Raw genomic sequence first — 72,089 nt, forward strand, 5'->3', positions numbered from 1 at the left:
ATATTAATCTAAGTAGTTTATACTAAGTTTTAGTTTTTATAATTTTTTTTTGTGAGATTTTTCTGTTACAGTCCATACATTTAAGGTATAATGTATGGATATTAAGGTTAAGGATTCAATCTATATTAGTATTTAGTATTGTTGGTAAAACACATAATACAATAATTGGAAATTTCAATTTAGGTATATGCATGACAAAAATATTATACAACCGCTTTAACAGTTAAGAGACAACACATACTATAGTAAATTCATTAGTTTATTTGTTAAATCATACATATATTTTTAGAACATCCGAGATAAAAAAACTCTGTTTATTTAAATTGGTAAATACATAGGTGTCAACAGTTTCAGACGAGTTGAAGCAAATAAAACAAACCAACATAAAACTCAGTCAACTACAAGGGTCAATTATCTTGAGTGTAGCTAAAAGTTAATTAAGTGAAAAATTATACTAAAAAACTTTTATAATCCTTAAATTGTAAAGGTATATAAAAACTATTTAAACAAATTTATTATTAATATCATATTTTTGATAAATGTATTAACTTATGATTTTATAAGATGTCAGTTATGTTTTTAAATATTAAACAAACCAATTCATAAAAAAATACTCAAGATTCAATATTTCATGGTTGAACAGAGCATTATATAATACTTTAGATTTAAGTCTATTCAATCAGTTAAATAGTATGCCGGCCACACCCATGTGTATGTATATAACTGTAAGTAAATAATAGGTAATAATAAATGTAAAATAGGTTTTAAATAATTTGTATAGTTAAATTTACTTTTTACTTATAAAATAAAATACCTAATTTACAGTATAATAATAATAGGTACAACTTAGATGATTAAAATTATAAGTTTTTAATAATGAATATATATTATATGTATATAAGGGTATGTGTTTGTGTTTATAATTTATTATAAATCAACAACATTATCATCAATTAAATGTATATATATTTTATAATGTAAACTAAATGATTTTCATAGTGATAAATGCATAGATATAGGCTCATTTTTATGTTTAGGTACAGGAAAAACTTTCAATAATTTAATGGTTGAATATATAAATAACAAATGATAGTTTATATTAAAGTTGACACATCCCAAATTTTAATAATTCTGTCTTGACCTACTGTCACAACACACTTTCGTTGTAAATCCATTGTAATTGACATTACGCTGTGCTTGGTATCATGGAATGTTGCAAGTGGTGTATGACTAAAAATAAAAAATTTGTTTTAACAAATATTTCATCAAGATCAAAATCAAACTTACTCAATGTTACTGCTGCAAAATTTACAGACTCTTACTGGAAGCTCAAATCCCATGGATGGTATGGTAGATTGCTCTTGGCTACATTTATCACAAAGAGCACGGCCACATGCTCTACAATGATGTTGCCTTGATCCAAATTGTTTGCGTTCAAATATTCCAGTGATGTTCCACAAAAATGGTCGGCTACAAGATTCACAGTTATCTGATTCAGCCCATGGAGGTGTCTATAAAATAATTAAAAATAATAATCATTAAATTAATAGAAAAAAAAATTATAAAAACTTAATGAATTAGGTATTACTTAATGATATATAAAATTAATATAATTTAGTATAAAATGAATTATTATTTTTAGTGTATGAACTTAAATTATGAGGCTCATCTAAGTCAATATTGAGCAGTAATGTTAGAATTGTCATTAGTTTATTTGTAGCACATTATTAGTACAATTGAATTAGAATTGTTTCCATGTAACAAAAATGAAATGGATATTTTTTTTAAAAGTAAGATTATATTTCGAGTTGTAGGAATGAAAAAACAATAAAATACATGTCTATAATACGACTATTGGGTATATAAATATTTATAAATATATTTTAAGTCATAAGTCAGTTTTCAATGGTTTCATAAAAAATTTGAAAAAAATTAATAAATAAATTTTATTTTCAATTCACTTTTATCATAATGCATATAACGTTTCCTATAAACGGGTCAGGTGAACTGGTGTTATTATTTTTTATGTTTCAATCAAATATATATTAATAGTTAAAAATAATAATTGCTGTATGTTATATTTTAATAATAATTTTTAACTGTTTAATATTTTAAAAGTTTTTTAAATTACATCTGTACAAGGTGTAACAGATAAAATTGATTTTTTGAATAACTGTTGTTCAAATTAGTATTTTTTATTTTTTTTTTTTCATTAAGTGACCGTAGCGCTACTTGTATAATAAATTGTATATGTTTATTTTTATCACTGAAAATAAAATATTTAAATTGAATTAATATTTTTTTGGATAAATTCAAAATAGCCTATTTGTGAATCAGATTATAAGAACAATTTTGATGGTAAAAGATTTATCTAAGTCAAGTAGTTTATTTTTTTTAATTAAATTAATTTTCAACGTAAAAACTTTTTCTAAATATGATCTTTGAGAATTTTCTGATATGAGTATATTTCTTAAATTATTCACGTATCATATAATAAACAATTTTTGTCATACATTTAATTAGCATAATTAATTTTTATTTTTTTTTTGTCAGGTCTTTCTGTTACACCCCATATAGTATTTCTACATTTTTTTGGCTTATCAAATAATAATTATTAAAAGAAATTAAAAATTAAAGAAATATATTATAATAAATATAGTTTTTAATTATTATTATTATTTATTTTTTGTTAAGTGGATGTAATTAAAGTGATTATGTATTAAAAATAAAGTAATTTTATTAGAGTAACGATAAATAAAGTGAATTTATTCCATTTTAAAAGTAACTTAACCAACGCTATTTAAAAAAAAAAAAACAATACTTTTGATTTCAAAATAAACAAGAACAAGAATGTTACATAGTAGAATCACAATTATATAGTAGGTATTTAAATAAATATTATAAAATAAAGATTTCTTTTTAAATTTATGAACACTTCAAAATTTAAATAGTAAATTTACCGTAATAACTTACTTCTTTTCTTTCTGCATTTAAGTCCCAAAATACCAAGACAGAATCTTCGCCAGCAGATATTAATTGGTTTTTAGGCGATACAAATGCTAAAGATGTTACTCGATTACTAAAAATATAAAATAAATAATAATAGTAAATTTTAAAATATTAAAATATAATTGAGCATTTTTTTTATTTTGTTACTATTATAAAAATATAATAATTAACTATCACACATTATAAGTTATGATATAGCATAAAATTGTATTTAGATATTAAAAAACTTACGTATGACCATGAAGTTCATAAGCCGTGCCATGACCTCCACCAATATCCCAAATTATAATCAAACGATCATGTCCGGCTGAAAACAAACGCCTTGTCGATGAATCCCAAACAAGCATTTCAATACATGCAGTATGGCCAGTCAATGTAGTAACAACTTGTAACCCATCAGCTTTTATGTTCAGCATTGTAATATTTCCAGAGTAATCTCCAACAAATGCATGGGCTGATTCAGCATCATATCTGATTTTAGGTAATGTAAATCAAATTTACTAATGTCGTACACAACATAGATATTAAGATTATTATAATATTAGCACATAAAGATGATGCAATCACAATTGTTGTACCTATGGTACAGTATTAAATTATTAAAAATAATCAAATTCATACAAAAAATAACATTATTTATTATTTACATAGACCGCTATTCTTATTGAAAATAGTAAGTTGTAATTCAAAGGATACTCCAAAGATGTACACCACGCAGCACATACAAAAGGAGGACCAATTGGATTGCCATTTTTAGCATTATGATATTGAAATCTTTTATCACGAGATGTACTTAAAATCCATTGTTCCATAGTACCATCTATGGATACCTCAGTCCAAATCATTCCAGTTATACGGCCATAATGAGCTAAAATATCACCTATAGGCTCCATACGATTGAAATCCTCCTCTAAAATATATTCCTAAACAAACAAAATAACTAATTTTAATAATTTTCGACTTTTAATAAGTAGCAAAAAAATAAAATAATTATAATTATACCTAATTTATAAATAAACAAGTGAAAACAAGAAATGTCTATTACCTAAATATTTAATTTAATTTTTAAAAATTAATTTATAACGATAATTATTTTATTTAACTATTTTAAACTATAAAAATATTCACTTGTGATTTAAAATAAACTATTATAATAATTATGTGTTACACTTACTGATATAGTTCCATTTTCTTGTCCAACAAATAATTGTCTAGATATTGGTCGATAAAATAAATCAACAGCAGGTGAAGGCAAGTAATTGCATATACTTGGCCAATATTGACCTGAATCTCTTTTTAACCATACTCTAACAGATCTGAAAATGTCAATATTAATTTAATTGGTAGACATGAAAAAATTAATATTTTATTTTAAAATCAAACATAAATAAATTTGTAAATAAACTTTCCAAAAGGTATCTACTGTAATTTTTATTTCATTAATATTATTTGCAGTGTCTGAATGCCAGAAGTTAAGTTCTTGAAAAAATAATAACATTCATAGTTATTAGTTACCTATTAGGTACATGTACCTATTTTTATATCAATTTAAATTAAAATGAAATTTGATACCAAATGATGAATTTTCTTTTTTAAATAATTTATTATAGTAAGAGTAAGCAAAGGTGAAAATGAATTTAAAAGGGATGAGAGGGAAAGGATAACTGAAAAAGAGATGGATTGATAGAAGAGAGAATGAAATGAAAATAGCTAATATACATAAAGAAGAGATGGAAGACAGAGCCATAAAAGTAAAGGACAAGAATAGCATATATATAGTATGATGCGAAGGGTAAAGAAGAAGAACATTTATTTAATAAGCAAACATGGAGATTTTACTGATTCTTTAAGTTAACAAGACTTTTGACAAAATCTTTATTAGATTAGTTCACTCTAATATTAAAGCTAACAACACATGATTGGTTTAGTTAAATAAAAATGTGTCACATTGTATAATGTATTTCAAAGATAAAAAACAAGTAGAGCATTAATATCCTCATAAATCAATGGTACAGTGGTAATAGTATTAAAAAGCGACGAAATAAGCTAAACAAATCAATCTTGTGTGACCAACTTTCAAATCTTTTTATACAATATTTTTGTACTAAAACAATTTTATACAATTTATGACCTATGTGGTGGTCATCTTTTGTAAAAATTAGTTTAAAAAAATATATATATAAATAATCAATAATAATAATAAACGTTACAGATTATTTGCAAACAATATTAGCTACACATTTTGAAAACCTACAATATTATTAGTAGTACATAAATATAATAATTAGCTAAATTGTCTGACTAATCTTTAATAATTTGATTAATTGTAACGCCATATCTTAGTATTATTTCTTGCTGTTAACCAGAAAATCAAGTATAAGAAATAATCAATTTTTCAAAAATAAATATGCTTTCAGATGCAACTATTATAGTTGAGTATTTTGATATCATTAAAAAGTCCATGTATCTTATAGGTGTGTTGGATATAATCTTAATAATGGTGTCTGACTCTAAAATATTCCACCACAGTATTTATCACTGACATCCATTAAATCATCCTTTACAATAGACATTCAATCAACAACATAACAGAAGAGCGGAACCATTGATTTTTAATATTAGATGGCCACAATTACCCTTTTGTTTGGACAGAATAATTAAAAAAATTAATAAATTAGGATAATTGAATCTTTAGATAAAACAAAATTAGCTCAATTTACAGCCAACAATTTGATTAAAACAAAAAATAGATTTAAAAAAGTAATGGAAGTGTGCAGGTAAATTTTTTTAAGTAAACTATACTGATACTTTAAAGACTCTATTGTTATTCTGGACCACAAATTTATTTTTTTCATATCATCTAGACCCTAATAGAATAAAAAATGCCAACTCCTGCTCTATACAATAATAATAGTGTGTTTAACATTTTTCAAAAATTTAAATTTATATTATCCATAAACAAACTGAGTAAATTTCACTAACTGATTAACTATAACATATTATATAATGATTATCAATATAGGTATAGTCAAGGATGGGCAAATTATCAAAAAAAAGTAATTAATTACAAATTAAAAATTAAAAATTACTCAAAATACCAGTAATTAATTACAAATTACTAATTACATGATTGTAGAACATTTCATTACAAATTACAAATTACATAATTAAATTACTTACAATTACCAATTACATTTAAAAATTGTATTACAATTGCAAGGCTGGGCAAGTCAACTAATTATTTTAACTCATTAAGTTAAGTTAATACAGAAAAATGTAAGTAAAGTTTAAAGTATAAAGTTAGTTTTCTTATTTATTTAACTCGTTAAAAGTTAAAAGTTAATTTGAAAAAAAGTAACTTAACTTAGCTAAAAATAAGTTAATTTTCTTTTTTCATGTACAATAAATTATCATACATTTTTATCAAAGCTTAAAAAATAACACAATATAATGGAAGTCTAACTATTTTCAATAAACATATGTAATTGTATTAATTACAGTAGGTACTTAGTAAGTACTACTTACATACTTCAATCAATTATAAAATCTAACAAAACAAATAAATTATTTCAATGTATTTTTTTTACCTACACGCTTTCCAAAATGATGGCTTAACTTAAAATTTTTTTTTCTTGTTAATACCCATTAAATTTGTAAATTGTAATTATTAAATTTGTTATTAGGATTTAATTAAATAAATTACATATATATAACATTTTTGAGTTATAATAATATATTATATATATAAACATATTTTTGCGAATAAGCAGAATAAAATAAAATATTATTATCTAATACTATTATTATTACTTGTAAATCGTTTCCCAAATTGTATACAGGTAGATAGTGTACTTATACACGTTATTCTAATATTTATTGAAATTTCAAATATAGAAATAATGCAAAACACTCACATTCATATCGTAAAGTATTTGGTTATTCCCACAATTATTATTTTTATATATATAATATCAATAAGTTATAAAAATCAAAATATAATTTTAAATATATGAAATTTATATTAGGACAAATTAATAAATTAACTCGTTAAGTTAGAAGTTGTTTAAAAAAAAAGAAACTTGTTAAGCTGGAAGTTACTTTTGAAAATAAAAGTAACTCGTTAAATAACTTAACTTTAACTTTTTAACTCATTAATACCCAGCCTTGTACAATTGTATTAGGTAGTTATTAATATTATTAAATGAAAAAATGTGTATCAATTAAATTAAAAAAACAATAAAACATTGGAAAATATAGGTTCATAGAAAAATAGATAACCCCGTAATTTTGGTTACCTTTTAAAAATACAAGTTTTTTGAATTGTTCGTCAGACAACCAGGAATGAGTAGGTGCCCATTATAAAGCCAGCATATGAAAACAATCTCTCTACCGGTGCTGACGAACAAAATAAATATTAGTATTATAATTAATGAATAATTGTTTAAACATGTTAAACTTTTATTTTTGTCATTAAAAAATTGCAATATCTGTAATTCAATACTTGTTGAGTATGAGGAATTTGTTAAAGGGTTACTACGGTTTGGTGACATGCAAATTAAAAAACTGCCCTCATTGTCGAATATATCAGAAGTAGAAATTGTTCCGAATGTTCGATAAAACTTATGCTGTACAAGTTATATCTAATATTTTACATTGTAGAAAATCCTAAATTCTAAATTTTTATCATTGAAAAATTTTAATTCTTTATACCAATTACAAATTACATCAATATTTAATAATTAATTACCAATTACAAATTACATCAATATTTTTATAATTAATTACCTATTACAAATTACTGAAGTAATTGAATTACTGTAATTGAAAAGTGCCCAACCCTGGGATAGTTATTAAAAATAAAAATATCTAACTATATCTACTGTATCACACCAAATATTAACATGTTATAAATCAATCATAGGTAGCTGTATCATTATAATATATTCCACAGGTAGGTAGTTAGTTATTATTTTAAGTTGTAAGTGTATTTTGTATATTCATTTAAATATGTGTACAAGAATTTTAAGAAAATAGTAGAAGTATATCGATACATATCAATTCAATATGAATTGTACAAAAAGATATACATACAGGATACCAGCGGAACCAGTATCGGGCTCTGACTTAAACTTGAGTTGGTATGTAACAACTATGAATCAACATGTATTGAATTTATCTTGAAAATCTTAATTCTCTTTGATTAAGAGCTTATTAATTCGTAGATATAATATTTAATGAACTATCAGATAAAAACTTAAACAAACTTAATTTAAAATAATATTACCGATCACTTGAAACACTAATGACACCATCGGTTTCGGGAATAATGATGGCTTTGTTTACATTGTCGCTGCATCCTTCAAGCTTAGCTAATAATACAGGCTTGCGGTTTGAATTAAATTTATCGTTGCTTGAGCTTGGCCCGGGTTTGATTTGAGCTGCCATTTTTCAATCTCGCGGTATTCACAAATATGATTGAATATGGATGAAAATCAATATTTAACCACACTTAATGAGTCACGAAAATATTTATTATCTCAAGATTCATACATTAATGGTCAAATGAAATAAAAATACTTAAGAATTTAAATTTCTTGACATTATGAACGCATACAAATACAGAATTAAAGAATAATTACAACACATTATTGTGTTTCATGTCCTTATCAATATAGATAAAAACGGTCCCAGAATTTTCGACTTATCATACCGTTCAAACAAACATTTCATACAGAGTGATTTTTTATTGTTTATTACGGAACAAGGTAACATTCATTCCAGAAACATTAGACGATTGAGAATTCCAATTAAATTATCTTCAATTAGTTTTTAACTTTAAATGACATAATAATATACTACTTTAAAATAAAAAATCAATAAAATCTCACATTTGCTGACAACGATGAGGAAAAATTTCACTCTGTATACCAGTTACGCATTGAAGGGGGCGGCTCCGAGTCCAGCTGGACTAAGCTCGCCCCCTCCTGCAAGCGTCGTAGCATAACCGCATAGGTAGTACACCTTTTACTGGATAGTGAATACTGGCATGAATTCATGACAATTTTAATCGAAATCTCGTGGTATTGGTAGTCAATATACATATATACTTATATATGTTGGTAGTACTTAGTATTCATTACATTTACTTGCTTTTTTAAGTATTGGATTGTTAATTAAAATATTTTAACTAAACAATATTTTTATCGCTAATTTACTAAGCACCCGTGTATTAAGTAAAAAATAATAATGCATAATATTATGTGTTAGTAAGTAGTCGGTGCTTTCTATCATCACTTTTTTTTTTTAATACTTAAATATTATTAATGATACGTATCCGACTTATGTACTAACCAGGAGACCAAAACTAACTGTTATGTACAAAAATAAACCTACTATAACCAGATATCCCACAATAGGTGCATTGTATTGCTTTTGAAATCTGTGATCCCTCTTTAAATGGCGTCGCTTTTATCCCACGTTAACAAAATTAACTAATTCAGTGTATCAATGTATTATGATTAATACATTAATTGTTTTTAAATTTTAGTATAAAAAGGTTATCAATTTTAGTATTGTTTTTAGTAATATAAGTTTAAAATTGCTACATCCAACTAAAACTGAAATGATTCATTTAAAAGCCAAAATACTACAAGTTTTTTTTTAACAATGCAGTATGTAAATATTGTAAATAACCACTGAAAATAATGATTGGGCTGGAATGAAGAATAGGTAATCAATTGATACTTATAACATAACTAACATTGAGTGTTGACTATACCAGTATACAAATAATTATTAGTAAGTATTTTTAGTATAATTAATTAATATTATTTCTTTTAAGACCTAACAGTAATTAAAAATCTCTGGAGTTGTTTTACTGGGATCTACAAATTATGAATAAGTAAATTTTACCTACTAAGCACCAGCTACTATAATGTGTAATGTTATTATTATATATAATATTCAAAATGTCCCAACATTCGTGTAAATGGATTGAACACCTTAATGTTTAATAAGGATTTATTAATTACTTACATTTAATATATAAAAGAGTGTGTTATACTGCTTAGCTGAGTAAAAAAAAAAGGTATTCATTACATACATTTGATACTAACATTTATATTTGTAAAAGAAATTTTGAATTAAGTCTACACATATTAATATGATGCAATAATCAACATAGCATCTAATAATATATTTTATAATAGATGAAAGCAAAATTAACAATTAACACAGATAATTTATAGTCAATAATATACTTTCAAATTAATCATATATCCAAATTTTTAATTTATAAAAATCATAGTTTGTTATACATGACACATACTACATTAGTGTATTTTTAGAAAACTAAAAACAACAACCAGTCATCCTGATAATAATATTTCTTATTTTTTTCACAATATAATTATTTAGAGAATAGGAAAAACAAATTTATTTATATAATAAAATTTAATATAGTGTATATAAGAAGTAAATATAAATAGTAACATGTTATACTCAAAAAATTGAATTGTAAAATAGCCAATAAGATTAAAAATGAAAATTAGGATATCTACATATTTATCATCAAATATGATAAATTATATTAAGTTTAAGAGCTTCAATATTCATTTAGTTAAGCTCATTGGCATTAACTAAATAAGAAACTATTCCCCACTGATTATCTCAATCAAATGTTTTAAATTAATAAAACTATAAACAAAAATCTAGTTTTTTCTAATCTTTCCAAATAAAATGTATAAAAAATAACAATTACATCAGTCACTAAAATTAACATTAGATGAATAGCAAATCAATCAATCAAATAAATATAAGGTCCAAAATATCCCTTTAACTGATAATTTTATAATAGAATAATGCATATAAATTACATTTCATACTTTCAATACAATACTAATTTATTTTTGCTAATTAGTTTTCTAAACTATATAATTTGATAAATTATCAGAACCGTGACAGCAGTTATATTGAAAATTAATTCAAATAACAAACTTTAAATGTTGCTCTTAAAATATACATGTTATATACATCCAAATGTTTTTTTTTTAAATTACGAATCAATAAATTTCAATACGTCTGGCCTCTAAATTGGCAAGGAGGGTCCATGGGGGGGGGGTGTATCCCATTCACAAAAAAAAATCATTATTTTTCATTAATTATTAAAAATCAACCTCGTAAAAATGATTTTAATTTAATTACCCCCTACTACATAGATTCTGAATCCTCTCTTGCAAACAAGTTAATATAGTTTTCATCAATCAAAAGGCATTAAATTGTGTATCTAAGAAACTATTATGAGCATTTATTTTTGCAAACATTTTATTCTGGTAAACATTTTTAGGAATGAAATACATTTTTGCCCATATCTTTAATTTTTTCTCTTGATGTAATCAAACTGAATGCTGTAGCAAGACTGAATCCAATCAAACCACCAATGCCACACCTTCTAAGACCACCTGAAACATAGAATAATAATTTAATAACTATGAAATATATAATAAAATATAAATACATTTTTATTTTTTTAAATTAATATTTATACAATGGTAGAACCAAGTGGATAAGTTATGGCTCACAATATTATGCTAAGTAAAAATAATAAATGTGTTATAATTATTCATCTGTTATTGAACAAGTTTTGATTGATTTATAATGAAATGAATTCCCTTAGCTATTTTCCATCTATACTTAAGAGGACCTGTATGTGTTGTATCCGTCTTATAGGTGCGTAACATAGCAATTTTTATGCTCAGTAGAAAAATGTGTAGCTCTGTTAGTTTAAAATTTAGAGTGAATTGACCTCTAATGAAATTTAAAGGTAAGATTATTATCCAGACAGCCTCATAAGCTTTTATCATATTTTAATTTTAAAGCAAGTTATGATTATTTTAAGATGTAAAAACGTCCTTTAAAAACTATATCTTATAATATAAAATATAACTTCTAAGAAACAATAACTATGAATTATATTAAAAACTGAATCTACAATTAAATCAAAAAATATGAAATATAAAGTGTATTATTTTTTTAGATTTCTTATTTAAATAGTTTAGATTCTTGACAAAGGATTTTTTTATTTATAATGAATATCTTACCTTGTATAAATCTTTACTAAGAAAACTTGTGTGGGATACCTTGAGTTAAATTTACTTAAAAATAGTTTATTGTTTATTTTTTCATTAAAATTATGTAAAATATTCTCAAAAAATTACAAGATTTAATTGTATAAATACTAACTTGTGGCTTTGTATAAGAGTCCAGTGCTTGTTCCGGCTACAATTGTATTAAGCTCATCTTCACATCCTCTTGTTTTTTCTAATATGATACCGAAGATACTATAGTATACAGATAATGTTCCAAATGTATTAGACAGACGTGCTCCATTTTTAAAAACACTATTTAAGATCCTGAAAATACATATTACAATATTAGTACTTCTTAAGGTTAATCATTAAGGAACTTTTTATAGCATAATATTAATAAATATTACTGTGTTCTATTGTATGTACTAGTTTGATTTTCCATTGATGTCATCTTTATACCACTGTATATTCCACGTATGCCACCAATTGTAGCACCAATCAAACATGATGTACCAATTTCTGTAAAGGACAATTCAAAACGTCCACGTTGCTTGGAACCAGCCCCTTCCAAAAATATATATTCAGGCTGAGATGACTGGGGTAGAAGTTGAGGGTCATAGTTTAAATATGGAGATGGAACAGATGGAAAACTGGTCAACATTCCTCTATTGGCTAACCCAAAAATAATAATAAAAACATTTTTAATTAATAATTTTATTTTACTTTTAATTGATTATGTAAGCCCCAGCGGCCAGCAACTATGGCAATTAGCTATCATAGGGGTTGTAATGATTGGTTCAAACATGAGTATGTGTAGCAAAGAAATCGCGGAAAAAATACCCACGGAAAAAATGCCCACGGAATAAAAGCCTATGGAAAAAATCCCATAGAAAAGAAGTTAGCAAGGAAAAAAAGCCCATGGAAAAAAACCCACAGAAAAAAGCCCTTCGAAAAAATTAAAATTAAAAATAAATGTTAATACATCTATATTTAATATAATTATTATATAATATTTTTTTATTTTTAATCTAGTTTATACTATCTGTAAATAAAAAAAAAGTACAATAAGCATAAATGATGTTTTTTTTTAAATTATTATATATGTAGTATCTTGAGGGAAGAACCAACCAGGAAGGCACTTTGGGAAATTATATAATTATATAAATATAAGTTTGGAATATAATATGAGTGTCTGTTATTTGTTCAAGTTTAAACTTATACCTATTACAATGGTTTTATACAAGGGGAATGGAATCACAATACACCCAATTATGTTTTATTACACATTTGTTAATTATTATATTTATAATTTGAATATTATGTACTGTTTTATCACAAAATAAAATAACTATGTGATTGTATTATGATAGGTATTTGAGTTAGTCAACAAAATAATATAAAGCACACTTTTATTTTTGTGGGTTTTTTTTCCATTGGATTTTTTTTGGGGGTTTTTTTTCTGTGTTCATTTTTTCCGCCTACCGTAGCAAAGATTTACCACTAAGAACCTGGGTGGTCATCTATCTGGGAACTAGTGGCACTGGCCGGTGATGGTACTCAGAACACTTTTGTTGCCTGAAGTAGACACCAAGCCAAAATTGTATTATTATTATCATCATTACATAAAATATAATGCATAGAAAATATTTAAGAAATAGTAAAAAATGTAATTGTAATCAACATGGCTAATATATATTATGATATATTGATAAATATATTATATTATGCATTTTTTTATCTTCAATAGCACACCACACATTGATTTTTTTCGTAGACCTTATACTAAGTATACTTAGTATAAGGTCTATGATTTGTTTATACTTTACACAATTTAAGTGTATTTTGTATTGTAGGACTATCTCTTGGGGGATTTTATAGTTGATTGTAATAGATAATAAAGTGGGTTTTTTTATCTGACATTAGGTCGTTCTATGTTGCTCCTATAAAACTTAGATATCTTGTGTACTTTTATGAAGGGTAAGAACATATAAAGTTGACAATCAAATGTACACAACAAAACTATAAAATATCATTAAAACTACTATGAAACACAACATATTGATAGGCCAAAGACAAAGAACATATAACTATATAATATATGTCTTAGTCTACCAATATAATTATTATAATCTAATATCTAAAATAGTTATTATTGAAATAATATAACACATAAAGACAATGAGTCTATAACAATGACTAGTTTTATTATGCATTTAAAAATATCAAACTAAATACCTTTATCGTCGCCCTCTAAACTGAACATTTTCGTTTCTGAAGGTGGTATATAATTGTTATTAAATATTTGATTCTTCAAAAATAAAGGTTAGGTTGTGAGGTCGTGTTTACTGTTTTCTCCGTAGCCGTAAAATCGTACAACGAAAAACACACTATCAAAGTCAAAAATTGAATATGATAAACCAACAATAGCTGAGTGATTATTTTGACTTATATATTCGTGTTTGACTAATTAAATATTGAGTATAAATCCCACGCCAAGTTCCTCAAATAATTGAAGATTATGTTCATCAATGATAAAACATGCAGCGATGTAAGCTTAATGTGCCTACAAATTCAACTTGAATAAAACTAATGAGAAATATTTGATAAGTTTTACGAGTATATCACAGTTGATTAAAAAACTAATAAATATTAAATTGATATTTAACTCAATAAAAAATTCAAGGCTACGCGAATCAAGAACAATCTTTATTTTTTTGGTTAGGTTAATGTTGAGTTTTATCAATACAAATTATAATTTTAAAAAAACTCAAGAGATAACGCGTGGTGGTGGTAGTAGTAGTACTGCGAAATAATCAACATCAGCAGCTACCGGCTACAGGCGCTACGGCCGATCCACACGACAAACGGAGTACTGCCAACTGCCAAGTGCCAGTGCGTGACGGTGGAGGTTTGTTTGGAGGTCATAACTCATCAGTTATTATTAATATAATATCATCGTCTCACTGCAAGCTAAAAATTTTCTTTAAAAACACGTTTACGCGTTCAACGAATATGGATTATGGTATGGTTTTATTGTACAAACACCTATGAACAAAATATTGTAGAAGAGATTCATATCTGGTTCCGCGAGAAGCCCAATTTTTGATTTTTTAAATTTTAAGTACCTACCAAAAATAACTTTCGAAAAAGTTATAAACACAGACGTGATTAAACATGAAATATTTTACGATGTTTTACAGATATAAAAAATCAGGCTTCTTATGTTCATAAGTGTTTTTATAAAAAAAACCACTCAGTAACCCACATACTATAAACGTGTAAAGTATGTTTTATAAAAAAACCATAAAAAATTACGGCCTGCCACGACGGCGGCTGTATAGTAAGTATAATCTTTGATAAAGTATACTTAATCAATGGTATAATATGGCTAACAATAACGCTATCTCTTGAGCGTTGTATGTCTACACGTTTCCGCGAGTCATCCTCTGATATGAATAAGTATACATCCGACGATTTTCATCGATGCATCACCTATTTCTTCATCATTCTATGTTAATAATGATTAATGATATAATTACAAAAGCCGGATTAATGAAATAATAAAATTTCATAACATTATTTATAGAACGCGTGCTCCAGATGGCCTGTAATCGGCTGGACCAATTCAATTCATTAGTTCAGTTTGTTAGGCGGAGTAAACTTCATTGTCTTGATATTTTATAATTTTATTTCATTTGTAAAGTTTTATTATTTACCTAAGCTCTCAATGTGATTTATGTACACAGTTTATACTGTACACAGTGTACACGTCATATAAAAATATTATCATGAATAAATATTAGATAGGTATTACTGAGTAAGAAATTATTTATTTTGAAACTGTCAAGTAGGAACAAATGCTTATTCAGTAATAATTCATAAGTACCTACTTGACTATACAAGCAATTCACATAAATATATGTCGAACATCTGAATCACGTTCTACTTTTTTGAGTACAGCATATAAATTATAATGAATGTTAGTATATTCATAATTCATTATTTACCTATTGTTTTAGATGCCGTTAACTGTAGAGTAAAGCGCGCTATGAATGTATTAATTTTATAAAAATATTTTTTGTCTGTTCAATAAAAATCTTCCACTTTGAGTGTGGTTTCTGATCCCAAATTGAGTCTAGTAAGTACTTTTATAGGAGATCAAAAGTAAAAAGTTTGCCGTTGGTACATAGTTTTTTTATTCAATGGGAAATAAATATTAGATATACAAATTAAGAAAAAATGAGAATCTACAAGATTTTTGATGAGAATTTTATTACAATTTCATCAAAATTTTAGCTCTTAGCTAGGAATAAAAATTAAACTATATAATTAATAAATTGCAAATTTTCAAGATTTTTGTCGAAAATTAAAAACTTTGAAAAGCTTATAAAAAAATCATGCCTATACGCGTATCATTAATATTTTTGAACTGCTATTCATACAATTGATAAAGAACCTTACAATTTACATTATTACAATATTATTTTAAGCTGTTTTGTTTCACCCAGCGAAAAATAATGTTTGGAAAGTTAGTAATTTCAAATTTCTTTAAGTAGATTAAAACTATAGGTACCTATAAAGTATTTAAAAAATGAAATTATTAAATAAGCATTTCATGAAAATGTTCATTTATAGGTGGAAATCCTAGTGATATAGGGGTTTTAAGCATGAGTATTTTTATATTTAACTGATCAACTATAATCTACCAAAATTAAAATAAGTCATGAAAAAATTATTTATCCAATTCCAAATTTCTTTAAACTACTAAAAGTTTCATTGATCTTAAAAATGTTCTCATGTTATGTATACTACTGCCTTTTTGCGAATATATACAAATTTCATGTATGTTTATGCACATAATTTGTCTGTCCTTTCCCTTATTCAAAATATTCTGATAAAACGATTTTATTCAATTAGGTAATTAGAATGTATTTATATGACAATATTCGCGTAATTTGAACTATTTTAGATTATGCGTAAAACCAAAAATTTCTATTATAGTGGCCTGGAGAAATGCATATATAATTATATTTAAACAAATATTTATTTACATACCGTTTCGATAAAAATCACACAATTAGCATGCATTATACGACCAGTTCTAAATTTACATATGTAGTCTTCCATCTTATAAATCAATTTCCCGTTTTATACCCTTCAAAAAATTGTTTAGTTTTCTGACTTTTTCCTGTGTCAATATTAAGCAAGAAATTAGCATAAATTGGCTTAACACTCATGAAGTTAGCTAAGCAATTTCTATAAACTATTCCCGGATTTGTTGGATATTTATTGAACAAAAATTAAATACACTTTCCGAGTTTACACAGAGTGTAAAGTTCAAGAGTTCAAAAGTTCAATAATAGCGTATTTATAATGTCTATAGATACTTTTAAAAATTGTCCAACTAACTAATTTATTCATTATATTGATCCGTGAAAACCACATCGAATTTTCTAAAACTTAACCTCTGCTATCTAAAGACAAAGAAGAAAAAATAGTTGAATTAAAAAAGGAATTTTTTTCTGATAATAATTTTATGCTACAGTTTACCAACAAAAATTAACTTACAACAAAAGAATCTTACGAAGTAATAATAAACACATTTTTTAGTAAAAGCATGAAATCATTTTCGGATGCTAAATTTAATATTGCATATTGAAACAGTATTATAAATGCTATATTTTTAAAATTTCCCAATTTCAAAGAAATAGGTACATGACAAATTTTCAAATTTATAGATCTCCGACACACCTTTTGTGTCCGTATAGGTTAAACAACTTGGAAGTATTCGATTCAATAAACAACGAATTAGTAGCCTGTCGATTTTTTTCGTCAGTAGCTAGTAGCTACTAGTTCTACTTCTCAATTAATTATGTTTGTTAGATTTTGTTCAAAAGATAAAATTACTGTAGAAAATGTTTTGAAAGTCAAACTCGTGTGACATGAATTATTCTGAAACAATTCCTACATCTTTTGAATATATAAAATAGATTTATTTTTATTATTAATAAGCTTTATACCAGGACATTATAATATCTTTACAATTATTTAGAATAGATTTGCAAAAGTTAATTTCGATATGTACATAACAGATTTTTTTTATTTTAAATTAAATCAAAATTTAAAAATCTTTACTGTTAAATTTCCATTGATTCTTCGTACAACGATGTAAGATGTAGAAAATAACGAAGGCCATGCACGAGCAATGAGCAAGATCTAAGAATAATACACATATATTTATAATATAAAAATATATATTGTATATGAATATTGTTTTTATACCTATTGTAGGTGAATATATTTAAAAAAACATGATTATAATATGTTTTATTGTTTTATGTATTCTTTATGTATCATATCAGGCCATAAACGTAAAAATCTTTAAAAACCCAATTGTAATTCTTATTTATTTTTTTGGGAAAAAATTAAGCTTATATTATAAGACAATAGTCTAAGATAAATCTGGTAAATATCATAGGCAAACTAGCTGTATTCTTTTTTAAGGAATCGATTTATGTCAATACGTTGGTACGAATATCATACATAATTTTACAGTATCTATATGTAGGTACTGAACAAGAATGTACGGACAGTAAATTATAAATAAATATTTCTCTTTATTTTTTGCATAAATTTTTATATTTTTAATTGAATATATATAGGGTATGTGGGGGCAACGCTCTCGTTGGTTACTTTTCATATAATACCAGGTAAAAAAAAATTAGCCCAATAGTTGCATCACTGCATTTGGTACCTATAATGAGTATGCAATTTATGTTAATTAGTAGGTATTATCGTACCTATATATAATATATTGATAGGTATGAATGGTATGATGATCTGCCACACGTGACTCGTAGTAATATTGTAGTACCTATTATACTATTATCACGAGTGACGATAATTGATTATTGATGTCTTATGAGCACGGTTCTATGAGTGATGACTAGGGCTAGGATTTGTACGCAATAAAAATTGTAAAATATGCATTTTATTTACCAAAATATGCAAAGATATACATTTTAATTTTTTAAATATACGGTAACACATAAAAAATATATTTATTTATTGAAATACATCAGTGATTAACTGATTGTCATATATATTATATGTATAATTAAGATAAAATATCAAAGTAATTATTTATTTTTCACATGCATTAATTATTATTTTAGTAAAAAAATTTATAATTCCCATTCAATAGTAGAAATATGTGTATTATAATATGCTACGACTACATATTTTTTAAATTTTCTAATAGATCATTTAGATCGGCAAACGTACATAGTATATTGTACCATAGGATTGTATTTATAAGAATAAAATTTCTGGTTGACCAAAAACCAAGTTATATACTTTGATCAGCTTAATTATTATCGGCTTAAAAACAATATATATGTAAAAACATACAAAATAAAAATAATACCATTTTCATCACAATAATATAAATTGCGGACATTACTGACTTAAATTATATTATTTGGACGTACCAAAAAAACATACTGTTGCATACAAATCCCACTAATCCCAGCCCTGATGGTGATGACTATATTAATATTCAATTCAATCAAAATATTTAAAGATAAGTAAGAAAATCTAAAACTTAATATTTACAATCTACGCTATAATTTATAAGAAACATTAAACAATGTATACATTCGTATATTACAGTGAATACTAATTATAGCAATTATACTAATTTAAACACTTGTAAATTGTAATAAAATCGATTATAATAATGGGTATTGATAAATTAAAAACCACAGCTTACAATTCATATCAGAAATTATTACATAAGTATACATTGGTATTATTGTAATTACTAAATACAGCAATTATACTAATTTGAACACTTATAAATTGTAATAAATTCAATTATAATAAATAACTAATATACAATTTTTTTTTTAAACATTTACCATAGCAAACACACTCTTAAATTATATATACTTATATACTATTGTTTATTATTTAGTATTTATATGTATAATGTATCAATCTTAATTTTAAAATAGGAGTGTCTGCGGTGAAGTAAAATTTTTAAGTACACAGAATCAAGAAATTGCCCGAAAGACTCGACTTGATAAGCCACTCAACAGTTTAAAATTTTTAATTTTTAACTTTAGTTGTAACTTATTTTAGATTTCTAACTGTAGATTGTGGTCGTGCAAGAAGTAGTATAGGTAGCTAGCTGTAATGCTTTTTCTATATTTCATAATTGCCTTAATTTGTAAACAATTATATTATACGAAGAATAAAACTTTATTATATGTTATATGTATACATACAAATTATATCAGCTAGCTAATATTTACATCACTATCATTTTATTCCGTAATAGTTATCTTCCATTCGGTCAAAATTAAATAATAATTAATAATAAAAGTAATAAGTTATAGTATTATTACAGTGTTGTAAAATTATAGATATTTAGTTCACGGTAAAATACTCGATATTTATTATTTTGTTACTATAATACATTTACTTTACAAATAATAAATTACGATGACAGTTCCTATTGTTGCTTATTATAGCTTCATTTTGTTTCCATTGAAGTTTGAAGTATACAGTATATTTAATTTAACTTGTATAATAAGTGTACATGATGGGTATGGACTGTTTAATATATTGCTATTTATACGGAACATATATACAATCAGTTCATTTCCTGACTTTATTTTTTAGTAAAAGTCAGAACTTTCCAACCATTTTAGTTCTTATAGTTTTACTTTATTTAAAGGCCTCATACTGAAATCAAATTCATATGCATAGACATTAATGATTAACAATAAGCTTGTTGTATTTAAACTTAATTACAATTGATTAAACATATACAGTTTATACATACACTACTATACTGCTGTAACACTATAAATACCATCTTATAAAATTGTGAGCATATTTCAATTGTTTTATTTTGAGCAACATATTCAGGGTCATTCTAAGCAAAGAAGACAAGTGTCTATGGCGCCAAATTAAAATATAGATTTATATTTTCTTATTATTAATTACTAATTAGTTTTAAATATATTCAATATCTTTTTTAAATATTTAAAAACATAAGAATTGGAAATCTCCAATATCTATTCTAAGCAAACGTCCAATCAATTGATATTGGACATGATTGGATCTCATTAGTTTTAGAGTTTTTATCTAGGTTCTGATTCCAATCAAGGTAGGAATGCTATTTAACACGATTCAAAATCAGTAACCACTTAGCCTTACCAATATTATTATAAAAACATTTTAATTCGTCTTTCTTTTAGTTGTTTAAGGTTTAAAAGTTCCATCTTAGAAATGTTTAACAAAACTTCAAAATTTCTTCAATTAATTAATATTGGTTTTTCATACTCAATATCCCTATCGATATGCAATCATATTGTATGTGTCTGTGTAAAATGTAAATACTATTATATATTATTATAAGTACCTAGCAAATTCAAAGTACCTACCTACTACCTCCATGGTTATATCAATGATTGTTCATTTTCATCACTAGTCACTAATAAAAAAAAAAATTATCATTTGTGTTGAAATTAATATTGTACACGTCAATATATTCAATTTTATTAAATGTTTGACATTTAACTCTAGTCAACATTATTTCTGAAACTATGCTTAACTTAATTTTTTAGCATCAATAATAACAACTGATGTATTTTTTATTACATTTACTGTATTAAATATTAGATATGATTTAATGATTGTATGGATATTAAAAGTTTTAGAAATTTTTAAATAAGTATAAATAAATAAGTATAAACTAGTTTGCAGATTTTAATGATTTTGAGTTTTGACAAATATAAAAAAAAATTAAAAATTTTTTTTTTTAATAAGGAGCTTGTGGAGGACTTATGAGGAAGTTTGGTACAAATCTAGTAGTGATGAGGCACGAAACTACGGGAGTAAGGCCAGTAAGGGGAGAAGTGTTTAATTATATTTGTCTAAATATTGCTCACAAAAAATCTTTAACATACCTAGGTATGCTTGTATGCAATTCTTTTATTTTGCTGACTTAATGGCTGTAAGATAATAGTCATAATTAATGAAGAGTATCACGATATCATAGAATGATGTTTAATACAGTAGTAATAGAGGTGGGTAGGTACTCATCGTTTTTATGTTTATAATATCATATAATATTATTATATCATATTCGGTTAAATTGACTCCATTTGAAAATATTTCCTGCCTACGACTGCCGTAAAGAGTCTCGTGTGTGCAATGAAACTGACGAGTAGTATATACAGAAAAAAAAAAATCGAAAAATAAAAACATACTGTAACAACTTAAAATAAATACGTAATGGCTGTGATTCGAATATACGCGGGAACTATACGCATTCCATCGGTGGCTTGTGTACGGGCAGGACGGAGAAAATCTGGTGTATCGTAAGTATGAACGCGTGCGTGTGCGTGCGTACGTGATAGGTTGCTTGTCAGTTTGTCACTCGGCCCTGCGTGCGCGCCATTTGGCGCTTTCTCGTCCGGCGGTCGGTGTGTTTTCGAGGTGGCGGGCGCATACATAGGTGTGTGTACGTTACACGACGTGCGTGTGCGTGCGTGTGCCAGCATGTGTGTGCGTGCGTGTTTGAGTGCAAGAATGTGAGTGTGTGCGCGAGCTGCGCGTGTACGGTGTACAACGACGACGACACACCGCCTGAAGCGCTCCTACGTAGTTGTGCAGGTACGTTCGCCTTTTCAAACGCCAATAAACGATAAACGAAATATCCTTATGAATAATAATAATAATAATAACAATAAAAATATTAAGTGATACAGATTTCGGTGATAATATCGCGCACATTATTATTATTGTTATTATTTAATAACAACGTTCGGTCTTGAGTACGTACGAAATAATTTCTAGAAATCGTCTTGTCCAATATTTATCTTCGTCTCGGTTTAAATTCATATTTCTACGATTTACCGTTGGACGCGGCGTTTTAGTAATATACGTTCGACATTTCTCGGTTGCACACATCGTACCCTTTTTACCGCAGTTGTTGTGCTCGTGGGCACGGTTAAAAGTGAAGGACACTTTCTTTACTGGGCCATTTCGACGTCCGACCGCATTCGGTGACTGGCGTGTGCGACACGGCCATCGTTCCGTCGTATATTTATGGTGCATTATATTAATAATAATATTGACCGCACGGACGTTCACAGGACACCACTGGAGGTTAAAAAACAAATGTTTAAATGGAAGCATCTTCAATTATCACCCAAGTGTCGCGTGAAGATGAACACCTAAAAAGTTTTGTGCCAGATAAGGGTAAGCTGATTTGTCTCATCTGCATTTGTTGTGTCCATGTCTTGTATGACATTATTATTATTAGGATTATTGTTATAATTATTATTATTATGGCATCGTCTTTTGAATTATTACAAATTCAATAATTCACCATGTGATGAAAAATGTATACAAGATGAACCACTGTTGTCTGTCAATCATACCGATATGGCGATACTTAATTATATTTTTATTTTTATTATTTTCTAAGCCTATTTTCAATAGATAATATGATTTCAATTCTAGTTGTGTTTGTAAGTGCACTTTTTTCATATTTTATCAACAAATATGCAAACAACATTTTTCTACTTTTTAGTGGTAGGCACCTAATTAAATGTTATGCATTCTTTGCCATGCCGATTTTCAATAGGCCTCTAGAAATTATAAGGTTACTGATATTTTTTATCATTATTGAATTCCTTGTATAAATAACACAATTTTAAAACTCTAGCAATCACCAAGTTGTTTGTTTACCAGACACCATACCGAATATGTACGTTTTAACATTTCACTAGAAATATATTGGAAAATAACTACCTGTAACAAAATCTTAAATAATTATAATATTTGTTATATCTATGCTATTATTTTATGAGATTAGGCAATCATGGTAAAAATCAAGAATATAACTTTTATATGAGGGTGGTTCGGAAAGTAAGTTCCGTTTTAGTATAAAAAAATACTCAATGCATTTACAGACTTTTTATTATATACATCTTACAGAGCATACATTAAACTATTTTTCTACATAATTTCCACCAACATTTAAGCACTTTTCGTACCTATAAAGAAGTTGTTCAATTCCCACTGAATAAAATTCAGCCGCCTGTTCATTTATAGCCACTGGTTGACGCGATCTTTCAACTCATCGTCGTTCACGAAGCGCTGCGTCCCAAGCCATTTCTTCATATTGGGGAACAGGTGAAAATCACTTGGAGCTAAATCAGGACGGTAGGGTGAATGATCAAAAACATCCCAACCAAATTGATCCAAAAGTTCACGAGTTCGTGCTGCGGTGTGAGGACGTGCATTGTCGTGAATGAGAAGAACGCCATCAGTCAACATTCCCCGTCTTTTGTTCTGGATTGCTCGCTTAAGTTTCTTTAATGTTTCACAGTACACTGTCGAATTAATTGTGGTGCCCCTTTCCATGAACTCCACCAAAAGGACCCTTTTTCTGTCCCAAAAAACACAGTAAGCCAGGCTGTCAATTGAGCCGGCGGGAGTTTCACTCGCAGCAGCCATTTTATTTTATTTCTAGAGCGCGTAGAATTACCCGATCAACCTTCGCATTGTACTGACAGATGCAGATTGAACCAGTTTACGTGCCGCCGCCGAGACCTTGCTTCTATTCCCACTCCTCCGCTCACAAACCGCAATCGGAACTTACTTTCCGAACCACCCTCGTATTTTTTAACATTTATTGATAGACAATATTGTAATGTTTTTAATAACTTTATTTGTAAATTGATTTCATGTATTTGTTACCAAATTTCTTTTACTTTTATAAATTAGTTGTACTATTATTTATTTGTATTTACTAGTATTCCATTATTTATTCAGTGTTAACTGTAGTGTGTTGTAGTGCTTTTTCCTCTTTTTTTGGAAGGGGGGAGATTGTCGGGCCTTTAAAACCATCCCGTCTAACAACCAAGCTTCCATCCTTCTATAATTAGTACTAAATTTCTTTAATTGAAACCACCTCCCATCTGTTCTACATCCTTTTTTATAATGTCTTTCCAGAGGCCTTTTACCTATAGAATTTTGTTCAATCACTGTATGCAGTAGTAGATTTTGGTTTCTCCAAGCATGATCAGCTCACCATAATCTTCTACTTCTGATGACCACCAATATATCCAAACTACCATATAATGTTTCCACCTCTATGTTCTTTCTTCATCTCCAGTCCCCAGTTATTTCGTCTTTAACTGGGCCATATATTTTTTGCAACACTTTTCTTTCAAAGACAATGAATCTGTATTCGTTCATTTTTCTAAGAGGTCATATTTCCGATCCATACAATATAACTGATTGTATTAGGAACATATATAATTGTCCTTTCATTCTTCGCGATACTGCTTGTAAGCTTAGTACCTTAAACAATCCATAGTAACATTTATTAGTTTATTACATTTATTACAATTTTGCGCAATAAAACTTTTTTTTCATTTATAGCTATCCCAATCTACTGATTCATGAAAAGTATTCATTTTTTTAAGAGCATTTTTGCGTAAAAAGTTTTTTTCTAATTTAAAATTCGCAAAAGTGAATAATTTACATTTAAGGACATTGCAAACCTCGTTGCAAACGGACAATTATTTTAACTAAAATGTACACATCTTTTGTCAAACATATCGATGGATTTGATAATGCAACATGACTTATGAAAACAAAATTAAATATCTTATAATGTGACCTGATAAATTTCAAGTAGATATAATAAATCAGTTTTCAGAAGTTTTATTGAGCTATCAGGTCTATCGATAGGATTGATAAATAGTACAAATTAAAAATTAAAAATATTGGCGATAGCTTGATTATAAAATGAACATTGTTAATAATTTAATATTTCATCAAAAGCAGATTATCCATAAATATTAAATTTGATCATATTTCAACTTTGACAATTTTATAATTAAAAAAAGTTGCCATAAAAAAAAAAAATTAAGTTGTATTATGCTATTGTGCATGCACTTACCAAGAAGGAAATACATTTTAAATTTGTCTGTAAATATGTATTTAGTTACTCTATTGACTCCCTATAACCCCATTTCAATTCAAGAATTATTTAGTGGCACCTCATATGATGAACAACTGTAAATTGGGAGGCAAATAGATAATATGTCATAATGTCACAATAACAAGTAAGCAATACATAAATTATAGGTAGGTACATAAGTAATTATACATGTCATTAGGCTGGTAGCTATCTAGTTTAAAATGTTACTTTACAAAACTATGCAAATTACTATTTAGGTACTTAAGTATTTTTTGAAAGCGATATCAAAACTCAAAAGAAACATTCTTAGGGTAACAATATTATCTATCAATAACCTCAATTGATGCCTACCTATTTGTGACCAAACCTTATTAATTATTATTCATATTATTTAGTATTTATTTATAAAATTTATAATAGACATTTTTTTTTAAATATACTCATTATATATTAACTACCTAATTAGGTACTATTTATTTAACTTGTATATAATGTGTAAAAAATTGCTTGAATTTCTCAAAAGTATATTAGAGTACTCCTTTGGTAACCAATACTTCCCTAAACAATTTTTTTTACTTATATTTAAAATAAAGATATCTGATGTGCTTAAATATTGAAACTTAATTTCATTTCTTTAGTTAAGCATATAATATTAAGTAGGACGTTAACAAATTTAATATATTGTAATATTAATAAAGCATTAAAAATAATGTGGTACAATTTAAATTTAAAAAAAAAAAATTGATTTGAAATATATTTTCAAAGATAATGAATTAGAGTAGAACTTCATTTATCAAAAAATACTAACATTTTGTTTGTAATGTTGATTACATTTTTTCATTGTTAATTGTTATTTTTTTTTTTTTTTATTAAGAAAGACAATTTACAATCTGTACACAGTAATTACAATAAGCAAATAAGATAAAAACAGAATAAAGTAACATGAATGTCATGATGAGGAAGAAACCCAATGGTAACACCTCCTTTATTAATTTAATTGGTATTAAAAATTTTAATTAAGTCTCCATAAGGCATAAAGATTATTTTTCTCATTTATCATTACTATTATTATGTAAAATAAAGTTATATTTATTCATATATCCTTAATTTTCTTTATCAAGGGAAGTTATTTTGAGAGGTTTTAATTGTGTACCCACCTTATGATTATGATGATCAATTAATTTCAAATTTATACTTATTTTATTTTTCAAACACATTTAAGATTATTATATTAGTATATTACACATAGGTACTATAAAATTACACATATAGTATGTTTATTTAATATTTATTATTATTTGCATCATTTTTTTTCTGCTGCAATTAATTATTCTTTATGATTTCATGAATTAAACTTTATTTTTGATATAACACATTAGAATTAAAAAGTTTGTAGTATATAAATGTACCTACTAATATTGTAATTTATATGTTTATCCAACTTGGAATAATTGAACATCATAACTTTTAAGTGTTCTAGCTGCTAGAGAAGTTTCTAAGTTGATTTATTATCTTACTTCATTAATTTCAATATACTATGTATGATTAAATATAATTATATCAAACTTTATTTATGATTGATTAATTGTGATTTAATTATGTAAATAATAACTACAAGTTTTTCTTTTTAACTAATGGATATATCTGCATAATTTATAACTGACTAGCATATTTGTACAACTTTTGGTATTTTAAATAATACAGTTTCATAGTTTGGTTAATTTAATAATAATGTATGTATGTATTGAATTACAATTTGTTTATAATTATTTATCTGTACATTAATGTATATTAATTTAATGATTGATAAAATAACAAAATAGTTCAAATTTAAAAATTAACAGCAGATTAGTACATAAATTGTGAGATCCCTGGTAATCTGGACAAACAAATCTGAAATCGTAATTAAATTATGAACATTTCTATTGTTGTATTGCTTTTATTGAATACATTTTACTATTAAATTGATGATGATATATCAGTTAGGCCCATGCTGAATCTACAAATGATGGATACAATGTATTTAGTGTTTTATTTAATTTTTATCAAGAAGTATATAATTGTACTTCTTCTAAATATTATTATGATCCAAACACGCCTGAAGAATTCGTTTGAATTACCTATATTGCTTGAGTACTGATTTATTATGTAGGTACTTACGGGTACTAATAGTTATGTCTTATGTATATATGATATAACTAAATGTTTATTAAACCTATTAAATTTAAGTATGACATAATTTATTTCTTATGATTTCTTCAAACTTCATACTTTTTTCAACATTGTGTGTTTAAAAACATTCAGTTTTACTTTAATATGATTATATTATTGCTTTCTAATGATCTTCATTTGATTAATGAACAATTATGCAATCTGACCTTCTAGTAATGGCAAAATATCTATTAGCAAATAAAAAAAAAATTCTAATAAGTTGTTATTTATTAGTAATAAGTAATAACTAATAACTAATAACCTTTGCAGATTTAAAATGTATTAGTGTTTTATGATTTATTTAAATATACCTATATAGGTGCCGTTATTTGACACATAAGTATGATTAATTACTTGTTTTTCATTTTCTTCTAATTATTTTTTTTTTTTTTTTTTAAATATTTATTACATTTATAATCTATAATTTAATTCATCTAAATAAAAAGTCATTTACATTTTTTTGAGTCACCATTAAGTAAAGAGAACATTTTCATCATACAAATTGGTATATAGGTAAATTAATGTATTGATTTTTTTTTTTATATAGCTGATCATGTTCGATTGAAAAATGAACGAGGTCTATGGCGGACATTACTATGCTGTTTTGGGAAATCAAGGACAAGACCAAATTCAACTTTTGTCCCAAGCAGTAGCATCCATGGAGTAAATACTAAGTCTGACTTTACTCCTCCTCTTAGCCCAGATCTTTCTCAGTCATCTTACTTACTTCCTGCTATAAGACACCAAGATATGCATAAAAAATGCATGGTTATTGATCTTGATGAAACACTTGTTCATAGTTCTTTTAAGGTACTTAGAAAATTTATTATGTTTTAAAATTTCACATATAAAAATGATACTGATTATTAAACAATAATAAACTTATACAATGTTAATTTAATATATTAAATATTATTAACTTTTATGTTTATTTAAAATTGACTAGGCAATTAACAACGCAGATTTTGTAGTACCTGTTGAAATAGATGGTACAGTTCATCAAGTCTATGTGTTAAAGAGACCACATGTAGATGAATTTCTTCAACGCATGGGTGAACTCTATGAGTGTGTATTATTTACTGCAAGTCTTGCCAAGGTATATTTTTTATTTAGTTTAGTTTACTTAAAATAAATCCATATGATTGTTTATGTTGTTATTTGTGGACAATTTAATACATGTATAGTGTGTATCACATCAAATGCCTCTTGATGTAGTGCGTCAGGGTTACTCATAAAAATGTGTAAACAAGACCTGAAATTTGAAGAAAAAAATGTACATTTCTTATTTATTAGCGAAATTTATGAAACCATGATTTCAGTGAAAATGAACACCCATGCAATAATCAAGTCACATTTGATGTGAAATGTATTATAATTAATCTTTTATGTTTTATTTGTATGTCAAATATATATATATATATATATTAATGTATAGTTTGATTATGTTCTAATAAATCTATTAACTTAATTGAGCATCAATTATGATACCAATATATTATAATAATACAATAAACAATTAACTTATAAATAATGTTTTTTAAATTATTTTATCAACTTTTTTAGTATGCCGATCCAGTTGCCGATTTATTAGATAAATGGGGTGTCTTTAGAGCCCGTTTATTCCGTGAATCTTGTGTGTTTTATAGAGGAAATTATGTGAAAGACTTAAACAAATTGGGCCGTGCATTACATAAAGTCGTAATTATTGATAATTCACCTGCATCATACATTTTTCATCCAGATAATGCTGTATGTTTATCTCTTTTACATAATATTATATTTCATTTAAAATAATATTATCTCAATATTTTTTTTCTTAAAATAATATTTTTAGGTTCCTGTTAATTCATGGTTTGATGATATGACTGATAAAGAACTGTTGCATTTAATTCCATTTTTTGAAAAACTTAGCAAAATGGAAAATGTTTATCCAGTTATTTGCAACATAAATCATATGGCAAATGCTGCTGCTGCTGCTATAGCAGTACAATCTCAACACATCAGTAGCGACAATGTTTTATAGCATCAATTTCTAAGTACAATTTATTTGTGCCAATGGTAATTATTCTAATCTACCATGTTAAACAAAAGTAATAATAATCATAATGTAACAATTGTTTTATGTATACAAAGATAAAACTTAAATATTTACCTAATTTTGGTACCATTATAATTTATAACTGTTTTAATTTTTTTTCTTGTTAAGCTCCTCTAAGATACATTTTCAAATGTTTAGTTTTATTTTTATAAAAATAAACAAACTGACCATTTTCTTAGATATTATACCTATATCATTTAATTAAAAGTTATTATGATTTTTAGATTATAAATTTATAACATTTTATGTATAACAAGATTACCTACATTTTAGAGTATTTATTTATGTAAAATTAAAGTACTTATTATCCATGCATATGTATATGTGTATATATGTATATATGGTGGACTAATCAAGGACAAAACAACTAAATTAAATATAAACAGTTTAAAATATCCTTTTTTGGTTTATAAAATGTGTTTTAAAGCATGTCTGGTGGATATGTTTATACAAACATATATGATTATATCTTATCAGACGATATAATATGGTATAACCTTAAAATTCAAGTTTTGAATGAAATATCTTAATCAAATCAAGTTTTTATTTTTACATTTTTGTCTGTCCATTTTATAATAAGTATTTTAATCTAAAATATAGGTACAAATATCTATGCTTTTGTCAATAATTAATTAATTTATATTTTATTGTAATGGAATTATTATTATTATGCAATTCATACAAATTAAAAATAAATTATTGACACCCCTATTGCATAGATTCACGAATTTAATAATATATTATGCATTAAAAATATATTTTAACTAAAATCAAACATTCTCTAATATTTATTTTATTTTGTTTTTATTTTTGTGAAAAAAATCAATTTTTTAATTAATAGATTAAATTTAAGCTCTCAAGAGGACACAACCAGTATATATGAATATAGTGTCATATGGTTGCATATTATAAATTACTTTAAATAATTTTAGCAATATTGCATAAAAAATAAATATGCAGTATTATGGAGTGGATTGTATTTATATATAATCATAAAAATGTTATATTCATTATCATTTATAATTTTTTTTCTGTGTAAATTTGTATACAAATGGAAATATTTTATAATTTTTATAAAAATCTAAACACATATTATTATATATTTTAATATTTTTTTTTTTCATTTTATAATAAGTATTCAATTATTTTGTAAAAACAATACACACACACACATATATATATAATATGTGTTCATTTATGCATTTATAAAAATTGACTGGTTTACTTTGTTTTGTTGTACATTAATTAATTATTGTGTACTCTTGAGATAATCAAAATAATAAATGTTATTATTATTTTTAATTTATGTCTTATTTAAAAATATTCAGTGGCTTATACAGGGAGAAGTGTGCTTAGTTGTATCTTGAATATTAACCTAAGGATTCCGATAAAAAAGAAATAATTATTGAAATATATTTATTTGCACAAGTTATTTTACCATAAATTAAGTGAATAAAAAATATTTGGCACAGAATTAATTAAAATCAAATCATTTTTTTTTCACTTCTTATTAATCCTGTGTATGCTACAGATAATACTAAAAACACCAATGTATTATTACCTTTTGTGATAGTCTTTTGGAATTTATGTTTTTTTTATTATTATTATTATTAAATTATTTTATTTTGTTTTCTTTTAAAATTATATTTATTTTAACATTTTATCACATTAAAACAAAATTAGATTTAACATTATGTTAATATCTATATTTAATTTTTTTGTTATTCTATTACTGTATGAGTTTTGTTATACAATCTCTTAACATTGTTCTTGCTCATACATTTAATTTGGATTATTTTACATTATGGTTTCAGATGATTGAATCTCTTGTTTATTATTAATTTTTAGTTATTCATACAATTATATTTCTTTATGTGAAATGCATTTAGTTGTCTAATAAATGAAGTATCATTTTTGTATGTATATTAATAGACTAGATTGTCACTTATTATACACTCATAACATTTTTAAAAAGTACTGAAACTATGAAATATATACACATGTATTATATTTTATCATTATTTTGCTCTAAAATGAGCAAATAAAAATATATGATTTTATTATTTATAACTCAAAATTGGTACTTCAATAAACTATAAACCTTTAAATAATACATCACTAAGCACTTATTATTTATTATTTACAATTATATATGTCATAGGCTATTTGGAAAATTAACCTTTTTGCAAAAAATAAACTATTCTTTGCAATGTGGTAGCCTGTTTGATAACTATACTTATTATTGTTCCAAACGCTGGCTGTTTTTAGGTTTATTGCATATAGGTTAACAACAGTTAGGCCTTTTATGAACTACAATTTTTATATTGTTATAAATAATAATAATTTTACTTACTTTGTTGAAGGGTAGTTTTTATTTGTACAAAAAAAAAAAAAAAAGCAATAGAGTTATTATACCTCATTTGTTTATACATAACTATTATATTAATTCGATAAGTTTATAACATGTAAGCCAAATGGTGAAGTTTACATAATATTATATTTGGTAAATACCTAAAAATCTCTACCTGACCTAAACACGAACTATTTAGTAATCTGACCTCATATTCTAGTGGTTTAGATTTAGTTTCATATTAAATATAATATTATGTATATTTAAGGTACCATAATTATTCAGCTTTTATTTTTTTAACTTCACCAAATAAATATAATTATTATGTGTTGATAAATATATTATATTAATTTTATTGCTCTTTTTCAAACAAGTAATAAATTACTTTTAAAATAAAATAAGTAAAATAGTTATTACTATATAGTATATAATAATTCTAGTTTTTAAAAAAACTAACTGCTGTTGTCTGTATGCAATAAGCCTAAAAAACAGCAGTCTATTTGGAAAAGTTATAAGTGTTTCGCAAAAATACTTATTTTCCATATAGCCTATGACATACACAATTTATGTGTAATAAATTAAGAGAATTCCTAACACACTTATTTTCTGAGTCTTACAAATGAACATTGTGCAACATAAACATTCAGTTGAACCAATTAGATGTGGTTAACTTTGATATAATATTATGGTGAATTTACCTATTATTAAATTTAACCTAACTAATATTATTATGAGGGTGTGTAATAGATTTTTGTTGATATTTATATTTATGTTGTACGTTTGTGAGAGAGAACACATTTGAATGCTTAACAAAAATGTAAATAGGTGTATCATACATATATGAATATTATATTATAATAACTAAAGAAAAAAAATAACTAGAAAATGGTTACATTGACATTTTAATAACTTATGAAAATTTAATGTATTTTAGTATTCAGGTATAAGGTATTATAGTTAATACACCAAACAAAATAAATATTTAAGTAATAATTATATGCATAAGAAAGATGCGTAATATGTAAAGAATGTTTGTATGCACTTGTGGTAACATTATAGCAAAGTTATCTTGAACTAAAATTGGGCTTATATTGCCTGATACAAATTTATTTTATTTTTTTATAAGTAACTCGTTATTTGCACTGAAATATCATTTTTTTTTTATTTAAGTAATTTAGTTATAAATGATGTAAACTTATAATTTCAAATGTTTGCAAAACCTAATAATTACTTGTTTAATGCAAAAGCCACTCGTACAATCTTGTAGTGATCACGTCGCCTACAGGTATCAGTAGTCAAGGATGATGTTTGGAAGGTGACTCTTGAGTTAATTACACAACGTAGAATTCTTCTTAATTAGATGAATTGTTTATTTATTGTGGTAAAACATATATTTATTTATAACATGAAAGCTGAATGTAAGTTAAGTATTCTGAATGATTAGAATTAGTTTGGTTTGACTCGAATATTTTCTAAGTTCAAAATATTGTTTATAAGAAATTTTCTAAGTCCAATAAATTAAATTAAACAACAGACTGGCGTGAAGGTGCTCTGGCTAGTCTGGTCAAGTCGCGTCTGAATACAGGCCGTTTCGGGGTCCCTTATATAATGCTACCCTCTACTCCTCATAGTCTACTTGCTATTGTCGCTGTTCTCACGGATGTGGTATAGTTATCTAGACTGACGAAAATGTTACTCGCCCACATACAAGCCAAATGTGCATCCCGTGCAGCTGCAGGCCTTGGCGATTGATATTATAATTAACATTAAGAGTATATATTATTATATTACATTTAAACATTTGGTTCTTTGAACTTTTGTAATGATGCATAAAACTACGTCTTATGCACCCTTATTGAGGACATTTTTATATAGTCGTCTGCTCCCATGATTTAGTATGTCCCTAATTTTAATGATTTCCAGAAATGCTGTCCCTCCTACAATTACAAAGTTGGTCGCACCCTACCCTAGCTTGGTGCGGCTGGTGCTTAGTTGACCGTGAACTAGACAATGCGGGACGCTAGTCCATAGTAATACAATGCGGGACGCTAGTCCATAGCAATCTTCTACCAATGTTTAAGAATAATTAATTTTATTTTTGACTTAGACATCATAAAATTATTCAAAATAGAACATTTACAAAAACAAATAAGTTTTATTAGGTATCATTGTCTAGAACTGAGTGACACACAAATTTAAACAAAATAAATATGTTCTTTGAGAATACATTTTTAAATGATTTGCAGATTTGTTCTTTAGTAAGCGTTTTTTTAAAGACCTGCATTAGATAGTCAAATCTATGCCCAACACAAATAAGCCGTAACGTTGTCTGGTATATTATTAATAGCCTGCCCTATGTTGTATATTAATGTAATTTATAAATTACTTGAATACTATTTTCATGAAAAACAAAATTAATTAATATTTTGAAAAAGTGCCAATATTATATACAATTTCAAGACTTAAAAATACATTTTACCTTGAAATATTTCTAAGTTATAACGAAACCAAAAACTACATTTATTTGTTAAACACAATCTAAAAAATACGTCACAATCAAGATAAAGTATAATTTAAATATCATGTAATAATTTTTATTCATCCTTCTTGGCTGCCTCTATTAAGTAGGTTGATAAAATAATTAAGTGTCTTATTTGTCTGCTTTAAAAACTTATATCCAATAGGAGAATAAGTACAGTCTTTATTATGCAAATTTGTTTTTTCATACATTTAATAGTCAATAAACAAGGTGCTATTAACAGATTTATCCTGGTACACCTTCAATGGTCTTTATTAATAGAATGATACAAAGATTAACATGTATTGATTAGACAATTTTGCATAATTTTCTTTGATTTTTTTAGGGGTTGGGGGGACTTAAAGGTTTTAAATGTTAAAAAATCACGCAACATAAAAAAAAATGTTATTATTATTGAATATTATATTTTTGAAGTAAGATCTATTAAAAAAATAAGGTCAAATTCAATTTAAAATAAAGATTTATTATTAGAGTAGGTATTAAAGAATTAAGAATTGCTCGATAACGTCATTGGACCAGGGTCGATAAGATTGCCTATCTTACACCAGTTACACACTTACACGTACAGTGGCATACACAGGCATTTTAAAAATCCATTCAGTTTAAAAAGTTAGTCACCAAGTCACCCACCCATCCAATTTTTTATTTATAAAAATATTTTCACTCATTAATCACTGTAGTTCGAGGAAATTATGTATTATAAACTATAGTATATGTTATAACTCAGACACCTGCATTATTGCATTATACACTCATCCTCCTCAAGAACACACACAATTACATTACTTGCTAACCTGTCTTGACGCCATTGTGCATGTCTAAAAGTTGCCCACTCTACACAATGATTTATCCATCAATAAATTGTAATTATAAGATTTGCTTTAAATATAAAAGTATGAATTTATGTTTAAGTTGATAGAAGTATCATAATTTTAATAAAATGTTTGATATTATTTAAAATACTCAAAGAGGTAATAATCAGTTACGTGATATAATATTGAAGTAAGTAAACCTATATGATAAATCAAAAGTAAAACTTCCGTAAATGGACATCTCTTAATAGCGGACATTTTTTCAAGAATGGGGACATTTTCACTATTATTATACAGAAAACCCCTAAATACCAGGCTCTCTAAAAAAGGACACTTTTATGGTAATCACATTTTGATTTGACAATTCTTAAATAGAGAATAATCATGGAATGCCTTTTATTATAGTTTTAAGTTAATCTTATCTGTGGATTATCACATTTTTCTAGTTTATCTTATATGTAGGATAACACTACTATTTTCTACTCGTATTTAGTTTTGTTTGTGATTCCATTACATACAAATGTATTCATAAACGTAGGTATTGTCTCCAACGCAGTTGAATTAGAAAATGCCTTGATACACGACATTACTATGCATCAACTTGATGCCATCAAGGTCTAAACAAGTTTAAGTAACTGAATTGTTCATATAATTTTAAATAATAATGTGTACAATTAATGTTTGCATTAAAATAATAGAAATATAGAAATATCATTGATTATAAGTATTGTATAAATAATAAAATTTGATGTAAATATATAATTATTAATTTTTAAGAGTTATTTTCGAGAATTTATCCGCCCCTCTTTCTGAAAAGCGGATACTTCTTTATAGCGGACAAAATTATGGCGACCAAGAGTGCCCGGTATTTAGAGGATTCACTGTATATTTTATAAAGGTAATTTGTACAATTATGTTTAAAATAGGTAACAACTAAAAACAAATTAATGGAACATAATAATAATATGTTCTTTGATATGAATAAAATCAAAATAATAACTATTAATTAATATACTAAATATTTTAAACTTAAACATAATACATATAGTTACATTTATAAATAATCGTAATCGTAAGTGTAAATAGATCAATCATAGCCCATAATTAACTGAGAGGACAATTTAAATAACTATGCATTTTGGAAAAAGAACATGGCAAACAAATTGCTATTGTTAAATTTAATTTATTATGTACATTAAACAATTAGTTTTAAAAAATGTTTTTGTATTATTAGGCTCTTTTAATACATAACTAATTTATAGTATTTCAAGAATAGTGATGCTGTAGATTGAGGGGCAAAGGTTCCTATAGTTTTTTTTCTATAATCCCCAGTCCAAAAGTGGAATTTAACCAAGGATTACTACTTTGACTTTAGTCAATTAATGATTATGTATCGATTACAGTGGTTCTTAAGTTGTGTTTTATGACACCTTTAGAGTCTCCAGTACTTATACCAAGGGTTTACAGTGTTATCAATACGGTTGAACTAGTTCTTGATAAAAAATATCATATATATTATATAATAATCATAAAATTTTGTTTAAATAAGATATTATGAGAAAAAGTTATTCGATAATAAATTAGTAAGGGGGGTTGTATCTTTTAAAAACCTCTGTTCTGCTAAAAATTAAGTTTGCTGAATTAATTAGATATAAATATTTATAGTTTAATAAACAATATATATTATATATTTTATAATTTGTTGTTAAACAAAGTCTTGTATATTATTTTCATTACTGATATATAAACATTGTTTATTTAGGTGTTATTAAATAAAAAATAATAATAATATTGAGCAATAACTTTTAATTATACTTATAGGTATAATTAACAAAAGAAAAAAATGTATTAAAATTGTAATTATAATTTATTATAAAATAAGATTAAGATTAAACTGGGATGATATATTATTATTTATGAATATTGACCAATATATAAAAGTAGATCAACTTGTAATTAAATTTTAATAAATTGTACAAAGTAGGAATTTAAAATATGAATGCATAACTAATACATAATCACAACTAAGGGAACATTTAACTTTTACAACAGTTTAAAAATTAATTACAATATTATATTTCAGTGCAAAAACATTAGTCAATGTTTCAACTTTACATTTACAATATAATAAGGTTTAGTTATATAAATTTAATCAAATATTATTTTATACATTTATTCATAACCATCAACTTTCATATCGTTTAATCCCAGCTCTTCATTTTGTTCATCTGTTCTATCAAACCTCATTATTGACAGTTTTGGATCCAAATCTGGAGGTGTTAAACTCTGGAAAAAAGTAAAAATATTAATATCAGTCTTATGTATTAAACGATAACAAAACTTGGTAAGGTTTTCCATTGCATATCCTGGATATTAAATCTGTATCATAGAAAATTAATTTTGTATTCAAACAATAAGTTAAAAATCCTCTAAATCATATTCTATTCAAGATTTGAGCAAACCGCTTCTGTACAAGTAGACCAAAACACCAAACTCCGTTGGCTCCAATATTAGTCATAAAAAATTATGTATTAACCACAAATTAATCTATGGTGAATAATTCAGTATTTAAAATGTGCATGGAACTAGGCATGGGTTTAGTATAAATATTTATAATTATTAAACATTATTTAAAAGCAATATTTACCTGAACATAACTATTTCCTGCCGGATCAATGAGTATAATATCTACTGGCATCTTACAAGCTTTGATGTTATTTAACTTTTCTAAAAATATTTCTGTTTTTTCTATAACACCTCCAGACTGACTGTCACCAGAATAAAATGCTGTAGCAGTATCTTTTAATTGTTCATATAATGATGTTAGGAGGCCTTCAATAGTAGTAAAGCGACCACTCAATGAAAGTGCACCAGCTTCAAAATCTATCTGTGGAATACGAAGACTACACGTTTCTGACTGAAAATTGAAAAATAACATTATTTTATATACCATATATTGTATATAAAGATTTAGCATCTTTATGTGATTGTCCTTTATATTAGTGCAATAACCTTAAAAGAAATATTGTTGGGGATGGATAAACACTAGTGTGTACATTTTGTAGTTTTTATTAATAAAATTAATAATAAGTTACCTTCAATATATCCCTGTTTAAATCTTCCGGAGATGATACTTTAACAGTAATTTGTAATCCTTGTTTTTCAACGCCACCTCCTGGTTTAACCTCATTAGTACGATAACCGCATTCTTCACATGTGGTAGCCATAATCACAACTTGTTTGAAGTATGGAATATCTATAAATATCATTGTAGCAAAATAATGAGAATAATGTCATCACATAGATTGGTGTAAGGTAAAATAAATACCTGTTACTTTCATATTAGTTTCACAAATTGATTGACAATTTGGGCATGGATCACTAAACTGAACAATTTCATCATTCATATTGTTAACAGATGAATCATTAAACGTGCCTAGTGGTTTGATAATCGACTGTGCATTATTTGTTTCTCGTTCAGCTGATAATCCGATCATTTCATCCTGGGCACTGTCACGAGTGAACATTTCTATTTTCATCCTGGGATCAGCCAAGGGTGCAACGGGATTTGAAACAAATATATTTCCAGTTGCATCTTCAAAAACCTACAAAAATGTATTCATAGTTAATTTAAAATTAAACAAATTATTAATATAATTACCATCATTGGAATAGGCTTTGTTAGATTTTTGATACCAATCAATCCATTAATTACAACTTCCATCTTTGATGCTATTTCAGGGTGTGTTAGATCAATAACTTTTTTTTGTTCACTTAAATTTGTAACTGTCTTTGCAATTATGCCTTCAACAGTAGTTACTTGTGCTCGTTGTGACATTGGTGGTATTTCAAAGTCTAAATCTAGCACTTGTATACTTGTGTAGTCTGTTGTGATCACATATCTATCCAAATCTTCTTTGTTGTCAATCTTCAAAGACATACGGACACCTTGTGGCTTAATTTCGGTGGCTGGATCCAACTGATTATTTTTATAATTGCAGTGTGGACAGTCAAATGATGATATTATTAGTTCTTTGTAATATGGAATGCGTGTCAACAAGAGCCGTGTGGTACCCTAAAATAATTTTTAGAAGATCATAAATTTAATTAAATAAGCTTAAATTGGGGTAGCTTATAAACTAAATCTTATAAATCAAATTTATAATTATTTTTATGTTAATTCTGATCCTAGGGTTAAGATATTTTAATGTTTATGATTTTGGATGTTTTTTTTAGGTTGCTCTATTGCATGTATTTTAGATAAAAATTTGATTCATGATGGACATATTCAAATACCAAAATTTTACTTAGCAAATTTTCTGAAATTATATATAATTGCATATTATATTGAATTTTTCTTGTTTTCAATACAAAATATCAAATAAAAAGAACAAAATAAACCTAATTCTATGTTTATATTATACTAATATGGACTACCTATATTAAAATTATCACTTGTCAGGAATTCTACATTGTTCGTTGAAGTTAACATGCAGACACACAGAAGAACATTTAAAACAAAAACATACTAATAATAGTCAATCAGTCTCTGAATTACAAAATTTATTTATAAGTACTTATAATTTTAATTAAATAATAAACATATAAATGTTAAAGAAGACAGCACACGGGCATTTGTTTTCTCCCTGTTTTACCAAAGTACAACATGACAATTTTACAAGCACAATAATATGTTTTACTTTGTAATTTCTAAAATTAGATTGAATTTACCTCTTAAAAATGTGTAAGGCAAGAATATTATCTAGGGCATTTTGGAGGATTTTATTGATATTATTATTTTTAAGTAATTTTTATTAAAATGTGTAAACATTAACTGGTACTTTTCTGTCATCTCAACTACCTGGCTAATGATAACCAATTGTTTTTTTAAGTTCAATTATGTCTAGTGCATTTTTTGTGTAAACTGTGTTAATACTCGGTGGCCATTAAACATGTAAATGAAACGATACTCTTTAGCATTTAATACAAATAAAAACAATATACTTAACTATAGAAATATTTTAGATAAATTACCTAAAGCTTAATATATTTATTAAGTCTATGTTTTGGTATTATTGCCATAATTTTTTTCTAGTTTAACTGGGAAGAGGATATTTTTGCTATCTTTTTACTATTTGTATGGGGAAAATCTTGCTAATCCTCCGCGGTTAGTCACTAATTTCTACATTTTTTGATACTCAATTGGAAAAGGTAATACAAACAACAATGGTCAGCATTCTACAATACATGTTCATAAGGAATAAAACCAAAAACTAACTCATCATTTCGAATTGGAATGAGTAACCAACATAATGATCAATTAGTGATATATAAGGGACCGGGAAAACAGTATTAGCCAATAATTGTAAACTGTAGTTAATTAGACCAGGAAAATAAATTTATAATAATCAATCAAACACTTAACTAATTATTTAATCATTTATCAAAAAAAAAATGTTATTATTTAGGTAATAGAAATGTTTTTTGAATAAAAAATATAAGTGTAAATTATCAAAGTTGAACCATGAGACAATTTTCCATCCCATAACATTTAATTGGGACAGTAATTTCAAAACTGTTACAAACGTACAGTCTCGTCCAAATCAGGAAATATGACAACTCTAGTTTTATTTAACTACCGTTATCAACATCAAAAACTTGGATACCAATAATCGAATGATTTAAATTAGATAGGTATGAACAATATGTGTATGGAGATTAGATTCTAAAAAGTAACAGAGACGAATAAATCGAAGAGTATACTCACATTCTTTCCACAACTTAAGCACAAACTCTCGATTACGTTTACTTCCATTCGGTCGACATCCAATTCTTGGAATACATCGTTGGTTTCAGCACTTGCAGTGTTGGCCATGACTGTGTAGCACGAATCACGGTTTAGACAAATATGAACGAGTTGAAAGTTTGAAGATAAATCCTAAACATGCACCTAGTATAGCAGCTGTAAAAATTGATACATTGAAATTAAGATAATAATAATAATAGTTTGTGTGGTGAATTATGATAAAAGAAACACGTACGACGTGCATGGTGCATACCACGGTTTAAGATATAATAGGTATATCTTAAACCGTTGCGCATACTGTGATAATGTACAAAAAGTTAGGTTAGGTATACTATAGATAATGGATTGTTTAAATGGCGGAATATTGATAAAAATATGAATTAAAATATTTTGATTTAGGGCCTATTGGAATATTTAGAAATGTTTAGAATATTCACAATTGAGTATTGACCATGGGCGTAAACGCGTAGTACGCCACAGCACCCACAGAAACTTTTGTAATCCCCTCACCGTGTTTACTTTCTTTCAAAATATTTTATCCAAAATTATAGTTTAAAATGTTTTTATAACTTTTCTTCAAAATTATCAAAGATCCAAATATTTACAATGTAATTTCTATTGAAAATTATTGCATCTACTTACATGCATTTACCTATTTATTTTTATCACAAACATGTTTACTTATAGATCAACAATTTAATTGTTTTATCTTTTAACTAAAAAGTTTTAAGTTTAATAAAATAAAATACCAAGTTAAGAAAGAGTCAAGAGTCAAGTATAAATAGTTCTTTCTTGAAAATGTTCTCTTTTCCTTCAATTATAAATATAAAGAATTTAAATAATATAAGGAATTTTTGGAATATATTCTTCTAGTCCCATGTGGCTAGAAAATTATATTAAACTACGCCCATGCTGAATTTACTAGTTTTGTCAGACTACCAGGCACCACTGCCACCAGTACAAGCATTTTCAATTATAATATATGCTCAAACTACCATTAAGGGACTATAATATAAACTGATATACTCGTATTATTAATTCTGTAGTGCCAAATAACGACTGCCAGTCTATTAATTATATTAACCATACTATTCTATAACAAAATATTAATGTTATTGATGATATTAAAGTATAATCAAACTCAAGCAACGACATGATCCATCCCAACTATGTTTATGGTTTTTTCAATAATTAATGCATAAAAACCCAATTATTTGAATATATATGAAATAGATAAAGATACCTCATAAACAGATTTCCGGCGGGCGTCAAATCTGGCAAGTAGAATAGCAGGCATTTAAACATTTAACAGTAATGGAATAGCGTTAAGTAGGCTTAATTTTGACTTTTGAGAATGACATTTTAGGTGATACCTATGACACTAGCCTGATTTATTTCAGTGGTCCTGAATTTTAATCGTTATGTCAATAAATAAATCGTGGATAAAATATTATAGGTAGGTAAATTGGTATGGATAGCCGGTAGGTTATTACTTATTACATCACACCTCGACACCTCACATGCATTTCTATGTTAACTATTGATGTTAACTTATGTTGGCTACGATTCTGAATCTATTTGTCTTTTTTGATTATATCTTATGAAAAATGTAATATCTAAAATGTTACCTTGGAATTTCCTTTTGATTGCATTTCATTAGTATCTATAATCTATATCATATATGGCTATATTTGGAGCAAATTTATGTACGAACAATGTAAATAATAGATCAATATATATATATATATTAATAACTAAAAGATATACAAATCTTGGGTTAATAATTAAATTTAATAAAACACACATACTTACTGTATACTATCAATTGACCTAAAATATCTGAAAAGGAATAAACACTATAATAAATACATTTACCTAAAATAACACGAAAATATATTATGTATATATTATTTTGTAAAAATTCATAACATTTTTAATTTTATGAATATAATAAAATACTTCCCATAAGTTTTAGATTTGGATCTGAGAGATAAATATTATATCTATTTTACAATGATTTTCATAGTGAATAATTCGTATATACGTTTGAGCTTTGAGAGGCCCTGATACAATATTAGGGAGGGGAAAAACTGGCAAACCATATTTATTATTTAAGTATTTATTTATCTATAACCATTATTAATTATAGGATAGGTATAAGATATACCTATATTATTATATATTTTATAGAAATAAAAAGTACCTACATAGTATTGCAAAAAATCTTAAAAACAATTTATTGATAGTCAAATATTCACAACTCTGGAGAAGACGAGAATTTTATCCTTGAAGACTTTTCCGAATGCATATAAATTGTATTAATGAAAATAGTTTATACAGTCCTATTATATTATATAATTTATACAGTCCTATTCCCCATTATTAGTAGTATTAGTACTATCTAGTATTTATCTGCTTTGCCTCTTTGCGACGTGTAAAAAGTTGGCTACGTTCAATAATGTCACAAGATCGCTTTACAAACTTGGCATTATTAAGCATGAAAAAAATATATCTAACTAATACTGTGAACAGTGGCACTGTATTAAAAATTTTTTTAGTTAACAATAAAAGTAGAAGAATATATCTTGATATTTTGTGTAAATTATAATTTATAATTTAGGTTTGTTATGTTTTAAGAAAAGTGCCTACTCATTTTTTTAAATTTATTAATATATTATGTTATACATAGTACCTACCTTTAGTCGTATAATTTGTAATTAATGCTTGTTTTTATTTGAAGTAATTATTTTGTACCTAGTGACCGAGATGTAAGGGACCGAGATGCATCATATTTTGACTACATTTATTTGAAGAAAAAAAAAATAATTAATCAGCCTTCATAATATTTTATTATTTTACATATATTTGCGGCAATTTAGAAAATTGAAAATGCTTAGTACTTTTCTAAATAATTGAAAAAAATAAAAACAAAATTAGGAAAATATGGGAACTTCTATAGGAACTTTAATGGGAAACTTATTATCGACGAAATTGTTTTTGTTTTTTTGATGTATAGGTATAAAATGAACTGTTGAGTGTAAATATACTAAATAATATAAATATTTCTAAAAGTGTATTACAATGTTTTATATTTAGTTAACGTTTTTATAAGCATTTGATGAAAATTAAGATAAAATTATTCTGTCGAAAATTGCAAGTGATGCGTACCATATCTTCGTTAGGTTAGGTTTTCTTCTTTTATTGACACTCCTATCATAGCTAGAATAACAGAAACTATATATTTAATTTTCTTTTAGAAACCAATAGGCAATATTAAATTTAAATGTTGAAGAATTTTTTAAACCCGCCATTAGTGGAATTATTATCGCTATAGTGCCCGCACTACTTTATAATATGCTAAAATCTAACTTAACTACGATATAACATATACCTATTATATATTTATATATTATACATCTGTTATATAGTTTTAAATTTTAGCATAATGTTTCTACTTTATCACTCACTTCAGTATAAATCTTTAGTTTTTAGTTATACTGTTTTAATATTTTGTAAAATGTAAATTGTAATATTACATTTGAAGTGGGTCGGTAGTAAATCACCGGGCTTAAAAACAACTGAGCGTTCTCGATTAAATTGGCCACCGTTAAAAAGAAAACAATACGCGTATTATACATATATACATAATTATTTATATTATGTATTATACGCATAGTATTAATATAAATTAATTATAAACATTAAAATATGTTAAGATAAGGCTAATCAGAAACGTTTGTTTGTCTTCACTCAGAACTGATTTTCGTATTCTGCAATGATATGTTATTGAATTAAAATTTAACAAATACCTACATTACAATGACAGAATTCATGACGATGTATTACACTTAAAATCTACATCATTGCAGAGTGAATTCAATATTGTTTTTAGATTTTGAGCGATGAATATAATTGCTCTTAGCCAAGACTGACAAACAAGACGATTACCTAATAAAATTTAAACGTGTTTTATTTCCCTATTTCATTATTGATCAATTTCCTGATATCAAAATGTCTAGTTTTTTTTTTTTTTATTTCATGAACAATACAATTTTTGCTTTTAAGCAAAAAGTGTATAAATAATAAAATAGCATAACTAGGCAAAAACTGATAAGAATTATAAATTATTCATTAAAAAGTGTCGAAATCATAGTCTACATTTTTAATTATGAGCGTTTAATTTTCAAACAAATTTTTTAAAAACACTAAAATTGTAATTGTAATTTTTTTTGTAGTTATAAATTCAATTTTTATAGCTACATGCAAGGCTTGAAACCTTGTAGTTTCTATTGTTTCTAATAAGTAATTCATACAAAAAATAAAAATAAAAAATACATATATATAGATACTAGGTAGGCATAAGTTATTTTTACTATCATTTCAAACTCAAATTTCATTGAAATTTAACATCTAAATGAAAAATAATGATTTCGTATAGTTTCTTATTATTATAGACTTTTCTCTACTATGTATATTTATTATTTACTTTATACAATTCAGTTTTCAAAATATTTAGATTAATTAAAGTTATTTTTGTATCACGAACATATAATTTAAGTCATAAATACGAGTACCTAATAATAATATATATATTGGCTGTCTCCGCTCAGAATCGTTATCCGTGTGCAATGATTTATCATTAAATTTAAATTTAACACAATACCCATTTACTGTGACCTACTTAGTAACAATTACGGGATCACTCGAATTCGTACCTACCTATTATTACAGCAGTGAACAGATCGACTTTCTCGGTCATTTAGTTTATGTATAATTACGGATAATTATTAATTAAGTGGATATGGTGTAGTATAATGACTATAGTGTACCTATACGTATAATAATGAATGGCTATAATATAATATAATATTATTATATACTAGTATGCTGCACATCCTAATCATCAACTTTAATTTAGTTTTATGTTTATACAGGATAGACAAACTATATCAGTAAATCAAATCAATTCAGTAATTCAACTAAAATTTACCAATATTTTTCACGAGAATATACAATATTTAAAGCTTACTTTAAAATTAGGTGATTAACTTCTCAACTCAATAGTTGTATACAACACGGTTTTATTATAAATGTTAAAATGTATACCTAGTGCCTATATAATAGTGACTAATATTGTTGAGTTTAATACAATGTAATAATGTAGATAACCTGCATAATATATAGCGTCCACGAATCAATAAGTAATAACACTAATAACTATAGTAAATAAGCAAGCAGACAGAAGCTGAGACGAATTATGATAATAATTTATAATAATAATTAAAGTTTTTCAACTTACTAACAAATATATAATTATAATTTTATTTATGTAATTGAAAATTGAAAATTGAAAATTAACAAGTTATTAAACATCCTAACAACTAAATCAGAATGAGTGCTTATGTTTGCAGGTAGGTTCTTCCACCAGTGCACCCATATTCTTTGTCATTCTATCATTATGTCATATTGTCGTCATATTCATCATTATTCATTGTAGGTACCTAAATAATATAATATAATTTCAATAAACATTAAGTATAAAATATTATACGTTTGCTGTACACGCAATTCGTATTCAATAGTAGAATAGGCATTATAGATTTTAACTTTCAAAGTATTATAATACTACTATAGTAGTATAGTTATATTATAGACATTTATAGTTGGTTGTTTATTATGTGAATAATTTAAGTGCCGTTATTATAATTGTCTACTAACTTTTATATTTAGCTGTCAGCTAATGTATTTGAAGTTAGCTTGAGTTTAATTTGCAGACACAAATACCTAATATAATATTTGGTATAATTTAAAATTAACTGGAATAATTCATTTATTAATATCAGACTAGCTAAAACTAGAAACAACATTTGAAAAGGTAAGTGCCAAATGTCAGATTGAAGTATTATACATTAATTTAAATGACAGATTTTGTTAAATTTAAATTATAAATATGATTTGTCAACAATTTTAGATTTAATCTATGTTCTATTTTAATTTTAAATCGTGGCTTATATCCAAGAATGTATGCACTATGCATATTTGTTTATTTATGTAAAAGTGTAAAACACAAAACGAATAAAATGTATGATTACAAATTTAAATAAACTAGTACCTAGGTAAGTATTCGACATGGTTTACTGAATTATTATACTTATGCATACGGCTAATTGGTAAAGCTTTATTTAAATATTTTTATTATGAGACTTATTAAATTGTAAGTTGTTACCTACACTGGCTGTCTGGCTATACTCGGTAGATTTACGGTCTTCGCACAAGAATCTATTATCGTATTCATTGATTTTACTTCAATAAATTCAAAATTAAGTAGGTATTTAACCATCACAGTGACCCCTCTAAACACCTACATATAACGTACTGGTTGTACGCATGCACATCGTATACATATCAGCCATTAGGATCAGGCATAAATTCAGTGCCGTACCGAGGGCAGGACAAGCGGGACACATGCTCACCGCCTCGCGCCTCCGAGGGCCTCGCGTATGTACAACAAATTTAATATAATATCGTGTAAATAAAATATTTCCGAAACATTTTAGCATAATATACTATTGTAAGTCCAGGGCCTCGAATTTTAATGATGGGCTTGGTAAGACCTCCAGGGAACAGCACTGGGTATATAATGGTATAATGATGATGTACCTATATATTCAATTATATGTTAGTTCTTATTGCATGTATGCAATTACTAGTAAATTATTTAATAGTGTTAAATGTTAGTACAGAAATAATAAAATGTAATCTATTTAATCAACCTTTGTAATTTGTATATAATCCCAGATTTTAGACTATAGGTCACAAATAATAGTTGCATACCTAATCTAATTATATACTTCAATATTTTTTGTATTAAATGTGGAAATAATAATTTATAAATATGTGATTTAATACTTCTTCGTTTTAAGATAATTTTGGTACCAGATTGCCGTACGTAACCTTTAATTCCCATTGTTCATTGATCATGATTTGGTTATTTTTATTCATGTAATATTATCGGAAGAAAATTTAACAAACAATGGTTGGGGAGACTATAATGATTATTATTAAAACATCATCCACCGATAACATTATATACAGAGTGTAGCAACTGTAACAGAACTACCTGATGTAAAGCATCCAAGATACTAAATAATTTAAAAAATATTAACTTTGTCAGGAAATTTCAAAATAGAATATTTTTAAAAAATGTATAAGCTAGGTTTCAAATTAATTTACATCAAAATTAGATCGAGGAAAAGAGTTATAAAAATTTTAAAATAAAAACTACACTAAACTTAAATAAACATTTTTACGATGAAAATCCACTTAAAAATTAGATTAATAAATTGGGTATTTTGTTGTTTTTTTTAATTTAATAACATTTAAAATTTAAGACAACTATTAAAAATAAAATTAATAAAATGTACTTGTAGCGCAATGCCATAATCGTCAATAAAGTATAAATTACGCATAAAAAAAAATCGTTTACATTTAATTTATTAAAAATAAAATGTATTTAATTCGTTAAATATTTTTGTTACACCTGTCAACTTGAATACATGGTGTGTAAGTAATTCATAGGCGCCCGCAGAAATTTTTCTAGGGGGGGGGGCAATGTTAGGATTTGAGGATAAATATTATAATTTTACTAGGTGTTTTAAAATAATAACCTTTTTTATTATACTCGTATACAATATAAAAAAAGCGGGTAAGTCGTGGATGTCGCTCTGCTGTACAGTAGGTTACAAGTGGGTTACTGTAATGGATGGAATTAAATTTGAATCCAATGATATTATATCATTGTATACGAAAAACGATTCTGAGCGAAGACGGTTTATCTGTCTAGAATATATTATAGATTATTAAAAATTTTCAAATCTTAGATTTAAAAAGAAAATTTTTTATGAATTTCTAGTTTGAAATAATTTGCGAATTTTCGTGATTTTCGTGATTTTCGTGATTTTTACACATGTTGTCAAAATTCAAACTTTGAATGATTGTAAAAAAAAAATTGTGCTAATATATTTCTTTTATTTTTCACCTGCTATTGTAAAAATATGTTAGGAAAAGAAAAACTTTTATGAATTTCTATCTAAGATAATTTGAACATTGCCGTAATTTTTACGTACCTATTTAGTCAAAATTTGAACTTTAAATGCTTATAAAAAAAAAATTGTGACTATATATTTCTTTTATTTTTCAACTGCTATTGTAACAATATATTAAGAGCCTTGTATTAAATTTTCAAGCCATTGCATGGTTGATAGAATATACTTATATAAACATTCGGTGAAAATTTCAAATATCTATGGTCATTTGTTTTAAAGTTACATCAAAAACCAAAATCGATTTTGTCGAAAAATGAGTGTGCGTAAAATTTCCCGTTTTTCCCTTAATTTTTAGTTTGTTTTTCTCGATTATTTAGGAAAGTATTAAGAATTTTTACTTTTGACCTCCTAAGTACCAACTAGATTCACTTTCTGATCGAACGAGGTGCTGAAGTCAAAAATCGAAGCATTTTTAACACAAAAAAAAACACACACATCATGGTAAAATCAATACATTCATCGCTCCGCTCAGAATCTAAAAAATATTTTGAAAAAGCTAGGGGGGGAAATGCCCCAGCTTGCCACCCACTCCATGCGGATGCCTATGAAGTAATTATTACAGAGTACTTCGACCACGATTGTACGGTACTATTGGCATTATTTGATAGATAAAAAAAAACCTATGTTTTATGAATCATTCAAATGATTTGATACTATACCTAGCTATTACTTGCATAGTTAAATAACTGTAATAATATGTGTGGGTTATGGCCTATTGCGCGCCAACCCTGAGGTCCTACATTCTACAATGAGCGTGTCAAATGTCATTTTAATCAGAAATCAAAATTTCAATTACAGTTTTTTATTGATAAGATATTTGTAAATTTAGTCTGGTCATTTCTACAACAACAATTACGGCAGTATTTTTTTGAGTTTTAACCCTGTAATTGCAATATATATATATATATACATAATGCATAATGTATATACAAATGACTATCTTGAATTGTCAAAGCAAAGAAAAAGTCTTTAGAATTTTAAAAAACGAAGATGTATACTAAGGTATTTTAATATATAAATATTATTATAAATAATAAAAAAAAAAACACCAAGAAAGTCAATCTGCTATATAGATAAAAAATTATTCAAAGTGTACCTTATCATTGAAAATGACCCTAAAATACACCGTATCACTGTTACTGTACTGCTGTTAATAATTATGGATGTGTTAAATAATTTGGTTTTTTTGATACATACTTACTATAATTATATTATGATAAATTATAATCAGTGGCGTGGTGAACTAAAAATATTCCAGAGGCAACCCCCCATATAGATGACCCACCCCGCATGTATTTGCATGTAAATAAGTACAATCCTTGATACCCACCCCCCAATATTTGAAAAATCCCAGAGGCAATTGCCTCTGAAATTACTCTTTGCCACGCCACTGATTATAATGTATATACCTAATAAATAAATATATATATATATATATATATATATACATCAAAAATTATGTATATACTAGGTACTGCAGGCACGCATATCTAATATCTATATATTGATAAATATAGATAATAATATTGCTTGTAATTCTTTTCTTTTACTTAAACAATTATTCCTGATTTGAGAGATCTATAATGTATACTTGGGTTGAGTTCATTGACCAAGATTTGTACTTGCTTATGTATTACTTCAAATAATATGATAAATTCTCTATGAAGGTGTTTAAATTTCTGTTGCCTATTCAAATTGATCTTTAGAAGGAGTTTGTAGTCTTGTGGGACGAATACAAATATATATATATATATATATATATATATATAGGTATTATATGTACATTAAATTAAATTTTGGCCACGATAACACTGTGTAACTTTTAGACGAGCATATACAGTTATACTATATAAGTACTAAATAGTAACTTATATATTGATACACACTACAATCTAAATGACTATATATTATATTATTGAAAAATCTCGTCTATAATTAATATTGACAGTGGCAGATTAGTCATTTTTTCGCCATGGGGCAGTTTTTTTTTTTTTGGCGCCCTCCCCCCTACTCACTGTTGAAATATACGATTAAATATATGGCAATATTCATATTATATAACTAATATAAAATACAGGTATAACTAAATGTTATACTATCAAATTGAACTAGGTTTATTAATTTGTACTAATATAGCAAAAGTATGAAAAAAATATAAAACCTAATACATTTTTCTTTTTGGTATAGTTACCTATTAAAGTGAAAAACTGTATACCTTAGAATACCTCTAAAAAAAAAGCAAAAAAAGATTTCTTATTTCCAACTTGTGTTTTTTAAGTACAAACTACAAAAAGTAAAATTATTATACACAAATTAACATATCAAAAATAAATTTAGTGAACTACTCATAAAATAAAATAAAATATTAATTAAATTAAAATGTATACATCTAAATTTGTTACAACTCACTAGTATATAATTATTTTACAACTTGTATATTATGTGTGCTAAAAAACCCAAAAATATGCCTTAGTAACAATTCGCGCTTAAAATTCTAGAATTAAAGATTTTTATTCACCAACAAAATCTTACCTAGATCGGCCAGATTAACTCCAGTTTCTGGGCTAGTATTAGAGAAAAAATGATTAATTTTTCTAGTTTTGGAAAGCACATTCTCCAACTTCTGTGCTTTTTCTTGAGATATTTTTCGATAACCAGCACCACTTAATCGTTTGCGGTTCATAGTAAATTAAGTTATAATGCAGAAACACATAAAAATACACAATATATATATATATATATACGTAGGTAATGTAGATATAAAATAAAATAAGCACGAAAATTGTTAACATTTACCTACACTTTAACAAACGAATAATGATTTTACATTTAATAGTTAATACGGACATAGGCGCAACTAGAGACCAAACACTGGGGGTGCTAAAAATTATGTAGATGAAACAGACCCGTGGGGGCTACGCCCCTACACCCCAAGTACCATACTTCAATTTTATAATTACTATAACGTCTATAACCGATCTTAAATGCATTGTAATAACATAAGCACACTAATATCTACCTCATAAACACATTAGGTATATTATTATTTAGGTGATTCAAATAATGACCTAGTATAAACAGATAAATAATATTATTTTTTTTAATAACTAATGTCAAAATAATTATACAATTTACATTTTTAGCAGTCACTTACATGAGGCACAATCATCTCAAAGGTTAGGTAATAATACTACAGTGGTGGTAAAACGGGGGGGATGAGGGGGATTGATCCCCCCCATGACTTGTTTTCTTTAATATTTATAACGATTACATTTATGTATATTGTATTATAATGTTAATGTATTACATTTTGTTTTAATTTTTTCTCAAAATAACGCTTATGACTAATGAGCGTATATTATTATTATATAGATTCTAGAGTTCAAAATCCCACATCCCCCCCTCCCACCATGACAAAATCATTTGACCGCCACTGTAATACTATGTTTACATAATATATAATATACTATTTTACACTTAGACTACTTTTCTTTTATCAGTGGAATTGAAATATATTTCCAATATTTCTGAAGAAGTAATTTTATTAACAACATCTCTTTCAATATTTAAACAACCGTAAAACAAAAAAAACTTTTTCATATAATTTTTAGTATATAATAATAATTAGTATAATAAGTATAAACTTTGTTTCAATTTCACCGAAGATTATTGAGGAATATGATAATATCGAGGTTGGGTTTTTGACGAATATTGATCTAATTATCTAATATAGCGGAAGGGGCGATTGTAAACTCCACCGATTTACATGTAGTCGATTTTAGGGTTGGATTTATAACATGTAAATTCCACCGATAAATTTTTTTTACCTGAACAAAAAAATGTAAATTCCACCGATACGTATTTTTGACCTAAAAGCACGTAAATTCCATATAAAAATCCAAATATACATCACTCTACATAAGCTCTATTAGATATTCAATAATTATTATATTATTTATTTTAATATTGTGTAAAAAAAGATATAAGTATCTGAATATAATATATATAAGTAGTAAATCTGTACATAAATTATGTAGGTACGTATTACTTTCGTAATGTTAATAATAATTATATATTTTTCTATTATTTCTATTTGATTTTTATAACTATGATTTTTTTTTAAAATTATTGTATTTAAATACGATAGATATATTATAATTAGGGCCTGGATTTAAATGTACTCAAAATCATACAAATATGCTCTAAAAAATAGCCAAACATGTCCTTAAAAAATGCATTTAACCTCAAAAAATGACCTTAAAAATGCCATTTATATTTATTTTTTATACAATTTGTTATTTTAATTTGGAATTTATTATTAAAATATATTTATTACTTTATTGAAAAAAAAAAATTGGAAAAATTGACTTGATGCTGCTATGAAAAAACATACCAGTGGAGTTTACATATTTTTTTCAGGTAAAATAATCGTACCGGTGGAATTTACATGAAAAAAGGTCTAAAAAGGTCACAATCGGTGGAGTTTACATGCGCCCAGCGGAAGACATGATAAATCTGTGATTAGTAGTAACTAGTTGATAGCTACTAGCTCTACAAATTACAATCCCTATAATTGCCGCTTGGCACTCACGTGAATGCAGACATTTAGTGTGATTTATAAATCCAAAAATTAATAATAATACATTTTTATATATATACATAATCAGTGGCGGCTCGTCAGGGGAGTCTTTGAGACGGCGACTCCACATAATAAAAAGTAGTAACAAAATAAAAAAGTTTGAAGAAAATTGTATTATAATTTAATATTTTTATCCATTTAAAAAATAATACCTAATTATGGTTTTCGATATTAAAATTGACAATAAATATTTTGTTTTCTATTTTTACATTAATAATGAGAATACGGGTGTCATTCAATAATAATACGGGCGAAAAATATCGATAATAATGACGGTTGCTAGTTCGGGAATCTGCCGACTCAATATTGTAATGTGTATTCAAATTTCATACGAACGATAGAGCTGAGGAGGGTGGTAGGTTGTATACTCGTAGATGTTATTCAATAGTTCAGAGGTTCAGACTATAGACTCATTAGTCATTCAAAGCTTCTGCCGTTCGCATCGCAGTTGTCACGTACTTTTCAAATCTAAATTCAAAATTTAAAATCTACAGCGTCCGTATTAGACGATTGAATTTAGTTATTCGACATTGTATCGTCTCGTGTAGTAATGATATTATTATTATTTATTATTGGTATAATACACAAGTCACAAACTTGATTAGAAAATAATAAATTACATTATAAATTGTCAGTCTTCCCAATGAATTTAATTGCGAGCCGCCAAAAAAATTAAACATTATTAGATATATTCTAGGTTCTATAAGTTTTTGTTAATGATTATGATAGGCTATTCTGTTTCTTTATTTTGGCATTGATACCTATAAACTCAATAAATGTACAATTTATTATATTACATCTTCTACACAAAAAGTTCAATATTAACATTGAATATTAATAAAAATAGTATACAGGGTGTCCCACGGAGATCTGACAGATTAAATAACTTTTGTTCTAATCAATATTTTTTGATATATAAAAATGTCTTTTAAATATAATTCATTGACACTTGCACTACATTTTTAAAATACATTTTTTATTTTTATTTTTTAATACTGAAAATAAAAACTTAATTGATAAATTTTTTTTCGAAATATTCAATATAGCCAATTTGTAAATCTGATTTTCAGAAAAATGTTTATGGTAAAAACACTTATTTTAGTCAAATGGCTGGTTTTTACAATTTTTTTAAATATCAATATTTTCGTTAAATAAATTACGATCTATATAGGTAGTTAATGTTAAAAACATTTTAATTTCAAAAATTTTATTGACCAAATAATATTATTATAATAAAATAGTAAATACAATAAAAAATTAATTAGATTTTATCATGAACCTATATAAAATAGTTTTTGAAATTCAAATGTTTCTAACATAAACTAGATCGTAATTTACTTAACTTACACCCTGTATATATAATACTGCAGGGCGTGCCCGGATATACCTATCAGTATTCAGTACTGAACAGTAATCACTTTTCAAAGTGTCAACTAGGTAAACATGTAACCATATTTTAATTTTGTATAAAAATTAGTTTAAATATGATTAATGATTATATAAAAAACAAAATTGTTTTATCAATAACAGAAAATGTTTTTGAAAATCGCATTATTAAACATTATATTTCAGTCTTAAACAGGTCCCATAGTGCATAATTTTTTTTATTCGTTTTAATCACTCCCTAATTCCCCAACAAAGCAAAAAGTTTCAAATTGATTTTTATTGAATGTTGTATGCTAATCGACTAGCTATCAAAACCATTTTTTTGTCTATATGTTTATACACGAACAATGCAAATTCAAAATGTATATAGCCCAGTAAATTGATAGGAAAAATGTCTAATTGAAATTTCGTCAAAAATATTGAATTAAACAAAATAAAATATCCACCTGCAGTAATAAATAAAATAGATGTTTATAAGTTTTACTAAAATTTAAAATAACCATAGCCTTAAAATAAATACGCATAACCCAAATAACATTTTGATTGGTAATTGGTTGGGATATATCGAATTTGTGGAAATATATTATACAGTTGGCCAAAATTTAACGTAGTTGACTGAAAAGTTTCCAAAAAATCGCCTTAAAATATATTATTGATATTAGGTAAGAATATAGGATTGTGCTAAATTATAATACATGGCTAATAAAATTATAGTTTTTTAATATCACCTGTACCTATACCTATACTTTTATATTTATTTAATACGAATTCTTTTTTTTTAAATATTTTTTATTAAATATTCAATCTGTTTTACAATAAAATACAATACGTTAATAACATGTTAACGGTTTATTATATTAAATTTTAAATAAAACTATTCCTTTTTTTTGAAAACATACAATCTATAAATAACATTTATTTAACATGTTTGAGGAATTATATGTATTGGTGTTGTTGACATGATGAAGCAATCAGCCAGTGGTAACACTTAGTAATACGATTCCTAAAAACAAAAAAAAATTGTGCCTATGTATTCTTGTAATTTTTTAATCACTATAAGGATAACTTATGAGAAACTCTGTATTGAATTTTCAAGTATTTTGATAGCGCAAACAATTTTTATCGACATTTCAAAAAAAGCGGGTAAGTGGGTATCGCTCTGCTGTACATTGGGGGTGGGGTGGGCCTCTGACTAGGTTAGGTTAAATTTGAATGCAATGATAGGTATCATTGTATACGAAAAACAATTCTGAACGGAGACGGTTTATCTGTCTAGGATATATAAAATCTTAGATTTAAAAAAAAATTTTTTTATGAATTTCTAGTTTAAAATAATTTGCGAATTTTCGTGATTTTTACATATGTTGTCAAAATTTAAATTTAAATGCTTGTAAAAAAAAAATGTGACTATGCATTTCTTTTATTTTTCAACTGCTACTGTAAAAATATTTTAGGAACCTTGTATTAAATTTTCAAATCTTAGATATAAAAGGAAATTTTTTTATGAATTTCTAGGATAAAATAATTTACGAATTTTCATGATTTTTACGTATGTTGTCAACATTAAAATTTGAATGCATGTAAAAAAAAATTGTGACAATGCTTTTCTTTTATTTTTCATTTTTTCAACTGCTATTGTAAAAATATGTTAGGAGACTTTTATCGAATTTTCAAATCTTAGAATTATCTTTTAGATTATAATCTCATAAATTATTCTTACAAAAACAAAAAAATATTCAAGTTCAGATTTTACTTCTATTTAGAATTATATAAAAGGTGATGAGTGATGGCAGACACTAAAAATCTTTTCATATCAAAATTGTAAACCATTAACATCATCATTAGAACCTAAAAAAGTCAAATGGAAAAGGCACTGATTGCATGGGAGGAAGGCTTTTGTCGGGCATATATAATAGTACTCCAGCAAAAAAGTTTTATATTTCAAGTACCCTCCCTCAAAAATTTAAATAACAATAATATACCTATTATGTAGTGTCATTTTGTAGCTTCTCCCACCCCACCCCCCTTAAAATTTAATCAATTCTCTAGCATTATCAAGAGCAGGGATGGTCAACCCAAATGATCTTGCGGGCCACTTTGTAAATACATAACAATCCTGCGGGCCACATATAGAATTGTCAAAAAAAAAGGTCATCAGCCAAAATATTAATATAATCACATATATTTATATTTTTTTTATTCAAAATTAGGCCACATATAAAATTCTAAAAATATTTAAAAAAAAGTAAAATATATAAAAGTATTTAATACAAAAATGGAGTAAACATTACTATTTAGTGAGATATTTGTTTCTCAACTCGTTCTAAGCTTTTTTTATTTTAACAATACAATTTGCTATAAGCTAGTGTCTACTCGTATATATTTTTATCAGATTAGATTAGAATTATTACTGTTTATATAAATTTTTTTTGTAAATACATATTTGATAAATGTCGCGGGCCTCAAAACGTCAAAACTTCCCAAGGCGGGCCGCGGTTGGCCATCCCTGATCAAGATGGTTCAAAATGAGATTGTGATGTTGATAATAAGTAATAACTGATAAGAGCTTATTCAGAGTTATTGTTTTAGAATATTTGTTTAGTCCAACTAATTTATAAGCTAGGTAAGCTACAAATCTATTTTATGCAAATATGAAAATTTATTTACTCATACATTTTTTGAAATTTAGCATATGACTACTGACTAGGTAGGTACTATGACAAATTAAAACCACAATGAAATTCCATAATCCAAAAATTAAACTTTGTATTAATTAAAATTATTTTTATTTAATAATTTTGTGTTTGTACTGTTTATTATAGTTATGAACAATTTCAACATGAGCCCTCATGACTCATGAACGTAGGTATTAGGAGATTTAGTCAAACATAAGGTTTATACATTTTTTTATTATGTGTAACAGGTGTAGTATTACTATGCATTATATATTTATATGTTATCCTATCCATATACTATTAACTGAATAATATTTATACTGTATAGGTACTACTGTAATGTCTGTACATTTTTTATCAAATTGATCACATGGATTTTTGTATAGGGAATTTCGTATCAAGGTTTCATCTCCGAGAAAATTCACGTTGTTGAGATATGCTTTAAATTTTGAAAAATTATATTTTTAAGTATTGATATTATTCGGTTAAACAAAAGAACAAAAAACATTCGAAACATTCTTTTCTAGAAAATAATATAAACAGTCGACTCAGTCGAGATATATTATAAAAAGTAAAAAAATAAAATGAAAAAGTATTTAATACATGTAGTACCTACACTAGTATCTAAAAAAAATTTTATACCATAGCCAGTTTATATTATATACTAAAAATATACATGAAACGTGCACGCTTCGTCAGTCAACACGTTTTAAATTGATTGTAGCCGGTAGGTTTTGCAAATACTGCGGTAAGTAGTCATCACTATAATAGTCGGCAACGCGCCCGCAGCCGCATAAAATAGGCCAGCAGTAAACATGTTAACAACCAAGGATAAATTTTATTTTTCGTTTTTGTTTTTAACACATTAACACCACTAAAAAAAAATTCTCGTCACATATTCAGAGACTATTTGATATACAGTCTACTCTCGATAATTCGAAGTTGACGGGACTGTTGAAAAATTTCGTATCACCGATTGTTGCGAGTAGTTTAAAGTAACGATAGAGCAAAAAAAAAATTCTAATTTAGAAAATTAAGAAAAAAATTTTTTTAGTTCTGTACATAATTATTAATTATTTCAGAAAATAATATTACAATATTACAAACATAATATTAGATTTATATATAAAATTTAAATTGTAAATTAAATTATATAAGTACCTACTTAATAATTTATTAAGTAAATTAAATTATTAAAATAAAAGATTGTTCTTTTTTGAAGAAATGTGTAATGGTTTTCTACAGCTTCATCGAATTTAGTTTCATTTTTTCATAATTTTTTTAATTTGGTGAATATCGCGAATATACTTCGAATTATCGAGCGTAGAATATTATTATGATACTTCGAATTGTCACGTGTATTAGTGTCCAGTTTTCCCAACATTTTTTTTTTTTATATAAATGTTTTATTCAATCTGTTACAAAAAGAACAATAAGAACAATTGATGAAATTGGAAAGTAGAAGAAAAAAAAAATAACAGCCCAAAATTTTATTTCGAATTACCGAGTGTACTTAAATTGTTTTTATTCGAATTACCGCGCTATTTTCAAGGGACCGAGCATTAATTTCAAATTACCAAGGGTTTCGAATTATTGAAGGTTTAAATTATTGAGAATCGACTGTAGTGGGGACACTGGACAGATACATTAATTAATACCTATATATTATACTTTTCTATTATTATTATATTGTACGAAATAATCATCAACAGTTAATAGATGTCGATAGATAACCTAACCTAACCTTTCTTGGACATTCAGAAAGAATTTGAACCTGACTTAAATTGATCTAAAATTCCTGATATAATTGTTCATTAGCCTCACTACGAATTAAACCCTTTTATAAAATTTCTTTATTTTTGTTTTGTTGTACGAAAAATGTAAAAAATGTAAAAAGAATAGGCATATAATATTTTTATTCAAACAAATATAATATATTAATATATAATTTTTAAAAACTAAACACGATGCTAAGCTCGGTTATCTATTATTTTATATTGTATACCTATATTAGATTGTATTTGTTATTAGATTATCATATAAAACATCAACAAATTAGATCAAAACTCAAGTTTGTTTCAATATATATTAATTAATTATAAAACTGATTCATTTTTTTGATATTAATTGCAAGCTACTCAGCTCGTAAAGGTAATTTATGTGTATATATTTTACATGTCCTAAGTGGAGCCCACCAATAAGACTATATATAAGTCCTAAAAAAATCATTAATTTAAGTACCTAGTGTCAATATTGTTATCCACCACTTCAACAACGTACCTACATTTACTTATTGTATTTATTTTATCGTATATAAACTATACAGATTGTAAATATTATTTTTAAAACAAATATATATATATAATATATTAGATACAATATAAATATTGAAATTAAAACTTAAAATGTAAGCATGAGTTAGTATAGGTATAGTAGCTATTACGTATATTACTCATTATATTTTTCAAGAAAGTGATTGATGATTTTTATTTTATAACTTTCAAAATACTTACTAGCTATTTATTAATTACTATAATACAAGTACCTATTATACCTATACCAATAGTTAATGCGTATTCAATCAAGGTTTTTAAGACATTCAAATATGAGTTTGTGCATAAAAAATATTCAAAATTGTTCAAATAAAGTTAAAATATACAAATAGTATGAATAACTTGATTATAATTTTAAATCTTAAATCTTTTGCATTAATCATCTCGATATAATAGATTGCACTATCACAATTCACTGGTCATATTTCAAAAAAATCCATTAATAATGCTATTATATCATCATATAATATTAATATAATAGTATCTACTATCAAGTATTAAAAAATTCAATACCTTTTGTTATTGATATTTTGAAAAGTGGACAGATCACATATATATATATATATATGTATTTTTTAGTATCTATAACCACTATAACTCTGTCTAAATTAGAAAACCATATTAAATAGCATTGACGTGTATTTACTCTTATAATAAAATATATTTACACAAAAAGACCTTTAAATCCATTTTTTTATTTCTTTAATTCTCTAATCACTTTAGCTTATAAGATTACTGAATAGGTAATGGTATAGAGCTTAGATAATCTAGATTATCTATAAGCTCTCTATACGTAAGTAATGGTCGATATTAAGTAACCTTAAATCAACACTTAGCTTCTACTTCTACACAACAGAAGTATTTAATTACATTTCCTGAATTATATAAAAGTAAATAATCAAAATTAATTTTGTCTTATCACGCCCAGAGTTTTTCCAATTTCTTAAAAAGTAAAAAGTATTGTAAATTATCAAAAGTTATCCGTTTAAAACTTTAAAATAATATCCTGGTAAAATATCTAATCCATGTCTATATTGACTATACGGCCTATACCTATAGTCTATATAATAAATGTGAAAACTTTGGAGAACTTTAATTTAAGAAAAGTTATTATAGACACATATAATATACTGCATGCAGAAACCTAGTATATTGAGTTCTAAAATTTGTAAGCAATAAACCTTCTAAATCTATATTTTTGCTTTTATCTTCAACTGATCAAATCCTATGTATTACTTACCCCTTTGTATATACATTATATTATGTAATTCACGATCGTAGTTTTTTTAGGGGAGATTATAAATAAAATATTATTAATTTTAAATGATCTACGTGTCAATACTATTTATTAAGTTTCTCTCAACCCACATGCATCCCAAATTTTGTATACATACGTAATTATATTATATATTATACACTATGCATAGTTTTATAAGAGTAGGATATATATATATATATATCTGCAAATGTATGATGATTCATGATTTTGAAAAGGACATATATATTAATTATAGATGCCCATCAAATCCTATAAATAATTTGAATATAATGCCTGTATCTGTATGGTGCTGTATATTATATTTAAGATAAATCGGTTTAAGGTGACAGTTGTGTATTATATAATGTTATACACCTTATACCTCGATATGTACCTGTGTTTAATATTATGTCTAAGTTTACAATATTGTGACTCGAATATCAATTTGTTTTCTTCTGTATATAATACAACGTAAATATTATAATACTACCTACGTCATGTGACGAGTATATATCATAATTATTATTAATTTATATAATATGGGTGAATGAGCGATGTGATGACGGATATATATATAGAATACATATATATATATATATATATATAGAATTTGACAGTAAATGTTTTCTTTGTATCATTTTTTAAATCTTATAAAGGTTCTATTCCTGGCTCAGGTCGATTTTATAGGTCAAAGGGTGGCAGAATCGAATGTATATTATATTCGCGAGTGGAGGCGTTTAATGGCTTTCCGGAGCGCCCTCTGTTTGCTGACCGGACATCTCAATGTGTACCTACCTGTATAGTGTACGCTTTATATACGAAAACCGTCAACCTCGTTGGTCAATCACTCATTAAATTCTGTGCTTGTTTTATGCTGCTCGTGAGCACCTCGTATTCCACATTAAATTATATATAAATAGATATATGTATATATCATGTGTATCACCATCGTTAACTTTACATGCAGTCACGAGTATATTATAACATTATAATTATATTATTATAACTTATAAGTATTGTTATATAGTCCTAAGCCCCAGCTCAGTATTGCCTATATACTGTAGATTATCTGTACTATAGGTAATCTTATTTCTATTGTACTTAAAATATTCTGCAGCATATTACATCTGTAATTATAACACACGGTCACACGGATATGATATTTTATAATTTTATACATGTATAATATGATATTAATATGTACCTAAATAATATTATCATTTATAACTGCATAATTGCTGTATACTAAACTTTGTACCTATACGAATTTAAATGTTGAGGTCTATAACAAAACAAATACTAAATACGCTGTGTGCGTGAAAACAGGAGGAAACTAACACTTGAAATATAATGTTCCGTAATGTATCGCTTATACATATATATATATATATGTCATATACCTATACTATATTTATGCGCATCCTGGGTAGTATATTGTATGTTTGCACATGTGTTCAAATAACTACACTACTCAACACTGTGAAGTTATTGGTACACACACATAAATTAATGTATATTATGATGTTCATATAATAATGATAATATTATAATACCTATTATGCTGTATCGAATCGGACTGTGAACGCGGGTCAAATAATAAATGCTATTCAGTATTCACACTATATTATGTATTATATTATCGGAGTATACTATGTATAGGTATATTATATAACAGATATAGGGTGATTTCTGTTAACGTGTGACATTTACATTTTTCCATGATGGTAATTTCAAAGAATTCATCGCGTGTAGCTATGCACATATATATACTACATGGTCTTTTGATTTTTAAATTTGTATGTATACTTTTCATGTATAGGTATAATTATCTCAAATTTCATATATCTCATTACCTACAAGATTGAAATTAAATTTAAATGGGGGAAAATACGTTTAGGCACATTTACCCAAAACAGAACACTTTAGCGCGTAAATCCATAACACGTTATTTGGGCGTATAATATTTCCCTTTATATTAGTTTATTTATAATAATAGTACCTACGTTTGGGCGCATTTATTTCTTTGCATATATTAATATATTTTACTAAGCCTAAGCCTATTAGCGTTACCTAGAAGACACCGCGAAGAGGTTGGCTCAATAGTCTTCCAAAAATATTTAAAGACTTTTTTTTTTATAATCTAGTTTAATTTTTTTTTTTTATTGATCAATATTATTCTATACTATGATCTTTAATATTAATTAATTAATTAATTTTTTCCCCGCAAAACGTGGTCCTATTTTTTTTATGTAATTCAATATATTTTTTTCAACTTCATAAGTCTCCCAACATTGTTGTACAAACTTATGTTTTTCTACAGTTTCTTTTTTAAATTTATTAGTAATTTTTCTTCTAATGCTGTTTATTTTTAAATTTGTCTCGGTTTGAATTTAGATCAATACGTTTATAACTTTTTGATGATTTGGATGTTGTTTATAAAATAGTTGGTTATAATTTGAATAGAAAGATTCCGGGCCATTAGTTGTTCTTGGGGAATGTTTGTGACTCTTTTCAGCCCAAATAAAAAGTGGAAATTGTGAATCTTCAGATATATAATTGTCAAGTATATAATCAGTAAAGTCTGTTACATCAGGTGGCGTTATGGACATAAGCTCAACAAAACATATTCAACTTCATCAAATGATAAAAAACTCAAGCCAAAAATGTTTCAATAAAAATTTGCTACTTTGTATTTTACGAAACCAACTTTGGTGTAAGTGAAATCGGCAATTAGGGAAAACATTTTTGACCGATATATGAGCTGATTTTTCAAAATCCAAGTGGAGAAATTTAACTTCTAAACTTTGACCAAGAAGTTCAAGACATAAATTCTTAATTGTAGCTCAAAACGTTGAATACATTTCAGTTGATTTTGATTTTAAAAATGCATAAATTACCGGTACATAAAATTCATTTTTCCAAATATGCACATTGCACAGTGTACTTTTGTAAAAAAATTTCGGCGTGTACGAAAATGTACCATTCGCAAATATACATGACTTGATTCACTAAGTAATTTTAAATTAGAAATGCGCGTAAATATTGAAATGTCATAAATTGCTTTCATATATCAAAACTGCTTTCCATTTGTTAGTTTTAATTCTGCGCTATGGTTATACATTTGGTCTGTATATAGCTTCCACAATATTTTTTGGAAGAGTTTGTCATTTTTAATTCCATACTGTCATCCAAACAAAAAACCACTAAAATACGTCGAAAACTAAACTTTACTATAGTGTTAAATGTTGAAACACATTGCCCGCACACAACAGCTCAATACTCAGCAACGATCATTAACTATCAAACGGCATCTTCGGTATCTGTACTAGTAGATGGTCTACAGATCAAACGATTAAGTACTTATTAGAATAAGATTAATTTTTAATATATCGGTACTTTCGATTACTAGTTTCAATACCTATTGTGCCCAAAGGTGTTTTCATAAATGCGCCCAAATAGGTTATCCCCATTTAAATATATCAACATCTTCAAAAAAATCAAGACGTAATAATAATCATAATAAAAAAGAGTGGTTATAATTTGAAAATAAAAAGTTTGTCAAAATATATTTCATCACCATCCTTATTTGGTATAGGTACAGAATTATCTGAAAATATGGTATTTAAGTATAGCTGTAAAAATAAGTGAGGTACTTACTTAAAAATCTCAAAAATCAGAGCTTGGTTAAATAAAATATTGTAAAAAGTGAAAAAAGTGGGAAAGCAAGTTCGGCGAATTATCCTGTACTTATATTCAGGAGGCAGGAGGGTATACTCCGTTTTCCTAAACATAAATTACATATATATTATTGCTCACAACACTTGATATAATGTACAAACTACCAATATGGCAATTTATATATAAATATAATATACATATACTACCACAGTGCTATGTACGTTTTGTATTTAATATTTATCTACGTGTACCTATATTTGTTTCTTTTTTAATTTTTGTGTTATTGTTCAATCGCGTTGTTATTATAATTATTATTTTAGATTCTGAGCGAAGCGAGAAATGTATTGGTTTTACAATGATGTTTTTATAAATGTATATATTATATACATTCAAATATATCTACTAGTTACTACGCATTTTATCATATTTACGAGCGATATGTATATAGCTGCCTGCTATATATTTAGTTAATGGAGTACAACTGTACAAGGGTTACACCCAAAACTTAAAAGGTCACCGTTTGACCCAAGTGTGTACTCTGATTTGTTGATGTATGTGTGTTGTGTATACATGAATACGATACATATTCCTGTATGTTTATCCATAATAATAGGTATATTATATATCTGAATATAAACACATAGTTATATTAATAAATAAACTAATTAAACTTAATATTTCCAACAGCCAACACCTATGACAATATACAGAAATCAAAGACTGATTAGTGACTACTCCAGTACTCAGATTACTGATTTAGTGATTTCTGAAACAGTGAAAACTAAATTACTGAATACTGAATAACTCAATAGAAAACAATAAACATTTTAAATTTTAATCTATAGAAAATACCTGTGTCCTGTGGAGTGTGTTTTTTAAGATTTTTAGATTATTTATATACCATTATTTTATAGTTTATTATCTTGATAAATGATGACAATATTTTCATAGAATAAAATTAAAATATTATAATTTCCTTCAAACAGTTTTAATGGATACTTATTTAATGGTAATTAAATTTGAATTGCAATGAAAAATGAAAATTTATTGAAAAAATTAATAATATATATTTTTATTGAAAATTGAAATATTGAATACTGAACACTGTACAGCATAGACGTATAATAAATATATATATATTATACGTCTATGCTGTACAGTAACCACAACGTAACCGTCGTATAACCACTCTGTTTATCACCTATGATATTCCATGAGATAAATTTTGCTGTTATCTCGGGGAACCCAACTTTACTGACCGTAGTTTATACGTCCTCTATGTACCGATATATTATATATATATGTTCAATACGTCATAATTATGTGTAAAATCTTGGAAGAAATGTTAGCAATAGTTTTTTCAAGGTTAGTTATTGTTTGGTACATTTTACTTTTGGTTATATTGCATTATCATTGTCAAATAAAACTACAAAACACGGCATTTTGCCGTTTGCTGTTTTCCGGTTGCAAAGATCTTAAAAATTTTGATACCTAGATTCTTGTATAGCATTGTTACATTGCACTCTTCTTGCTTGTTCTTTTTCATTATTTAAATACTGAGTTATTTTGACATTTTGAAGACCGAAAGGCCGAAGGTAAGTAAAACACTTTTGCGATAAGTGTTGACTTTTTAATTTAATTTTAAAGTTAAACACTATACAGGGTGATTTTTTAAGCATGCTCGCCCCATTTTTATGCTTAAATTATGCATATATTCAAATTTTGATTTTTGGAATATTTAAGTGTAGTTAAAGGCGATATTTTTGAGTACTTAGATTTTTCATAACTTTTAAGGAGTATCCTGTAGCGATACCAACTTTGGTTTTTCAAATGACAACCTATATGTTTTAAAGCAAAATGTGATTCAGATAATTTTTCTGAAAATTTTGACATATTGCAATCAAAATTCGAACGAAAACTTCCAGAGTTATTCTAATTGAAATACTAAGGAATAAGGATAAAAGTCTAATACTTAAATGCCTACGTTGTAAATGGATACGATAATTATAATTCGGTATACAATATAAAATGTGCTATTGTACACTATTGTTCGGTATTTTATTATAAGTAGGTATACCTATGCTATACAAATATTAACGTTGCCTATAAGGTATAGGTAACATGGATAAAATAAAAAGGATATTATTTTATTCATATTTTCTTTTCTTTTGAAAATTGTCAGATGCAATATTTGGCCATTTAGTAATAAGTAGTGATTATTAACAAATATTTTATTTTTATATTGTATACCGAATTATAATTATCGTATCCATTTACAACGTAGGCATTTAAGTATTAGACTTTTATCCTTATTCCTTAGTATTTCAAGTAGAATAACTCTGGAAGTTTTCGTTCGAATTTTGATTGCAATATGTCAAAATTTTCAGAAAAATTATCTGAATCACATTTTGCTTTAAAACATATAGGTTGTCATTTGAAAAACCAAAGTTGGTATCGCTACAGGATACTCCTTAAAAGTTGTGAAAAATCTAAGTACTCAAAAATATCGCCTTTAGCTACACTTAAATATTCCAAAAATCAAAATTTGAATATATGCATAATTTAAGCATAAAAATGGGGCGAGCATGCTTAAAAAATCACCCTGTATATTTATTTTTACTGTGTTTGGATATTAAACCATTTAATTATCTTAAAATATGTATAATATATGACTGTTGGATCCTTTTAACTATACTATTCCAAATAAAAAGGGAACAGTAGTTGTAAAACTAGTACAGTTTTGAGTATCTGACTAACAATAATGATAAAGTATCACCTTTGAATGTTGCCTATTGACCATTCAAGAATATAATCTGACCGTGTTCCATAGCTCAGCGTATGTGCGCAAAGATGTTCCTTTCTTATTTTGAATAGAGTAAATATTTTAATTAAATTAATTAAATACAAATTTTCATTCTTGTGGGTTGAATATAAATTATGATATCAATAGATAACTGTATAAATCATTTAAGTGGCATCTCGTATTAATACTGAAATACCTATTTAAAAATTATTTTGCATTGATTTAATATTAAGACGTGTTAAGAGAACACTTCACCTGTATGCGTTGTCTGTATCTTGGAAATGTACAACATAGTAAATTGTATGTCCTGAGAATAACCTATTTAAATCTGTTATGTTTATTATAAGAGTTGATTGACCTAGGTATTGTTAAATTTGGAAGTTAGAATATAATCTAGTGAACATTGTAGGAGTTTTTAAATTTAAATTTAGAATTAAATTTTGGGTATTTTTAAATGCACAAGTAATTTACAACATTAAAACACTCATAATTTAATTCAAAATAATTAAAATATAAAAAAAAATCCTAAGTGGTCACTAGATTATATTCTTATTTCCAAATTTGATAATAGCCAATGGGATAAGTTGAAATAAATTCTCTCTTATATTGAACATAACAGAGTTAATTGATTAATTTTACATGTTCCACGTTTAAAAGATAAAGACAATGCATGTGAATGTAGCATCCTCTTAATATAATTTTATGTAGCCTGATATAATCAATAAGAATTTTGTATTTCTTCAAAAAAATTATTTTTCTAATTTAACTTAAGAATACAATTATCTTATCAATATTTTACCTACTTATTATTAGTTTATTTTATTAAAAATATTATATTAAATATAAGCGATAATACTTAGTAAACAAAAAAAGATTGAACTGCATTGTCTGTATTCCTTCTAAGTATTTACATTATTTGAATTAAGGGGGGAAGGGAATTGAGGGATTTTTTCCCTTTTGTATTATCCCCCTTTTATTTTTTTCTAACTTCAGCATTGTCTAAAGTAATTTCTAAATTTTATTAAATATTTAATATATTTATAAATCAATGAAAAATTGTAGATGTCTTAAACATTTTAAATTTAAGATCATGTTCCATTTATAGCTGAATTTTTAAATGATTGAAATGAATTATTAAATGTTGTTAAAAGTGTCCAATGTTTTTTTATATACATACAATTTTAAATTTAATATTTTTACTACAGTTATTAAATTATATTTTAACAAATATTTAAATAGTAATTATGGAAGTTGATGAAGATGTTGAAGCTCCATCATCAAGTACAAGTAGCCGTGGAGAAAAGAAAAGATTTGAAGTAAAAAAATGGAATGCTGTTGCTTTGTGGGCTTGGGACATTGTTGTAGACAATTGTGCCATTTGCCGTAATCACATTATGGACTTATGTATTGAATGTCAAGCCAATCAAGCATCGGCAACTAGTGAAGAATGTACAGTTGCGTGGGGTGTGTGTAATCATGCATTTCATTTTCACTGCATATCTCGTTGGTTAAAAACTCGACAAGTATGTCCTCTAGATAATAGAGAGTGGGAATTCCAGAAGTATGGTCATTAATAGAAATACATTTTAAGTTTTAACTTGTGTTTTTTTCATTCCTTGTACCTATGGATAATAAATATTGAAGTATTATTAAAATTTCATTAAAATTAATTTTAAAAAAAAAATTGCTGGCCCGTCACTGAATTTCCTTTTGTCAAACTATTTTATAAGAGATCATCTTGTAAAATATTAAATTACATACATTATACAATAAAATAATCTGTCTAATATGGATTTTCTGATAATTATTGTTTTGTTTATTTTATTATTTTTTATTGATGCAAATAACTATAGTTATTTATTATAAAACCAGTTTGAAGTAGTGTCAATGCACTCTTCACTCAATACATAACCTAACCTTTCACCCACCCACCCACCTTTCATTACACACATACATATTAATGTATTATTAGGTAATAATAATTTATTATACATTTATACACCTATATATTCTAAATTCTAATAGAACGTATCACCATGACTATTCCTCAAGCGTCAGTGCATGTTGCATGTCTCGTGACTGCATTACTACTACTGAAACCATCGTTAATTAGAGCAATACAGCAAGATAATTATGTATACCAGGCATGTAGTCCTAAAGTTATTTGTGAGTATGCTACACATGTGGCAGCTTTTGTCATCAATCCAGGCCCGTAGCCACGGTGGGAAAGGGCGTTGCCCTCTTAAAAATATTAGACAGACATTATTTTATATATAACGCCCCCCCCCCCCCCTAAAGTTTGCTTTGCCCCACCAGAAAATTTGGTATGGCTACGGCCTGTATCAACCCCTCCACCTCCACCTCCTTTCAATTATATAAATTAATAATATATAATTACCTAGTTATTATTTTATTAAGTTGATTTTAAATTATAATAACTTTAACAATGTAATTAATATTATTAAGTATAAAGTATATTTATTTACCTAATACATAATATAATAATACTTCTGCCAGCTAGTTTAAAACAATTTTTGTGAAGTGGGTATACGCATGTTTTTCAGCACATACTTCCGGTCTCAAGTTTTTTTCTTTAGTATGCTCTCTTTTAAAAATTTGAAAAGTAGGTATGCGCCGCATACTCACCAATACCCTCCAATACATCCCTGATGTATACTATTTGCTATTTACACTGTATTATAATATAATACCTATAATATGTCAAGCCACCTACTCACCCACCCCAAAATCATGTGTATCCGTCGATACACTTGAGGTATAGGATAGCCGCCACTGTATAAAACTATATTTTTTAATTTTTTATCAAAACATTGAAATAAATTAAAACATGAAATAATTGTAGTTCTTATGCCTGTGATTCTTATTATAAAACCAGGATTTTGATATCTCCATTATTTCGTGAGATATCGCAATATTCGAAATGGGTAAATTCTCACGGGATACATTGATAGTGTAATTATCTAAACACTTCCCCTAAAAAAATTCCTAAATTTGCCACGGAATCATTGAATACTATATTATTAGATTTATATCATTAAAAATATTATTATTTTCTAAAAGTTGAGTTTAGCAATAAGTTAATTTTTGCGAAAAAGTGAATACATTTGCCAGGTAACAACATTACGTAGGCAAATAAATTTATTTTGAACGCATTGATTGTTAGGTATATTATATTATATTATATTAGCAGGCTGTGGTGAGGCCTTACGCGTGTTTGTCGTATAGATGGCGACTGTCAAGTGCCAATCATGGCCGATCCTATTAAGTAT

General features: G+C 26.2%; 4 protein-coding genes and 1 pseudogene across 6 annotated transcripts; 2 read left to right on the forward strand and 3 right to left on the reverse strand.

Moving 5' to 3' along the window:
* Positions 1-241: 241 nt before the first annotated feature.
* Wdfy2 (WD repeat and FYVE domain containing 2) lies at positions 242-8,671 on the reverse strand. The gene is made up of 7 exons (XM_015513321.2): positions 8,294-8,671; positions 4,184-4,325; positions 3,706-3,932; positions 3,241-3,480; positions 2,974-3,079; positions 1,288-1,511; positions 242-1,230 (listed from the first exon to the last, which is right to left on the reverse strand). The coding sequence occupies exons 1-7, from the start codon at positions 8,452-8,454 to the stop codon at positions 1,095-1,097; spliced, it is 1,236 nt and encodes a 411-aa protein (XP_015368807.1). The 5' UTR covers positions 8,455-8,671; the 3' UTR covers positions 242-1,094.
* Positions 8,672-11,285: 2,614 nt separating this feature from the next.
* On the reverse strand, positions 11,286-14,813 carry LOC107165195 (mitochondrial import inner membrane translocase subunit Tim23-like). Its single transcript, XM_015513319.2, has 4 exons — positions 14,331-14,813; positions 12,503-12,767; positions 12,250-12,419; positions 11,286-11,468 (listed from the first exon to the last, which is right to left on the reverse strand). The coding sequence occupies exons 1-4, from the start codon at positions 14,356-14,358 to the stop codon at positions 11,350-11,352; spliced, it is 582 nt and encodes a 193-aa protein (XP_015368805.1). The 5' UTR covers positions 14,359-14,813; the 3' UTR covers positions 11,286-11,349.
* A 7,776-nt stretch (positions 14,814-22,589) lies between these two features.
* Positions 22,590-32,528, forward strand: hzg (CTD small phosphatase herzog). 2 transcript variants are annotated; one of them, XM_089216082.1, is made up of 6 exons: positions 22,590-23,369; positions 26,981-27,079; positions 28,865-29,127; positions 29,264-29,413; positions 29,881-30,066; positions 30,152-32,528. In XM_089216082.1, exons 2-6 carry the CDS (start codon positions 27,049-27,051, stop codon positions 30,338-30,340), a joined length of 819 nt encoding a protein of 272 aa, XP_089072208.1. In that variant the 5' UTR covers positions 22,590-23,369; positions 26,981-27,048; the 3' UTR covers positions 30,341-32,528. The 2 variants fall into 2 exon arrangements, with proteins under 2 accessions (XP_089072208.1, XP_015368826.1); XM_015513340.2 differs by lacking the exon at positions 26,981-27,079 and having other exon boundaries at positions 22,594-23,369.
* A 5,640-nt stretch (positions 32,529-38,168) lies between these two features.
* Positions 38,169-42,110, reverse strand: Zpr1 (zinc finger protein Zpr1). Its single transcript, XM_015513320.2, has 6 exons — positions 41,884-42,110; positions 39,778-40,191; positions 39,445-39,721; positions 39,212-39,372; positions 38,764-39,033; positions 38,169-38,402 (listed from the first exon to the last, which is right to left on the reverse strand). Exons 1-6 carry the CDS (start codon positions 41,989-41,991, stop codon positions 38,289-38,291), a joined length of 1,344 nt encoding a protein of 447 aa, XP_015368806.2. The 5' UTR covers positions 41,992-42,110; the 3' UTR covers positions 38,169-38,288.
* Positions 42,111-67,407: 25,297 nt separating this feature from the next.
* LOC149060753 (RING-box protein 1A pseudogene) lies at positions 67,408-70,603 on the forward strand (annotated as a pseudogene). The gene is made up of 2 exons (XR_016189663.1): positions 67,408-67,591; positions 70,039-70,603. The product of XR_016189663.1 is annotated as an RING-box protein 1A pseudogene (transcript).
* The last annotated feature ends 1,486 nt before the right edge of the window (positions 70,604-72,089 follow it).

This window comes from Diuraphis noxia, unplaced genomic scaffold (assembly GCF_037042655.1).
Source record: "Diuraphis noxia isolate RWA-SAM2 unplaced genomic scaffold, SU_Dnox_SAM2 contig0001, whole genome shotgun sequence".
Classification (NCBI taxonomy): Eukaryota; Metazoa; Arthropoda; class Insecta; order Hemiptera; family Aphididae; genus Diuraphis; species Diuraphis noxia.

Coding starts and splice junctions, on each gene's coding strand:
- Wdfy2 (XM_015513321.2), bottom strand. CDS start 8,454: ATGGCAGCTCAAATCAAACCCGGGCCAAGCTCAAGCAACGATAAATTT. Junction 3,933..4,183: donor AAGAAAATGGAACTATATCA/GTAAGTGTAACA, acceptor TTGTTTGTTTAG/GAATATATTTTAGAGGAGGA. Junction 1,231..1,287: donor TTTTGCAGCAGTAACATTGA/GTAAGTTTGATT, acceptor TTTTATTTTTAG/TCATACACCACTTGCAACAT.
- LOC107165195 (XM_015513319.2), bottom strand. CDS start 14,358: ATGTTCAGTTTAGAGGGCGACGATAAAG. Junction 12,768..14,330: donor TTTAGAGGGCGACGATAAAG/GTATTTAGTTTG, acceptor TTTTTGGGTTAG/CCAATAGAGGAATGTTGACC. Junction 11,469..12,249: donor ACTCTTATACAAAGCCACAA/GTTAGTATTTAT, acceptor TCTATGTTTCAG/GTGGTCTTAGAAGGTGTGGC.
- hzg (XM_015513340.2), top strand. CDS start 23,297: ATGGAAGCATCTTCAATTATCACCCAAGTGTCGCGTGAAGATGAACAC. Junction 23,370..28,864: donor AAGTTTTGTGCCAGATAAGG/GTAAGCTGATTT, acceptor TTTTTTATATAG/CTGATCATGTTCGATTGAAA. Junction 29,128..29,263: donor TTGTTCATAGTTCTTTTAAG/GTACTTAGAAAA, acceptor AAAATTGACTAG/GCAATTAACAACGCAGATTT.
- Zpr1 (XM_015513320.2), bottom strand. CDS start 41,991: ATGGCCAACACTGCAAGTGCTGAAACCAACGATGTATTCCAAGAATTG. Junction 40,192..41,883: donor GCTTAAGTTGTGGAAAGAAT/GTGAGTATACTC, acceptor AAATTATTTTAG/GGTACCACACGGCTCTTGTT. Junction 38,403..38,763: donor CAGGAAATAGTTATGTTCAG/GTAAATATTGCT, acceptor ACTTTTTTCCAG/AGTTTAACACCTCCAGATTT.